Source organism: Malus domestica, chromosome 03, assembly GCF_042453785.1.
Source record: "Malus domestica chromosome 03, GDT2T_hap1".
Lineage (NCBI taxonomy): Eukaryota > Viridiplantae > Streptophyta > Magnoliopsida > Rosales > Rosaceae > Malus > Malus domestica.
Genome location: NC_091663.1, coordinates 5,665,090 through 5,737,178, shown reverse-complemented (window position 1 = coordinate 5,737,178; position 72,089 = coordinate 5,665,090). Strand labels below are relative to the sequence as shown.

The 72,089-nt window shown below is 38.0% G+C and overlaps 4 protein-coding genes across 6 annotated transcripts in view; 3 read left to right on the top strand and 1 right to left on the bottom strand.

Annotated features, from left to right (window-relative positions):
• LOC103418671 (uncharacterized) overlaps positions 1-267 on the bottom strand; it is a 1,910-nt gene extending 1,643 nt beyond the window's left edge. Inside the window, exon 1 of the mRNA XM_008356779.4 lies at positions 1-267. This exon is cut by the window's left edge and continues 724 nt beyond it. Within this exon, the coding sequence (XP_008355001.3) occupies positions 1-144 (144 nt within the window). The 5' untranslated portion in view covers positions 145-267.
• A 13,071-nt stretch (positions 268-13,338) lies between these two features.
• LOC139194043 (beta-glucosidase 13-like) lies at positions 13,339-34,049 on the top strand. 3 transcript variants are annotated; one of them, XM_070818193.1, is made up of 13 exons: positions 13,357-13,539; positions 31,118-31,187; positions 31,333-31,391; positions 31,539-31,614; positions 31,779-31,856; positions 31,988-32,075; positions 32,221-32,476; positions 32,577-32,692; positions 32,793-33,010; positions 33,102-33,133; positions 33,224-33,326; positions 33,546-33,654; positions 33,753-34,049. In XM_070818193.1, exons 1-13 carry the CDS (start codon positions 13,369-13,371, stop codon positions 33,916-33,918), a joined length of 1,542 nt encoding a protein of 513 aa, XP_070674294.1. In that variant the 5' UTR covers positions 13,357-13,368; the 3' UTR covers positions 33,919-34,049. The 3 variants fall into 3 exon arrangements, with proteins under 3 accessions (XP_070674295.1, XP_070674294.1, XP_070674292.1); XM_070818191.1 differs by lacking the exon at positions 13,357-13,539 and adding an exon at positions 30,760-30,995; XM_070818194.1 differs by lacking the exons at positions 31,118-31,187; positions 31,333-31,391; positions 31,539-31,614; ... (7 more) ...; positions 33,546-33,654; positions 33,753-34,049 and adding exons at positions 13,662-13,731; positions 13,877-13,935; positions 14,083-14,158; ... (6 more) ...; positions 15,768-15,870; positions 16,090-16,288 and having other exon boundaries at positions 13,339-13,539.
• Positions 34,050-47,493: 13,444 nt separating this feature from the next.
• Positions 47,494-50,820, top strand: LOC139194042 (beta-glucosidase 13-like). Its single transcript, XM_070818190.1, has 13 exons — positions 47,494-47,764; positions 47,887-47,956; positions 48,102-48,160; positions 48,305-48,380; positions 48,545-48,622; positions 48,755-48,842; positions 48,988-49,243; positions 49,344-49,459; positions 49,560-49,777; positions 49,869-49,900; positions 49,991-50,093; positions 50,313-50,421; positions 50,520-50,820. Exons 1-13 carry the CDS (start codon positions 47,594-47,596, stop codon positions 50,683-50,685), a joined length of 1,542 nt encoding a protein of 513 aa, XP_070674291.1. The 5' UTR covers positions 47,494-47,593; the 3' UTR covers positions 50,686-50,820.
• A 12,015-nt stretch (positions 50,821-62,835) lies between these two features.
• On the top strand, positions 62,836-66,088 carry LOC139194041 (beta-glucosidase 13-like). The gene is made up of 13 exons (XM_070818189.1): positions 62,836-63,032; positions 63,155-63,224; positions 63,370-63,428; positions 63,573-63,648; positions 63,813-63,890; positions 64,023-64,110; positions 64,256-64,511; positions 64,612-64,727; positions 64,828-65,045; positions 65,137-65,168; positions 65,259-65,361; positions 65,581-65,689; positions 65,788-66,088. The coding sequence occupies exons 1-13, from the start codon at positions 62,862-62,864 to the stop codon at positions 65,951-65,953; spliced, it is 1,542 nt and encodes a 513-aa protein (XP_070674290.1). The 5' UTR covers positions 62,836-62,861; the 3' UTR covers positions 65,954-66,088.
• Positions 66,089-72,089: the final 6,001 nt, after the last annotated feature.

Here is a 72,089-nt window from a genome sequence, read left to right as displayed (position 1 = left end):
ACCATAGCATAGAATTCTGCGCAAAATTCCGGCAATGCAGCCGGCGGTGGCGCTTTTCGAACTGCACATTGTTTCGTCAAAAGCAGTGGTAGTGGATGATGATGAGCATGACGAAAAAGAAGGGGAAGAAATTAGTAACTTCATGATTGAATTTGGAACAAATTAGTGATTGAGTGGGATTTTGGTCTGGTGGAGTTTCAACTTTCAAGTTGGAAAAAAAGTGAAAAAAGAAGGATGAAAAATGCAGTGATAAAAGAAAAAGAGAGATTCAAATTTGTTTGTAGTAGCAAAACTGCAAAAGCGTTTAGAGACAAAGTGGGGAGAGAGAACTGGCGGGCTGTGGATTTGAATAATGTGGTGTTCAGGAATATGTTACCATGCGTATAGTAAAGTTAATTTTGCACGACATGTTGTCACATGGTTAGATTCAGTCACATTATTGAGAGGAATGTAAAGTACACTAGCCCACGCCCGTGGCGCAACTAGGTTGTGATGGATTCATTTATGGATGTGTGAAGATTACTACCCCTACTCGTTAATTTTGCTACCCGTATGTTCCAAAATTTCATAGAAGCTTGTTATGGTGTAAGCTGTTTGACAAAAGTTCTCAGAGAGAGTTGAGGTACGACGAGAAAGGACAAAGTGACGTAAGTATGGATTATTGGGTTGGGAAGGAAGAGAAACAGTTGTGTGGATTTGGGGCTACATATTTGCTCCTAAGAGCAAAGTTTTTAGTATGCGTCGTTGCACTTGGGTGATTGTTAGCCATAGATACACATGAGACTCGTACTTATCAACGACTAACAGTTACTCACTCGTTCGATTGTCATGCACAACTTAATTGTTAGTGTACAAGAGTGTGTGTGAGGAAGAATTATTATTGGAGAGGGAGGATTGAGTGTGGGATAAAATATTTTAGGTGTGGTGGCCACATTGGTGAAGTATGGGATTTCAGATTTGCAGCCCAAGATGCAGACCTTTCCCTGCATTGTTCAAACTGATGAGCCAACTTTGTGAGTCAAAAAGAGAGGAAACATATCAGTTTTGGGCCGGACGGTAAATGCAATGTTCCCCCGACCGGCTATTCTGTCATCTGTCAACTTCTTTGACCATTAGGGTTGGTCCCATTGCATCAACACCTACTCATGATGAGACTTGGCATTGCTGTAGCGACCGTACAGAGCAAGCAAGATGATTTGGTTCATTTCTTGGATTACATGACCTCAGTTCATGCTATCCCAATGCACTGAAAAATTTTGGACTTTGATTATATTTGAATATAATGCTTCAGAACTTAACATTCAAATATGATTTTTGAGTCGTATTAAAATTTAAATTTGAGTTCTAATATAAGATTTGAGTCTAAAGTGGAGCTCACGCCAATTGAGAAATATGTATTTTTTTGCTCTGTCACCGAAAACTTCATTAAAAGAAGACGATGTTGTAGGGAGGAAGATTTGAAATTAGATGCAAAAAGGAGTACATATTCCTTTAATCAACTATCATCTCCAGATTTAGAAATTGTAAAGATGTTACAATAAGAGCTATAATTGATTCAAAATTTACAATATATAACCTCCATTGTTAAAACCCTAAACCATATAAGAGAATATCTTCAGATTGGGTGCATAATCACAATCTCAATTCAACCCAGTTTGTTTCTATTTTGAAAGCTGTTATAATTGACAATCTGAAAATGTCATTTAGCACCTTTTCTTTATACAACCGATTAAGTTGGATCATCCGATTTGATTTCACCAAATATGCCAATCCCAATTGTCACATAATATTCATAAGATTTTATTTTATTTCTTAAACGAAACGGTACAGACGTCAATTAATGCATCATGGATAACATCGGAGCATCGTCAAACTAAAAGAATTTATGCTAAAAAAAAATAAAGTTAACTTGGTCAATCTATGCGCTACGACATTGGATGTCTGTCGAGTGTGAATGATACGGGAGTTGGAGAAGGATCTTATGTTGGAAAATAATTTAGAAATAAATAAAAATACAGAAATAACAGAACTTGAGATTCTAATACTTTATTAACTAAAAATGCTAGCGCAAAAACTATGTCCTTCAAACAGTATTTCCGTCCCACTCTTGTGCTTGTGGTTCTACAACGTTTACTCGACCAGAATACAATTACCCAATTCTACAACGCGCACTGGATTATAGAATTCTAGCGAATTGCTTTGTGTGTTTACTCTCTTGAATGTTTGTACGGAAAAGAAGGAAGAAGAAAAAATGATTTCTGATGGAACTGAGGACTCTAGTTATATATGCTCTTTCATACCTCTTCAAATACATTTTGGATGTATCTGAAGCTATACAACTCTTTGGAAATTAATCAAAACGTTTTTTAATTAAAAACTTAATTCCAAATTAAAACTAATTGATCAGATTAATTTTAATTCTTAGGCCCCAAAGTGCCCCAAGGGCGCCCTTGTCTTGATAAATTAATATTAATTAATATTAATATTATGGTATAATCATCAAGCCTAATTCCACATAATTAGTGGCCCAAGCCTCCATCCCCATTTCAAATGGTCCAACACCTAATTACTAATAAAGAATACTAAGGTAATATAAGGATCTTAAGTTCCCTTGAGTTTCCTGATGTGGGACTTAAAAGGAGCTCAAAACTCCAACAATAATCTCAAACCATATTTAATGTCATCTATCAAGGGGCTGAGATGAGAGTGATCGTGTCACTGAAGAGGACCACTTTCCAGGATAATGTGATCAAAATACTTATCCAAACACAAACGGATCCCCAGCCTTGCATCCAAAGCTTCAACCAAGGCAGTATCACGTCAATGGAAGGCAATGCACTGTATGTAGTAACCATTAGATTTGAGTAAACCAATTACGTACTATCTCAAATTAGAATAATTATTACCTTTGATTTAGGGGGTGCATTATATATGAAGTTTGATTGACTTTGATTGGTTATGAAATCTAGGTGTATTCCATACATACGTCTTATTGAATAAAGACTTTTTATGACTTCTAAAAAGTCTAGGAAAATATTATAGTATTCAATTATAACTTTTTACGAGTCTACAAAAATTTAGATGCATCCAAAATTTCATTGATTTTAAAGGATTTTAAAAGTCATGGAGTTGGATGACGTTGAGTGCTTTTATATAGTATGCTTATTGTCAAATCAAATCCAACATCTACCCCTAAGATTTTTATGGATTTTATTTATTCATTTTTGTATAAATATTCCACCATTCATCATAATGCAATAAATATCCTTCAACTGCCATGTCGCTACTGCCTTCTTACCATGACTAGTCCCACAGCCACTATTGTCATCATCGCCTTCACCACCGTCATCGTCATGAGCAACATCCCCACAGCCACCTCCACCCCCATGCCACGTCAATTACTATCACCTTACAAAGAGTGCCACCACGGTCCCATTTCCACCATCTTGTCACGATCAATACCATCATACCACAACCTCCTACGACCACCTTTTTAGTGTCGTTGTCACCACCACCATGACCACCATGACCACCATCGACACCACCTTCATCATGACCGCCACCTCTACCATTGTCATCACCACCCCATCCCTACTCCTCCACCACACCCCACACCATGCCGCTGCCACTATTTAGACCCCTATTATTATCGTGGCCACCAAGACATCATATTTACTACCACCATATTGTCAAAAATCACCACATGACTCTTCCACCACCTCATACAACCACGTGTCATGGTCATAATCACCATTTCATATAATGTGCAAATTTCGAAAAGCGAAAACTCTATTAATAAATTGGCCATTAAAAAGTTCATGACAATCCACTTATCTCTATTAAAGTCCATGATAAAAGTCTCACAAACCCCATTAAAATCTATGTAGAATTCGATCTAAATTCACGTGAATTCTATGGAAATCAAGTAAATTCCGTCAAAATCCATGTATTCAACTCTATAAAAGCTCATCAAACTCTATATACAATAGACCTTATAAACTTGATAATGTAGAAAATTAATGGTGCAACATACTACAATTGTAGGCAATGCCTTTATTTCTCCATGGCATTTTAGATCCCAAAAAGATTCATTTCTCCATTGTCACTGACATATTTCTCTTCATTGATGATGCTGGTAGTTAAATCTTAATCAAGTGAAGTAGAATTGGCCCCGATTTCTTCGTCTCGCGATGATATTTTCCTAATACAAATCAAGCTGCCTTGGTCTGTAAGATAAGTAGGCATGCATAATAATTACTAATACAAAACCGATTCAACAAAACAATTAAGCAACACAAAGTTAATTATACACAGTCACGATTATCAGTCGGTTTTGTAAATTCGTACATAAATCACCATTCAATCTATTTATTTTTGCCTTCGCCTCACTAAAAAGTTTTCAAAATTAAGGTAAGACTTTCCGTTGAGATTCTTGAATGTAGAACCCCATTGGACAATGTTATGGGTCTCACTACTATATTTTTCACTTATTTATTTAGTTTCCGGGTTAAATATTATGCTAAATATACATTTGTTGCTCAATAAACCATAAACTGCTTCCAAATTCCTTCAAATGTTTAACTTAATGCTCAAGAAAAATATCTTGCCAAAATAAAAAGTTTGCATTTTTATCAAAAATCATGGGTGTTAAGCAGGCTCGGCACATGCAAAATGAGATTGACTTAGCTCACGTAGAATGAGGCGAACCATGACACGCAATGTGAAATCCCGTTCCCGGATTTCACTGTTATAATCTACGTATTTGTACTATTAAGATTTTATATTATTTCTTGAGAATTTATTTTAAATTGTTTGAATTTAGATTTTAATTAAACTAGTTACGAAGAGTGAAGTTTGAAAAATAATTATTTAAAATTCGTTGACCTTTTGAGGTCAAAAGTAACGTTTTCGAATAGGTCTCGAAGCCACGAGTGCATAGACGAAAGCCGTTTGCAAGTCCGAGTTATAACGGTATAATTACGGACGTTTGAAGTTGTGAACTATAGATTGTGGGAATTATTTAATTGTGGGTTAAAGGTTAAGGGAGTTTAATAAAAGGGGGAAGGAACCAATCAGATTTTAGAAAGGTGAGAAGCAGCCCAATCAGGAGAGAGCAAGGAGGGGAAAGGAGAGAGACCCGAGTTGGGTCATTTTTGACCCGCGAAACTCCATTCTAGATCCGCTCATATCTCCTTCATCCGATCTCCGTTTTGGGTGATCTTGGTGTCCATAGAAAGCTCTTGATGAGCCCTACAGCCTGGTGGTGTTAGATTCCCCAATTTCTTTCCCTTTTTTTCCAGTTCGAAGCCACAAACCCATGGGTGTTCCGGCGGCTTTATCCATTTTCCCGGTGGCTCCGGCAAGTTTCACCATCCATGACCACCTCCAAAAGACTTCCCTCAACCCCAAGAACAAAGCCCAAGCAGTGTTGGAGGTGTCGGAGTTCGATTGGAAGCCGAATCAAAGCACACCATTTTCTAGGATTTCGGCGGGTTTGAGTGAAATTGAGGTGTTTCCTGGCTAAATTAGACTTGGACACATGTATAAAGTTTTCTATACTCTTTGAGATATTCATTTCTGTAATTTTTGGTAATTTTTAAAAATAATTGAATTTTCCGGCAAGTCGGGACGGCCGACCGCCACTGGCGGCGGCGAGTGCGGCGGAGGCCTGGCCAATGGGCCGACGATTTCCTTTTAAGTTCAATTAGATGCCCTGATTTCATAATTGATATCCTTATGATATGGTTTGATTGTTTGAACCTAATTTCATTACGATACGTGGTTAAGTCAAAATATGATTCGACGATCCGACCGTTGGATTGTCACCAAACCTTAATGCGTGATAGAACATAATATTTGTGGATCATAGAAACTTATGGATCGATAATCTGACGTACGGAGCTTCCCTAATTGGATTTCTAAGTTGGTAAAATTAAATGTCGACCGTCACTTGAATTTTGAAATTGGCGGAGATCCGACCGTCAGATCGTGTTGAGATTTTATTATGTTACAATTTGAGCATAATGTGGACTTTGGAAAGTTACGGATCCAAAATCCAATGTGTGCATCGTTCGGATTGAATTGTGGACCCTACCCTTAACCGAGAGTTGTCTTTTGGTCAACATGTCTTGAAATGTCCTAATTACTAAAATTAGTACTGCGGGGGACTAAGTGAAGTCTAGTGGGCCTACATTGGTTAGAAAGTGACTTGAATATATGTGATATGGTTATTACCTTAATTTTCTATGTTAGTATCCTTTGTGAAGATGAATTGGTTTTATAAATGTGATTTCTATTGAAATATGATTTATATATATTTAGCCAAAGGCCTATGATTATTAAACATGATTTGGCTTGGTACTGATGATGGTTGTGACATATGTGAGTTAAATTATCTTTTTAGTAATGTGATTCATGTGTATAATTATTTTTATGACAATGTGATCCTAGAATCCTATTAGAAGTATGTTGTAGCACTTATATGCTTGGGTGACATATTAGTGGTGACCTCGAGAAGTTGATGGTGTAGGTGACTACGTTGTAACTCATAGGGGTTGAGATGTGGATAAGTTGAGGTGTTGAGTTTACTACACCATGTAGTAGTTGTACATTGATGGTCCTGCTTGGTATATCTGCATTGGGGGACCATACGCATTCTAGGAGTGATCATGCTTGGTATATCCCCATTGGGTGATCACTACCTACATGATTATTTTGACCCTGCTTGGTTAATCCGCATTGGGGGGGGTCATTAGTGGTCCTGCTTGGTTAATCTGCATTAGGCGACCATACTATATATGGATCGCACTTGGTTAAATCGCGTTGGGTAATCCTTATGGCCATGTATGCTTAGGAGTGATCATGCTTGGTTAATCCGTATTGGGTGATCACTTGCTAATAGTTGTAGGGGTGACTCTGCTTGGTTAATCCTCATTGGGGGGTCACTGCCTACTTGGTTACTTTCTCAAGGATGGCTCTGCTTGGTTAATCTGCTTTGGGGGGGCCACTTCCTGTTTGGTTACTTATGTGGGCTTCGGTTGAACTGGGTCCCTCTAGCCCTAGTTTTAATGTACATATGAATGATGGTTTTTTGAGAATCTTGGTGGTTTGAATGGGATAAGTCGTTGCATGTTTGGGTGACTCCTTTGGAGTTGTTAGAGACTTGATTATGTTTTCATATTTACGAACTTATATTTGAGGTTATAAACTATGATCAATGGTCTTTCTTTTTATTGATTATCTCATACTTGTAATTTGGTTCCGTTGAGTGGTTCGGAACCCAGTGTTGTTGGATTCCGTTGAGTGGTCCGAAATCCTTACTTTTGCTCATTTCCATAAGGTTATCTTAGAATCCTAGATTCGAGTGAATGAGAATTACGCACAATAGATCTTGTGCATACAAATTAGAATTACCATGTTATTATTCATAACGCAAGTAGGGAATTATGTAGAGTTCTTTAATTAAACTCGTGAAATGATGTGCTATCTCACTGATTGATCAACGTAATTAAATATTAATATTGTGCTTCGTGATTCTCTGATATGTTACAAGCTATAGATTGAGATATAATGTTGGAAGCATAGTGATTGGTATGATGTAGTGAAATGTGATTTGACTTGTGTATTGGAAATGGTTGTGTCATGTGATTGAAATGCATATTGAATTGCTTGGGAGATGTGAGATCTAGTAATGGACCGATAACCCATTGTGATGGGGATTTGTTGCTCGATATTAGTTCGTTTCGTTGAGTCTTCGTGAATTGAGTAACTTGAATCTTGTCTTGTTCCTTCGAGCCGTAGTTATGCTTCTTGGATTTCCGTTCGGTTTTGTTGAGTGGTTCGGAACTAAGTTATGTTTGGATTCCGTTGAGTGATGGTCCATAATCGTATCATTGACTTGTTAGTTCCTTGGATTTGATATCAACTTTAGAGATGTAGGCTTCGGCCAAACTGTGTCGCTCTAGACTTGCATTTTGGTATATGATGTGTTGCTGATTGATGTGATTGTGGAATAATGTTGGTTGTGATTAATCCGTTGATTGTTTTTTTGAGTTGTTGCATACTATGAAATGGAGAATCATGTGAAATGTAGTGATTTATATGAAGGATGAAGTGGAAAATATATGTGTGGGCATAGCATACCTGCGTGCATGACAAGATGATAATTGTGTATGACTTATGGTTGATGCGTAGTGTGGTACCCTATGTTTTTTTTACTATAAGTATTTTACGAAAAGATTAAAGTTTGACGAACGTTGAACTACGAATGGCTTGATCCCTATTAAGGGTACGTAGACAGTCTAACGAAGAGGTTAGATGCAGCCATAAATTGTATGAAAAATGCTATGAAATTTGAATATTGATTTATGCTTTGTACGTATCCCGGAGGCGGGGCATGTTAGATGTACGGGTATTGGTGACGTCATGAGTTGATTCTGGACGTATGTTGGGATCGGGGTGTGCCACGCAAAATAAGGAAGGCTTCGCTTACAGAAAACTTGGTGGGCTTCTGGCACGTAAAACGAGGTGAGTTTCATGCACGAAAAATGAGGTTGGCTCCATGCACGCCAAAACAACACGGGCTTTGTGGACACAAATAGGGGCGAGCTTCTGGCATGCAAAACGATGCAGACACATCACGTGCAGAACAATGCGAACCCATGCTCAGAAAAAGAGTTGGGCTCTGCGCATGAAAAATTATATTTTGAAGAAGGTTTGTTGTAATGGTAAGAGAAATAAAAGAAAAATTAACAAAAAAAATTCAAATTCTTGAGGGTGCCAGAAAGTCACGCGTGCCTTTGTGGCGGCCAGAAAGTCCCATGTGAGACTTTTTGGCACCCCAAGACTTTAAATTATTTTTTGTTAATTTTCTTTTATTTCTTTTACCACTACAACAAACTATTATATTCATATTCTTCAATATATATATTTTCGTGTAAAATCTATTATAATTTGTATTTAAACACTTTTAATCAACGATTTAAAACCTAAATTTAAAGATATTTGAACCTTTTTTTTGTTAATTTTTCTTTTATCTAAATTCTAAACTACATATTAATAGAACATTCTTTGTCAGCCAAAAAGAGTGAAAGACTATTTAACAAAACAAAATTTTGCTATTTTTTGTTTAAGCCTCACCTACAGGTGATTTTAACATATATAACTTAAAAAAAATTAAAACATATACACTAAGTATACATTTTAACATCTCTATATTTTTCACTTTTCGGCTTAAATATTCTACTAAATATACACTTGTTGCTCAATCAATTGTAAATCTGTTTCTGAATACGTTGAAAAAAATTCCTTACTAGGGAAAAATATTTTGTGAAAATAAAAAATTTACGTTTTTTTACGAAAAACGTGAATTAGCACTCACGTAACACAGATTGGTGTAATAGGGATCACTTACGGCTTCTTCAAGGTGCAAACTAATGTGGTAAACGCTAGTATCGTTGTTATGTACATAAGAACAATGCTAATCACGGTCATCTTGCAACGATACCAAGGGAGATTTCCTTTTGTATCCATGGTGATGCATGTGACAATATTGTCCAATCGTTATGACTCGTCAGATCGTTAGGCCTTATACATTTGTTATGACTCGTCAAATCGTTAGGCCTTATACATTAGGTTCGATTGATTCGGTACAATCAATTTGGTATGATTTGTATTTTTATGTTTTAGTTCATTAAGTCCGATAGTTTCAGTAGTATTGCTTCGTTGGATGTGTGGGCTTACGAGTTATGATTCGTTAGGCCTCATACATTTGGTACGGTATGATTTGAAATCGTTAGACCTTTATATGTTAGTTATGATTCGTCAAATCGTTAGGTCTTACACATTAGTTATGATTCGATAAATCGTTAGGCATTATACATTAGTTTCGGTTGATTCGGAATGGTTTGTATTTTTTATATTTTAGTTCATTAGATTAGATAATTTCAGCTTCATCGATCCGTTACGCTTCATACATTAGTTATGAATTTAAAACCTGATGCTTTACAATTTTTTTTTTTGTGTTTGAATCCACCTGATGACTTATTTACCCATCTTGTTGTAGTCAATTAAATTACACATATTACAATTACCTCATGCCGTCATGTTATGAATGCCACTGGTGGCACGAATATGGCTTTCTTGTTATGAATGCCATTGGTGGCATGAATATTAAACGCTAATACATCTAAATCATGCAGGTATAGGTATCCCCTATTATTGTGTCTAATTTGTCCACTACAGAGTGACTCATCCTAAGTGTTCTCTTTCCATTCAAATTGTTTACGATTTACATGTATTAGTGTTTAATATTCATTTGACGACTCAGAGTTAACTATGTTGTGGCTATTATGTATTACATGGAGCATTTAGCAGAGGAATGACCACAAAAAGACATTTTTGAGGCAGGTGAACTTACAATAATGATGGCAAAGATCATAAGTATGTTGCTGAATGTATCGATACAGGGGTGCATTTTTGCTCACCAGCCTCAAGTGGTGGTAATGCTCATCACTTTACTTATTATCATTGCATAAGTTTAAATTTTGAGATTTGTGTCCATACACTACACATATCTCGAAATTTAAACGGATCCAATAGAGATAAATAGGATAATGAGCATCACCATCACTTGAGGGTGGTGAGCAAAAATATTACCCCGATAAAGAGGGGAATGAATTAGTTAGAGCCTTTTGTAACCAAAAAGAAGTCGTTGGAGTTCTAATTACATACCATCAATGACAATAGTATATTAGCGTTGAACATCTTTGTGGAAACAAGAATTATCATAATTTTTTGTTTTTGTTTTTTTTAAATAAATGTTTACGAGTGTACTTAATAATTATTCCACATCTGGTATGAATGAATTTTCTGATTTGGTGATGATTCGATCAGTTTGTTTGGTCATACTTTGGTTTGTACCTCCCGATGCTTAGTGTTTTGATCACTTAGTATTCTGTTATGTGGATCTTAATATATGTTAGTTTGTATTTACCTGATACTTATGATCTTTGCAGCTTGTACCCGATACCATATGCTTCTTGTTTATTATGGTTTGCTTCTTTTTTGGTCACTTCTGATGTAAGACAAATTACATTTGCTTCTTGTATTAAAAAAAAAGGAAAAGGAAATTTGTAGTTTTCCTTTATACACACACATGCGCGTATGATTCCGAAGAGAGTATTGCACATGTTACAGTGCAAATTACAAATCTCTAAGGATTGTTGAGAAATGTATCAAAACTGTGTTGAGCAACGAAAAATAAGGACTGTTGAGAAATGTATCAAAACTGTGTTGAGCAACGAAAAATAAATAAACAATTTGACTGCATTTAAATTGCAGGACCATGAAATCTTTTTACATACAAAAATAGCAATATTCTATGAATTAGAAAAACATACAAAAATAGCTATATTTTATGAATTAAAAAAACAAAAATCATCTAAAGCTCACTTTAAAAATCAAGTTTTCTACACACCCATAGTGAAACAAAGGACAGTTGGTTTTGTTTCTTAGTTTGGCACGTGTGGTAGTTGGAATAACGAAAGTGGGATGGTGGACGGCAGTGGAAAATGGAAGTGGGGATGGTGGACGCCATTTCATCACCTTCATATTTAATAAGGTAATAGGCTTTCCGTTATGGGCAAGTTTGAAAAAAAAAATTATTGTGTTGAGCTTTTAGTTCGGTCGCGAGCTTTTATGTTTGGAGGGCTGGTATATGAATAGTTTGTCATTAAGATTAAATTTTAAGTTTATTAGGTTAAATAATAGTTTATGGTAGTATTTGGTTAAATTAAAGTTAGGTCCAAGTTCTTTTCATTAAAGCTTCTTTTTTTTTCCTTGTATTATGAGAGGTAAAGTTTATGTCCCTTTTAACTAGATGTAACTTTCTTTCGTTACCAATAAAATTCTCTTGTATCGCAGACGTTTCTTAAAAATAAAAAAAAAAAAAGTTTTATTCAAGATGGATGTGTGAATTCGTGTATATAAAACATTTGTCCCAAGAAAGTATAGAACTAGAACTAAAACTTTACCCTTTACACTCTCGTATTCTAATTACTCTCTTATAAGTCTAGAACCAGAACTGTGGAACCTTTTTGTTCCCGTTGCCTGCTATCATAACTACAATATAACTAATTTTTTCGACAATTTTGCTGTAGCGATGCGTTAGGCGTGAACCCTCCAAACTAGCATAAGGATACATCTCTATTTCAATCCACTTTTTGACAATTTCTACAATATAACTAATTTTTTTTTTGACAATTTTGCTGTAGCTATGGATTAGGCGCAAACCCTCCAAACTAGCATAGGGATACATCTCTATTTCAATCCACTTTTTGACAGTTTTGGTGTAGTGGTCAGCCCTCTAGAACACTTTTGTAGTCTTTTATTATGTTACTGAGACCAGCTGAATTTCCTTAACAAATTGTCAAATTCCAAGCAGGAAGTAAACATATCTAACTCTAAAATAATTACAAAATATGGAACAACATTAATATTAACAAACCAGTATATCCAGTTCCCACAAACAAGTACTTAATTCGTTTTTGTATGTACAATACCTCTTAACTTGTTACACATTTCAATAGGTTTGGAGGAAAAACATGAAGAAATAGACTTTCACCCCTGCTTTTTTACCCCATCCCTAATAAAATTTTCACCTCACCATAATCTGTTCGTTGAAATCTCCAAGATATTAAGTTTCATGTATGCTATGTGCACGTTCCCAACTTAATGCAAGTCATGACCTTATCACGATTAGATTATGGGGCGGTTTGGGAGTGAGGTGCTTAAAAAAAAAGCACCCATGAAAAAAAGCTGTGAGGGTTTTAGGTGTTTGGTAAACTGAAAAAAAAAGGCTTATTTTGGAAGCTGCTGTGAGAATAAGCTGAAATCAAAGGAAAAAGCTGAAGCTGCTATTTGTAGCTTTGGAAAACTGGCTTTTTTTTAAAGCACACGGAGCTACAGTGCTCCTTTAATGAAAAGACCCACAATCAGACTGTTTTTTTTTTCAAAAGCACTTTTACAAAAAAGTTTACCAAACACTCTGCTGATTTTTTTCACAGCCGCTTATTCTCACAGCAGCTTTTTTTCAAAGCACATCAATACCAAACAAGCCCATATAGGGCTATATTCTCGTGATATTCTAAATTATTTATAATGTTGCGAAGGTGTCTAGCCAATTGATATCGAAGACTTTTGGTACTTATTTACAATCTATACTTTTACTAATTATTTATTATCTGTATTGATCCACGTTCTTAATTAAATATTAAGGGTTACATGTTTTCCTCATACATACTTTCTCTATATAAACGCCACGCGAGGAAGGCCAAAACCATTCCAGTTCACCAAAAGCCCTAATTAGCAATGGCAATGAGGTTACAGTCACTGCTGTTGGGTGTGCTACTACTAGCTGGCTTTGCAGCGGCAGATAGTAAAGCTACTGCTGTTATACCTAGTCGTTATAGCAGTGCTTCCCTGAACAGAAGCAGTTTTCCATTAGGCTTTGTATTTGGTTCAGCTTCAGCATCTTACCAAGTTTGTGTTTCTGCACTTAATAAGTTGTTAGGGTTTTTATTTAATGTCAGACCTATTAGCATACATGCAGGAAAATACTAACATGCTCATTTTGTACTCTTATATGTGTAAATTAATTTCAGTATGAAGGTGCATGGGATGAAGGTGGTAAAGGACCGAGCATATGGGATAACTTCACCCACCAGTATCCAGGTACCTACACCGGTGCCAGATTGAATTGAACCTTGATTAATACAGATTTATTCTTAACCTTTACAAGGGTTAGACATTGATGGGGGACGAGGCCTAAACCATGAGGTTTATGAAGATAATGAAAATTTTACATGGTTAATTGCAGAAAAAATCATTGATGGAAGCAATGGGGACGTGGCTGATGATCAATACCACCGCTATAAGGTTAAAAAATATCATTAACTTTGTTCTCCAGTCCTTCTGAATTATTCAATAGTATAAGGAGAATTAAAGAATTTACGGCCTTAAGAAAATTAAGGAGGTTGAAGATGAGGCATTTTCTTATAATACATATTGTGTTATTCTATATAGGAAGATGTAAATATTATGAAGGATATGGGATTGGATGCTTATAGGTTCTCTATCTCATGGTCCAGATTGTTACCAAGTAAGTTGATCATCCGCATTCGCATTAATTAGTTGGGATGAAGTAGTGTGTCCATGCATGATGTTTGCTCTGAGTAATATAACCAATAATATCTGTAGTTTAACCTATTTTGTTCCCCTTTTGAATGTATTTGCTTATGTTCTTAATTTTAATTATATAATTAGATGGAAAGCTAAGTGGGGGTGTGAACAAGGAAGGAGTACAATACTACAACAATCTCATCAATGAACTCCTAAACAAAGGTGATGCAACTGCTTAATCTCATATATCATCCCACCTTACAAATACACACACACACACACATGTACATATATACATATTAAGAGTTACATGTTATATAATCGAGCGTGTTGCTTTTATTGATCATGCACAGGTGTAACGCCATATGCGACAATCTTTCATTGGGATCTTCCTCAAGCTTTAAAAGAAGAATATGGTGGTTTCTTAAACCGTCAAATTGTGTAAGTAGTAGACTTTGATTCTCTAATTAATAATAATTCTTTACCTTCTTGACGATTGATCGTTTAGATATTCAAATGTATATTGCTATAATGCGTAAACCTTAAAAATCAGCATGCAACTGATTTTTAATTTTCCATGTTGCAGCAATCATTTTCGAGACTACGCAGAACTTTGCTTTAAGTTATTTGGCGATCGGGTAAAGCATTGGATCACACTAAATGAGCCATATACTTTTATTACTTTTGGCTATGCATCAGGAGAATTAGCACCCGGGCGATGTTCTGCTTGGCAGAACTTAAACTGCACCGGCGGTGATTCGGCTACCGAACCCTATATAGTAGCACACCACTTCCTCCTCGCTCATGCACATGCTGTTAAAGTGTACAAGACTAAATATCAGGTCATATTAATACTCAATGTTGTAATATTAAATTAATGAGATAGGGTTAATTTACCTTTTTTCATACCGTAACTAATCAAGTTTGGGTGGTGATGTGCAGGGATCTCAAGAAGGCGTGATAGGAATAACATTAGCGACAAATTGGTTTGTGCCGGTTTCTAACGCAACGCGTCATTGGAATGCTGCAAATCGATCTTTGGATTTTATGTTTGGATGGCAAGTTTATTAATTCCAAACTTATATATCAACCCAATTAAGTGTTCATTTATATGATAATAATACAAAATTTATTGATGAAATTTCAATGATTATGTAGGTTTATGGAGCCATTGACAAGCGGCCAATATCCGCACAGTATGCAGGTTCTTGTTAAAGAAAGATTACCTAAATTTACACAAGAAGAATCCAAGTTAATAAAAGGGTCATTTGATTTTGTTGGAATGAATTATTATACTACTCACTATTCAAGCGATCAACCTCATAATAATTCTGCAAATGCAAGCTTCCTGACCGATGCTCGCGTTTTTGAATCAAGTGAGTACAAAATGAGAAACCAATTATTTAATTTGAGTAATTTAAGTTCATCAAAATATTTAAAATCTCATATTCCTAAATGTTGTGGCAGCCGAGCTTAATGGAGTCCCCATTGGTCCTCCGGTACGCATCGAACAATTAGCTAAACTATTTTCATTCAAAGAGTAATTGTTTTTCATTTAGTTAACTTACCTTCATAAATTGGGGTTGCAGGCTGCTTCAAGCTGGCTAGTTGTTTATCCAAAAGGCATTCGAGAGATTTTACTCTACGCAAAGCACAAATATAATAATCCGCTCATTTACATTACTGAGAACGGTAATTATTTTTAAACCTTAATTAACTAAATAATTAATGCTTCACATGTATATGGCGTAAAATGCAGTTGACATCTATAAGTGATCTACATATAAAACTAGATGGGAACTCTCAAAGATTTAGCAATCTGTTGAATCGATAGGAATGAAATGATGAATCTATAATTCTTCGCCTATTCGTCAATTAAAAACATCAAATAAAAAATTAATTATATTGCAGGCCTTGACGAGTTTGATGATCCCACATTGTCACTTCCGCAATCCCTCAATGATACCTACAGAATTGATAACCTATGGCATCTCGGGTGGCAAGAGGGACCGGAATACTCGTAACCCATGAGCGTAGTCCTTAGTCTGACATACTACACATTGAAGATGTTACTTGTCTCCTAAGTAAGAAAACCCTAATTCAAGTCAAATTAGGATATCTTAGAAATTAGATAATGCAATCATAATCGTAAGAAGATTGGATATCTTATCCTAGATTCCCGATTTGATAGGCTTACTCTCCCTACCAGGACTACTGTTCATCTTCTCTACAACTATCATACGCATTATTTCTCTACGCCTAACAGAGGCTCATCTTGCATACACGCCACCGTCTACACATATATAGACGCGTTCATTAGAAACTTATCTTCTAAACGCCTCGCCATAGGCTATTCGTCAAGAATTGTTCATGATGTAGCTCACATCGCACCATTCTTTCTTAGAGTTACACCAGTGAGGTAATGCATTTGTATTGATTAACCTTTCAAACCATAAATCCGCATTCGCATACAACACACATAGTTTTACACCTAAATTCCACGATCACATGAATTAAGGACATTCTGGATGAAATCAAGCATGTTAGAACCCATCACAACATTTACGCATTGATGATTCAAAACATAGATGAACATGAGATTTTGAAGAAAAAGGAGAACAATTTAGGAGGTTAGGCCATCTCCAACCGACTCAGTCAAAGGGCCATGAGGTTAAAAATAACTTTAAATGACACGAAACACGTCTCTAACTGAGGGCTAGGCCAAAGGGTTTCTGGGCCCCACTAGGCTAAAAAACCAAAATCGGGCCAACGGGTTGGTCATTTCCAGCCAGCCAGCCAGCCCTGCAGCCCAGCCTACTTGACAGCCAACGGCTAGTTGACGTCAGATTACCATTGGAATTTGAATTTTTTTTTGGACGAATTTAAAAAAAAAAATGCTAATTTTTTTTCTTCCTATAAATACCTAAGTCATTCCTACACCATTTCTCGCATCCTTTTCACCATTCCATACCATTTTACCTCTTTCAATAATCTTTCATTTAATTTTTTGAATAATTTTCAAATGGCTACATCTGCAATGAAAGGAAAGGCTTGGACCCGAAAAGAAGATGAAGCTCTTTGCAGGGCCTATAGATGGGTCTCGGAAGATAGTGTCAAGAGTAGTTCTTAAACAAGTGGGGTGTTTCGACTGGTACGTCCAAAAAGTACTACGAGTTCTATGGAGGCATCACTCCCCCGAATCTCCGAAACTACTACGAAATAAGTGTTTTCACAAGTTATTTTAAATATTTAATTATATTACATTTAATTTCATAAATAAATTTCCTTTAATTTTCGTAAGTATATTGTCTAGGTACACCAAGCGGAGGAATTGTATATGGAGGACATGAAAAACCCTTTACTCATCACGGTTGTTGGGAAATTTGTAAAGGGTAGGTGTTATTTCAACATCCACCTCAAGAAAGACTTGATCCTATCTAATTTGCACAACTAATTACATCCCGACACGTGGCACTCGAAATCCTATTTCATGCTTCAAGGTTTTTTCAAATATCTTAATTTATTTTAGAAGAACCTGATTGGCAGAAATCAATTGAAAGTCTTTGAATTTGTAGAAGAAAGCCTCATCCACGATCTTTTACTTCCTTAGCTTCTGGCAAGAGCGTGCTGGTAACGTATTGTAGGCCTATTTTACTGAACTGTACAAAGGACAGAGAGGGAGAGGGGCTGGCGGCAATACAGAGAAAAGAGAAATGTAATTCAAAGTTGCATGTTGTATCATGCCCTTGTACCTTTATTGATAGTAGTAGGATAGGTAGAATTTGGATCCTAATGGGATTACATTTCTAATAGGAATTAAACTACTAAAGGGAATATACAAGATACTCCTAGATACACTAGGATTTACACAATCACATTTCTAATCCAATAAGACTGCAATATTATTTTCTTTTTTCTCTTATTTTTTTTCTCCTTTACATTCTTTACTTTTGTTAGCATTAATTAGCTTCTTCATCTCTAGCATATATAAAGGGATGGAATCGATGTATGACTTGAGGAAAACATCATCGTGACTATATTAAAACAAGGAATGAATCAAGCTACAAATAGGAAGGCCTTTATACTTTGTCGCGTTTATATGTATTCACCCACACTAAACAAAATCCTTAAATTTCCTTGTTCGCGTTAACGTTTGGAATTTATCATGAAGGAGAAGGATGCCTTTATGATTCTACTCCATTATAATACTTATATCTTTTTCAAGATAAACAAAAAAATTAAAATAATTCACACTATTTTTGAAACGTAACTAAACTAATTCATACTATTTCTGAAACATAATTAAAATAAAGGAAAATTAATGAAAAGTGTTTGAAAACTTAGAGTTTTAACGATAAGGACAAAATAAAGGGTAAAGTGAATAGTACCATGATTGACTTTTTAGTGTAAAAATGTGGTTTTTTGTTAAAGTGAATAGTACCGGGAACTTTTCGTTAAAGTTCCCTTAAAATAACTCCCACTATTTCTGAAACCACGGCAAACTAACTCATACTGTGACAACCTGTTTCTAATTTTACGTTTTTATTAATTTAAAAGCGTGAATTGACGAAAATGCTCTAAAGGCAAGGACTTTGACTTCCGTTGACCATCGTCTAGAGAAGCGTATGACTTATTCTTTTGGCGTATTTGCATAGTACTCGATGGTATGAACGCATAGGCGAAGACCGTTTGCTAGTTCGGATTATAACGGTATAGTTACAGATGTTTGAAATTGGTTACTTACATTTTAGATTATAAATTATTTGAACTCCCACCATGTGGGAATGGTAACCAATCAGAAGTAAAGGAAGGAAATAAGGGACCGCTAAGTTAAAAGAAAGAGATGACCAATAAAAAAATGAGGAGAAATGGAAGGAAGGTGGTACGGGGGAGGAAGTCCCCATCTGATGGGAGGCGGACGAACCAGAGAAGGAGGAGGTGCGTGGACCAATGGGAGGAAGAGAAGGGAAGAAAGGAGAGAGGAGTGAGAGGCATGGGATCATGAACCCTTCCCTTTCAACCCGTTCCAAATCCGGCGAATTTCTGCCATTTTTCTCGTTGATCACCACCATCCATCCCCTGCAAATCACTCATGTGGCCTCCCATGCACCATTTCAGCCAAAAAATAGAGAGTTTTGGTTCCTGTTGATGCACAAAACCGGATGTCTTAGAACAACGTAAATCCGACTGTGAATCTGCAAGAAAAGTAAATAACACAAGATGTATTGTGGTTCACCCTAAGGTTTGGGCTACGTCCACACTGATTGTATTTATCTGAGAGTATTTGTGAGGGAGAGAGTGTGAGAGCTTTGCTCTAGATAGGAGAGACTTAGGGTTTGTGAGGGTGAAGAGGCCATTTTATAGAATAAGGGCTCATCCCCTAATTACATATTTGCCCCTTCCTTTATTACATAATTACATTTAAGTCCCCTGAGTATTTATACGAGGTCTAAATATGAGGCCCTAAATATGGTATAAACAGTAGTCCCCCAAGTCTTCAGTCAAGAGAGTCTTTTGGCTGGAGACTTGAAATTCAGTCTATGTGTGGGTCGAAGTAACTAGATGCTGTCTTGAACTGATGCTTGATATGAGGCAGTGCTCAATCTGAAATGACACTCAACTAGAAGTAGCACACGCTGCGAGGCTGCTCGGCTCGTGGCTTATGTTGCCTTGGTTGGCTCGGCTTGCGGCGTTTGAAGGTGAGGGAGTCCCTTTTATAGAATAAGGGCTCGTTTCTCAATACATGAATGATAGGCTAGAGTTGATGCTCTCTAATGATGATGAGGGAGTCCATTTTATAAAATAAGGGCTCGTTCCTCAATACATGAATAATAGGCTAGAGTTGATGCTCTCCAATGACGGTGAGGGAGTCTCTTTTATAGAATAAGGGCTCGTTCCTCAATACATAAATGATGAGCTAGAGTTGATGCTCGCAGCGAGGCGGTTGCTCACTAGGCGGCGATACTCTCTAATGGTGGTGAGGGAGTCCCTTTTATAAAATAAGGGCTCGCTCCTCAATACATGAATAATGTGCTAGAGTTGATGCTCTCTAATGATGGTGAGGGAGTCCTTTTTATAAAATAAAGGCTCGCTCCTCAATACATAAGTGATGGGCTAAGTCCCCCAAGTATGTTTCATGAGGCCCAGTTGAGGCGCATTATATGGTACATAATGTAGCCTCTCAAGTCTTCGATCAATAGAGTCTATTGGCTGGAGACTTCAAATTGAATCCATGTATGGGCCGAAGTGGTGGTTGTTCGGATGCGGTATTTGTATACCATGCACTGAAGCTTTTTAGGTGAAGCTTTGCAAGTGAAGCTTTGAAGCTAGAGCTCTGTAAATGAAGCTTTTGAAGCTACAGCTCTGTAAATGAAGCTTTTGAAGCTGTTTGACTTAAGTGATGCTCATGAATGTTTATGTTGATTGACATGAGTGATGCTCATGGATGTTGTCATGAGTGATACTTATGAATATTAACATGAGTGATGCTCATGAATGTTGACATGAATGATGGTCATGAATGTTTATGTATGATTGTCATAAGTGATGCTCATGAATGTTTATGTATGAATGACATGAGTAATGCTCATGTATGTTTTGAAGTACTAGGCGTACTTTTGATCACCTGGTTGGTGGCATGAAGGAGAGTACGGGTTGTACATTTCATCACCTGGTTGGTGGCATGAATGACTTGTTGCCAAATGATATTAATGTACGGGTTGTACATTTCATCTCCTGGTTGGTGGTAATAGCGGCAGGTTGCCGAATAATTTTTGGAGTACTGGGTGTACTTTTGGTCACCTGGTTGGTGGTAATAGCGGCAGGTTGCCGAATAATCGTGGAGTATTGGGCTTACTTTTGATCGCCTGGTTGGAGCTATTTTGGGCTTATAGGCCTGCGCCATCTACACAACATTCCAGCGCATTTTTTTTTTGGGCTTTGCCGTTTTTTTTTTTTACTACCCTCTGATGGGGTTTATACTGATGTCTCCGAGAGATAAAAAAGATAAATTACATCATTCAAGAATAAGGAAAGTAAACCACATCACTCTGGTGGGGTGGGTGTTTATTCCTTGCTTTTGTTTGTGTTTTTCTGCTGCACTCTCTCTGTCTTTTCATCTGGCAGACAGAATGACTCATAATAATAGGAAGATCTTTTGCTTTTCTTCTTTCCTTTCCTTTCTGCAATTATCTCCGAGATTGATTGAGTAGTGGGTAGCCATGCTTTTTGCTTTTATTATTCTGTTCGTCTATCATTGCTCTAGTAGTGAAACTGTGAGCAGAGACCCAAAGTATAAACTTTTTTGTCTGCCGGTGAAGAGGATGGGCATTCTGCAGGGCAATATCCCTGATTTGAGAAAGCACGAGTTTTTCTTGCTGTAGCAAACTTTAAGATCTCTTACTTTGTACCAGAACCACGATACCCTGTCCCCCCTTTATTTATATACAATGTAGTTTTGGGTTGGAATTATTAAAGATAGGAATAAAATATCACAAGATGCATGTGATAATGTGGTTTCCAGTAAGAGGATATGAATTTGAAGAAAACTTATCTTCTTCGTTGCTTTTCCGCTTGGCACTTTCTAAAAAAGCAGTGTCTCTATTATTCTCAGGAGCTGCAAAACAGCTGGAGAATGTGGCATGGCGGTGGCACTGAGGGTGTTCCGACTTCTCCACTGCAATTGCTGGCAATGGAATTCCGACAGTTTTTCTTAGTGGCAGTAAGCATTCTAGCAGTAAGCACTCTGGGGTTCAGAGAGAGAGATGAACCTCGGCAAAACCACAAAGTAAAAAAAGCAGCCTGAAAAACTCAACATTCTTGCTCTTTGCAGCAGCATAGAAAATATCCACCACCCCATATTCTCATTCCCCAAAAACAGGCAGATGGTTTCTCTCGAAAAGTTCTTGGACAAACAGGTTTTTGATATCTTTGACCTCTTTGGGAAGGAAAGAAGGGAACTCGGCAGCGGCGGAGCAGAACCGGAACCGTCTTTGATTTGGGTTGTGCATTTCATGGCAATGGGTGTGGAGCGCCGACTGCTACGAACTCGACATCCTCATCGCCGTCGCCAATGGCTGCGATGTCGTTTCCCTCAGTGTAGGCGGCATCGTCGTCCCCACAATACTATTGTTTCAAAGTTTCAGCTTTGGCCCCTTCTTTCTCCTCAACTGTAGATGTGAGCTGTAGAGGTTCAGTTTCCCCCAGGTGATTTGTCAACCTTAGGTGGAAGCTTAGAAGACCCGGCTTTCTCTGATGATTCAACATTACTTTCCTCATCTTGTTGCTCCAGAAAGTACATAATCCAATTCGTAGATGAAGGCCGTAATCCTAAAGCTTCATTGCCGGATTCGGCTTTCTCTCTGTCTTCGAACCCAAGGGCGCTATCGAAATTTTTCTCGATGTTCTTAATGCTCTCCTGGAGCTTTTTCACGGCCCCGGCAAGATCGGGAAAGTTCCCTAAAGACATTTTCCCACTGAACCACGCCATTCTAGCTGTGGGGGTCCGATTAATGCCGGCAGAGTTAGGGATCAAATCATGGCGGTATGCTTCATTGAGGAAGATCAAACGCCAGTGGGACGACTGAAAGGAGGAGAGAGAGAGTGCCCTCGATGGCGGCGGTGACAGTAGCGCAGCACCCCGCATTAGCAGTACCATTCTGTTTCTTCCTGTGACCTTGTAGTAGCAAAGAGCAGTGCATATTTTGTAATTGGTTTTGCTTTCCTCATTCGGATCATTATCCAATTTTTTTTTTGGCTGGAAATGGGATGCAGTTCTTTGCCAAGAAAGCATGGCATTTGTCCAATTATACGAAGCTTCCTCTGAAAAATGAGGGTACGATTTGGCCGATACTCTTTCTAATTTTCCTCTAAGCACTGAAAACGACCTCGTCTCTGAACTGGTTGAAGCTGGCCGGTATTGGTGGTGGTGATTTGGTTGTCCTGTCACTGTTTTTGGCGGCGCCCCCGGTCTTTGGTGGATAACTAATGTGACCAATGACAAGAGAAATATGACGGAGGAGAATATCACGGCAAAACCCTTTAAGGGTCTCCGATGGGTCGGTGGAGGGACGACGGCGGATGGGTCTTTTCCCGGCAAGATAGTGTAGGAAGTGTTGTTGGTTTGACAAATGGTGTCCTGAATACGAACCCAAAACCCAAAAAAAAAAAAAACAACCTTTATCTTCCCTGTGGGCTTGTGAGGAGTGTTTGAGATTTGGATCTTTATGTTTCTGGGTTTTTCTGGGAAAGCTTTGGGTTGTTGGATTTTTGCAGATTTTGCAGATTCACGGTGGAGGTGAAAAAAATGAAAGAGAACCGACATAACTTTTCGTGTCGATTCTCACAGATGGCGCCAAATGTTGATGCACAAAACCCGATGTCTTGGAACAACGTAAATATGACCGTGAATCTGCAAGAAAAGTAAATAACACAAGATGTATCGTGGTTCACCCCAAGGTTTGGGCTACGTCCACACTGATTGTATTTATCTGAGAGTATTTGTGAGGGAGAGAGTGTGAGAGCTTTGCTCTAGATAGGAGAGATTTAGGGTTCGTGAGGGTGAAGAGGCCTTTTTATAGAATAAGGGCTTATCCCCTAATTACATCTTTGCCTCTTCCTTTATTACATAATTACATTTTAGTCCCCTGAGTATTTATACGAGGTCTAAATACGAGGCCCTAAATATTGTATAAACAGTAGTCCCTCAAGTCTTCAGTCAAGAGAGTTTTTTGGCTGGAGACTTGAAATTCGGTTCATGTATGGGCCGAAGTAACTGGATGCTGTCTTGAACTGATGCTCGATATGAGGCAGTGCTCAATCTGAAATGACGCTCAACTAGAAGTAGCACACGCTGCTCGGCTGCTCGGCTCGTGACTTATGTTGCCTTGGTTGGCTCAACTTGCGGCGTATGAAGGTGCAGGAGTCCCTTTTATAGAATAAGGGCTCGCTCCTCAATACATGAATGATAGGCTAGAGTTGATGCTCTCTAATGATGGTGAGGGAGTCCCTTTTATAAAATAAGGGCTCGTTCCTCAATACATGCAAAATGTGCTAGAGTTGATGCTTTCTAATGACGGTGAGGGAGTCCCTTTTATAAAATAAGGGCTCGTTCCTCAATACATAAATGATGGGCTAGAGTTGATGCTTGCGGCGAGGTGGTTGCTCAGTAGGCGACGATACTCTCTAATGGTGGTGAGGGAGTCCCTTTTATAAAATAAGGGCTCGCTCATCAATACATGAATAAGGTGCTAGAGTTGATGCTCCCCAATGACGGTAAGGGAGTCCCTTTTATAAAATAAAGGCTCGCTTCTCAATACATAAGTGATGGGCTAATTCCCCAAGTATTTTTCATGAGGCTCAGTTGAGGCCCAATATATGGTACATAATGGATGAGGTTAGTGGACCAATGGGAGGAAGAGAAGGGAAGAAAGGAGAGAGGAGTGAGAGGCACAGGATCATGAACCCTTCCCTTTCAACTCGTTCGCAACCCAGTTTCGACCCGGTTCCAAATCTGGCGAATTTCTGCCATTTTTCTCGTTGATCACCACTATCCATAATTTGAAAATCACTCATGTGGCCTCCCATCCCCCATTTCAGCCCAAAAACAGAGAGTTTTGGTTCCTGTTGATGCACAAAACCGGATGTCTTGGAACAACGTAAATCTGACCGTGAATTTGCAAGAAAAGTAAATAACACAAGATGTATCGTGGTTCACCCCAAGGTTTGGGCTACGTCCACACTGATTGTATTTATCTGAGAGTATTTGTGAGGGAGAGAGTGTGAGAGCTTTGCTCTAGATAGGAGATACTTAGGGTTTGTGAGGGTGAAAATGCCCTTTTATAGAATAAGGGCTCCTCCCCTAATTACATATTTGCCCATTCCTTTGTTACATAATTACATTTAATTCCTCTGGGTGTTTATACGAGGTCTAAATACGAGGCCCTAAATATAGTATAAATAGTTCCAATTTCGTGAAGGCCGACGCACGGCTTCGTGGGTACTAGGCGACGATCCACTTATTTCTAAAACACTTCTCTGGAGGTCAAGAACAAAGCCCAAACAGTTTTAGGGGCCGTGGTGTTACGGGTTGATCGAATAAGGACACTAAAATTCTAGGGTTCCGACGAGTTCTTGGCGATTTGAAGCTTTTCCTGGCCAAATTGGACTTGGCCGCAGGTATAAGACCCGCTTTACTCACTGAGATCTTCATTTTTATGAAGTTTGAGAATTTTTAGAAATAGTTGATTTTTTTGGCAAGTTGGGGCGGTCGACGGTCGGATACGGAGGCGCGTGGGTCGAGGTATCCCCTGACTTTCCTAGGCTAAACTTCATACCCAATTCCATATGTGATGTCCGATTAATGAAATTCCATTGTTTTGGTACAATTTCACTAAGGTCCGTGACTTGGTCATTATAAGAATCGACGATCTAACTGTTGGATCATCACCAAACTTTAATAGCTTATTATTCGTAATATTTGAGGACCTTAGGAACTTACAGATTGGGAATCCTACGTACGGATCTCCCCAAATTAGATTTGTAAGTTTGTAAATTAAAACGTTGACCGCCACTTGAATTTGCAATTGGCGAAGATCCAACCGTTGGATCATAATGAAACTTTAGTAGGATGTTGTAGCAGCATAATGTATATCTTTAGAAGTTACGGATCGAAAATCCGAGGTACGGATTACGTAGGCTTGCGGACCCCACCGTCGATCATTGACCGACAATTGACTTTTGGTCAATGGGGTTCGAATCATTTTAGAATGTCCTTGGGGATGTGTTTTATTAAGTTACGTGTTCTATCGATAAGAATTCTGAGATGTTATTTGATAATTGTTCTAGATGACGATTGTTCGTGACACCTTGATATTCGTGCAAGGGAGTTGTAGCGCGAACTCTAGGTGAGTGGGCTTTTGGTTTTCTATATACATATATATGCTCTACATTTTCCCAGAAATGTTTTAAATGGATTTACGATTTTAAATGCCATGTCAATTGGATTACATTTTAGAATATGCATTAGAATATATATATGCATGTTGTTGTTTGACGTTGCGGACGCTCAGGTAAGCTTCAAGTGATATATATTGATGATAATGAAATGTATTGTTGTGATTATACGTAGATGCATTTAGAGCTCATTATCCTGCACCCCGGTGTTAGTGCTCCCGCCCGTGGCCAGGGCACAGTCTTTCACGTTATGTTCACCTCTTGCACCGCACGCTCACCTTGGATCCAAGTTTGGTGCACAACCCTGTCGTACAGACCATAATAGGTGGTTTCGACTCGTAGGTGACCTGCGATTATTCGCACAGCCTTCACGTGATCGTAGCACTTGAGCGTACTTATCTACACCAGCCTTGTCGTACAGACCACAATAGGTGGTTCAGACTCGTGTGCAGGCATACTTGACGAGCTATAGATTCAGCCGTACATGTCACATTAGGTGACTCCGGCTTGCATACTATTTTACATTGATTGGTATCACCTGGCTTACACATTTTATGGTTGAACATCTTGACCTGGCATACCTCTGTTTTCACTGTTTCTAAGCATTATCCTTATGTACCTACGTGTTATTATTTTCTGGGAAATTATACGAGTTTTACAGTGAGGGGTTATTACTTTCAGAAAAGAGAATTGTGTTTTCTAAAGTTTTGTTTTTGCCCACTCACCCTTTTGTTTTTCGCCTCCCCAGGTTCTAGTAGCAAAGTTTCGTACCGACGAGGATTATTGGCAAATCTTGGTGTAGACGATTACGATCGATGGTATAATTCTCACTCTATTTTACTGTACTGTACTTATGCTATGTCATCACGTGTGAATTGGGTTCATTCCCGCTCACAGCTCACTCTGTATTTAGGCACTTTTAGGTTTAAATTTATTCACATCTTCCACATCACTACACTTTATTGCTTCGTCACCTTCCAGGTGTCAGCCAGCACAGCTCAATTCGGAGTCCTAGTGGACATTTCGGGTCGGGGTGTGTCGCATACTATTTCTGAAACTGAGCCATAATAGTATTTGTGGAAGGGAACAAAATAAACACTATTTCTAAAACTAAAGCAAAATAACCAACACTATAGCTAAAACTAAACCAAAATAACTCATACTATTTTTGGAACTACAGCAAAATTACACACTATTTCTGAAAACTGAATCAAAATAACCCACACTATTTCTTGAAGGGAACAAAATGCACTATTTGTATAACTACAACAATATAACCCACACAATATTTGAAACTGAACAAAAATAATCCACGCTATTTCGGGAACTACAGCAAAATAACCCACACTATTTCTGAAACTGAACCAAAATAACCCCGTACTATTTCAGAAATTAAACTAAAATAACTCAGATTATTTTTGAACATGAACAAAATAAAGACAAAGTTTTGACAAAATAACACAATCTTGAATCTTGATTGATCGCACGTCTTTCTCCAAAAAATGGTAGTCTTATATATTGCTATTTAATAGTATAATCTATATATGGATTACTTTTGATTTGGCTATGTATAACAGGTTGAATTCAACTTCATGAAATTTTCAGTCCCCTCTTCTCTGTTCTCTCTCCTCTCTCTCATGTAAATTTATGGTGTTTTTTTTGTGGGATTGAAAAACATATAATACTTTGATAAATACGTTTTTCCCTTTTTGTATTCATGGCTCTTTTGGGATTCTTCCGTCAGGAGCAGTGTTTGGAAAAAAAAAATTGACATAAGGACTGTTGAGAAACGTATCAAAACTGTGTTGAGCAACAAAAAATAAATAAACAATTTGACTGCAATTAAATTGCAGGACCATCAAATCTTTTTACATACAAAAATAGCAATATTCTATGAATTAGAAAAACATACAAAAATAGCTATATTTTATGAATTAAAAAAACAAAAATCTTCTAAAGCTCACTTTAAAAATCAAGTTTTCTACATACCCATAGTGAAACAAATGACAGTTGGTTTTGTTTATTAGTTTGGCACGTGTGGTGGTTGGAATAATGAAAGTGGGATGGTGGACGGCAGTGAAAAATGGAAGTGGGGATGGTGGACGCCATTTCATCACCTTCATATTTAATAAGGTAATAGGCTTTCCTTTAGGGGCAAGTTTGAAAAAAAAATTTATTGTGTTGAGCTTTTAGTTTGGTCGCGAGCTTTTATGTTTGGAGGGCTGGTATATGAATAGTTTGTCATTAAGATTAAATTTTAAGTTTACCGGATAAAGAGGGGAATGAATTAGTTAGAGCCTTTTGTAACCAAAAAGAGTCGTTGGAGTTTTAATTACATACCGTCAATGACAATAGTATATTAGCGTTGAACATCTTTGTGGAAACAAGAATTATCATAATTTTTTGTTTTTGTTTTTTTTTTTAAATAAATGTTTACGAGTGTACTTAATAATTATTCCACATCTGGTATGAATGAATTTTCCGATTTGGTGATGATTCGATCAGTTTGTTTGATCATACTTTGGTTTGTACCTCCCGATGCTTAGTGTTTTGATCACTTAGTATTCTGTTATGTGGATCTTAATATATGTTAGTTTGTATTTACCTGATACTTATGATCTTTGCAGCTTGTACCCGATACCATATGCTTCTTGTTAGTTTGTATTTACCTGATACTTATGATCTTTGCAGCTTGTACCCGATACCATATGCTTCTTGTTTATTATGGTTTGCTTCTGTTTTGGTCACTTCTGATGTAAGACAAATTACATTTGCTTCTTGTATTAAAAAAAAAAGGAAAGGAAATTTGTTGTCTTCATTTATACACACACATGCGCGTATGATTCCGAAGAGAGTATTGCGCATGTTACAGTGCAAATTACAAATCTCTAAGGATTGTTGAGAAATGTATCAAAGCTGTGTTGAGCAACGAAAAATAAGGACTGCTGAGAAATGTATCAAAACTATGTTGAGCAACGAAAAATAAATAAACAATTTGACTGAAATTAAATTGCAGGACCATGAAATCTTTTTACATACAAAAATAGCAATATTCTATGAATTAGAAAAACATACAAAAATAGCTATATTTTATGAATTAAAAAAACAAAAATCATCTAAAGCTCACTTTAAAAATCAAGTTTTCTACATACCCATAGTGAAACAAAGGACAGTTGGTTTTGTTTATTAGTTTGGCACCTGTGGTAGTTGGAATAATGAAAGTGGGATGGTGGACGGCAGTGGAAAATGGAAGTGGGGATGGTGGACGCCATTTCATCACCTTCATATTTAATAAGGTAATAGGCTTTCCGTTAGGGGCAAGTTTGGAGGGCTGGTATATGAATAGTTTGTCATTAAGATTAAATTTTAAGTTTATTAGGTTAAATAATAGTTTATGGTAGTATTTGGTTAAATTAAAGTTAGGTCCAAGTTCTTTTCATTAAAGCTTCTTTTTTTTCCTTGTATTATGAGAGGTAAAGTTTATGTCCCTTTTAACTAGATGTAACTTTCTTTCGTTACCAATAAAATTCTCTTGTATCGCAGATGTTTCTTAAAAATAAAAAAAAATAAAAAAAAGTTTTATTCAAGATGGATGTGTGAATTTATGTATATAAACCCTTTGTCTCAAGAAAGTACAGAACTAGAACTAAAACTTTACCCTTTACACTCTCGTATTCTAATTACTCTCTTAGAAGTCTAGAACCAGAACTATGGAACCTTTTTGTTCCCGTTGCTTGCTATCAAAACTACAATATAACTAATTTTTTCGACAATTTTGCTGTAGCGATGCATTAGGCGTGAACCCTCCAAACTAGCATAAGGATACATCTCTATTTCAATCCACTTTTTGACAATTTCTACAGTATAACTACTTTTTTTTTGACAATTTTGCTGTAGCAATGGATTAGGCGCGAACCCTCCAAACTAGCATAGGGATACATCTCTATTTCAATCCACTTTCTGATAGTTTTGGTGTAGTGGTCAGCCTTCTAGAACACTTTTGTAGTCTTTTATTATGTTACTGAGACCAGCTGAATTTCCTTAACAAATTGTCAAATTCCAAGCTGGAATTAAACATATCTAACTCTAAAATAATTACAAAATATGGAACAACATTAATATTAACAAACCAGTATATCCAGTTCCCACAAACAAGTACTTAATTCGTTTTTGTATGTACAATACCTCTTAACTTGTTACACATTTCAATAGGTTTGGAGGAAAAACGTGAAGAAATAGACTTTCACCCCCTGCTTTTTTTACCCCATCCCTAATAAAGTTTTCACCTCACCATAATCTGTTCATTGAAATCTCCAAGATATTAAGTTTCACGTACGCTATGTGCACGTTCCCAACTTAATGTAAGTCATGACCTTATCACGATTAGATTATGTAGGGCAACTTAATGCAACTATGCAAGTCATGACCTTATCACGATTAGATTATATAGGGCTATATTCTCGTGATATTCTAAATTATTTATAATGTTGCGAAGGTGTCTAGCCAATTGATATCGAAGACTTTTGGTACTTATTCACAATCTATACTTTTACTAATTATTTATTATCTGTATTGATCCACGTTCTTAATTAAATATTAAGGGTTACATGTTTTCCTCGTACATACTTTCTCTATATAAACGCCATGCGAGGAAGGCCACAACCATTCCCGTTCACCAAAAGCTCTAATTAGCAATGGCAACCAGGTTACAGTCACTGCTGTTGGGTGTGCTACTACTAACTGGCTTTGCAGCGGGAGATGGTAAAACTACTGCTGTTATACCTAGTCGTTATAGCAGTGCTTCCTTGAACAGAAGCAGTTTTCCATCAGGCTTTGTATTTGGTTCAGCATCAGCATCTTACCAAGTTTGTGTTTCTGCACTTAATAAGTTGTTAGGGTTTTTATTTAATGTCAGACCTATTAACATACATTCAGGAAAATACTAACATGCTCATTTTGTACCCTTATATGTGTAAATTAATTTCAGTATGAAGGTGCATGGGATGAAGGTGGTAAAGGACCAAGCATATGGGATAACTTCACCCACCAGTATCCAGGTACCTACACCGGTGCCAGATTGAATTGAACCTTGATTAATACAGATTTATTCTTAACCTTTACAAGGGTTAGACATTGATGGGGGACGAGGCCTAAACCATGAGGTTTATGAAGATAATGAAAATTTTACATGGTTAATTGCAGAAAAAATCATTGATGGAAGCAATGGGGACGTGGCTGATGATCAATACCACCGCTATAAGGTTCAAAAATATCATTAACTTTGTTCTCCAGTCCTTCTGAATTATTCAATAGTATAAGGAGAATTAAAGAATTTACGGCCTTAAGAAAATTAAGGAGGTTGAAGATGAGGCATTTTCTTATAATACATATTGCGTTATTCTATATAGGAAGATGTAAAGATTATGAATGATATGGGATTGGATGCTTATAGGTTCTCTATCTCATGGTCCAGATTGTTACCAAGTAAGTTGATCATCCGCATTCGCATTAATTAGTTGGGACGAAGTAGTGTGTCCATGCATGATGTTTGCTCTGAGTAATATAACCAATAATATCTGTAGTTTAACCTATTTTGTTCCCCTTTCCAATGTATTTGCTTATGTTCTTAATTTTAATTATATAATTAGATGGAAAGCTAAGTGGGGGTGTGAACAAGGAAGGAGTACAATACTACAACAATCTCATCAATGAACTCCTAAACAAAGGTGATGCAACTGCTTAATCTCATATATCATCCCACCTCACAAATACACACACACACACACATGTACATATATACATATTAAGAGTTACATGTTATATAATCAAGCGTGTTGCTTTTATTGATAATGCACAGGTGTAACGCCATATGCGACAATCTTTCATTGGGATCTTCCTCAAGCCTTAGAAGAAGAATATGGTGGTTTCTTAAACCGTCAAATTGTGTAAGTAGTAGACTTTGATTCTCTAATTAATAATAATTCTTTATCTTCTTGACGATTGATCGTTTAGATATTCAAATGTATATTGCTATAATGCGTAAACCTTCAAAATCAGCATGCAACTGATTTTTAATTTTCCATGTTGCAGCAATCATTTTCGAGACTACGCGGAACTTTGCTTTAAGTTATTTGGCGATCGGGTAAAGCATTGGATCACACTAAATGAGCCATATACTTTTATTACTTTTGGCTATGCATCAGGAGAATTAGCACCCGGGCGATGTTCTGCTTGGCAGAACTTAAACTGCACCGGCGGTGATTCGGCTACCGAACCCTATATAGTAGCACACCACTTCCTCCTCGCTCATGCACATGCTGTTAAAGTGTACAAGACTAAATATCAGGTCATATTAATACTCAATGTTGTAATATTAAATTAATGAGATAGGGTTAATTTACCTTTTTTCATACCGTAACTAATCAAGTTTGGTTGGTGATGTGCAGGCATCTCAAGAAGGCGTGATAGGAATAACATTAGCGACAAATTGGTTTGTGCCGGTTTCTAACGCAACGCGTCATCGGAATGCTGCGAATCGATCTTTGGATTTTATGTTTGGATGGCAAGTTTATTAATTCCAAACTTATATATCAACCCAATTAAGTGTTCATTTATATGATAATAATACAAAATTTATTGATGAAATTTCAATGATTATGTAGGTTTATGGAGCCATTGACAAGCGGCCAATATCCGCACAGTATGCAAGTTCTTGTTAAAGAAAGATTACCTAAATTTACACAAGAAGAATCCAAGTTAATAAAAGGGTCATTTGATTTTGTTGGAATGAATTATTATACTACTCACTATTCAAGCGATCAACCTCATAATAATTCTGCAAATGCAAGCTTCCTGACCGATGCTCGCGTTTTTGAATCAAGTGAGTACAAAATGAGAAACCAATTATTTAATTTGAGTAATTTAAGTTCATCAAAATATTTAAAATCTCATATTCCTAAATGTTGTGGCAGCCGAGCTTAATGGAGTCCCCATTGGTCCTCCGGTACGCATCGAACAATTAGCTAAACTATTTGCATTCAAAGAGTAATTGATTTTCATTTAGTTAACTTACCTTCATAAATTGGGGTTGCAGGCTGCTTCAAGCTGGCTAGTTATTTATCCAAAAGGCATTCGAGAGATTTTACTCTACGCAAAGCACAAATATAATAATCCGCTCATTTACATTACTGAGAACGGTAATTATTTTTAAACCTTGATTAACTAAATAATTAATGCTTCACATGTATATGGTGTAAAATGCAGTTGACATCTATACGTGATCTACATATAAAACTAGATGGGAACTCTCAAACATTTAGCAATCTGTTGAATCGATAGGAATGAAATGATGAATCTATAATTCTTCGCCTCTTCGTCAATTAAAAACATCAAATAAAAAATTAATTATATTGCAGGCCTTGACGAGTTCGATGATCCCACATTGTCACTTCCGCAATCCCTCAATGATACCCACAGAATTGATTACCACTACCACCACCTCGACTATCTTCGAAAAGCAATCAAGTAAGTTCTTTTTAAAAGTTAAATAAGGTTTAACTTATATCTTTTACTTATCACTACACTAGACATACTTACATTTGAAATTCGCCTTTTTTGTGCAGTGATGGTGTAAATGTGAAGGGATACTTTGCATGGTCATTGCTGGACAATTTTGAATGGGCTTCTGGATACACCTTACGATTTGGTTTCGTCTATATAGATTACAATGATGGACTTAAGAGGCACCCAAAACTCTCAGCAAGCTGGTACAAAAGTTTCCTTGGATAATGGTGAAGATATCCTGCTGCGGTTGTTGTTCGTGAAATAAATATGCCAAGCATATCATTTCCCTATTTTCATAATTGTATTCCTTTATGAATGTTCTTCCTTTTTCGTGAAATAAATATGCCAACTATATATCGATGTTTCTTTGTGTATGGACAAAATAAAAAATGGTCCCTATAACATACAGGATGTGGGAATATGATTTTCTGGGCTTATAACCTGTGGCATCTCGGGTGGCAAGAGGGACCGGAATACTCGTAACCCATGAGCGTAGTCCTTAGTCTGACATACTACACATTGAAGATGTTACTTGTCTCCTAAGTAAGAAAACCCTAATTCAAGTCAAATTAGGATATCTTAGAAATTAGATAATGCAATCATAATCGTAAGAAGATTGGATATCTTATCCTAGATTCCCGATTTGATAGGCTTACTCTCCCTACCAGGACTACTGTTCATCTTCTCTACAACTATCATACGCATTATTTCTCTACGCCTAACAAAGGCTCATCTTGCATACACGCCGCCTTCTACACATATATAGACGCGTTCATTAGAAACTTATCTTCTTAACGCCTCGCCATAGGCTATTCGTCAAGAATAGTTCATGATGTAGCTCACATCGCACCATTCTTTCTTAGAGTTACACCAGTGAGGTAATGCATTTGTATTGATTAACCTTTCAAACCATAAATCCGCATTCGCATACAACACACATAGTTTTACACCTAAATTCCACGATCACATGAATTAAGGACATTCTTGATGAAATCAAGCATGTTAGAGCCCATCACGACATTTACGCATTGATGATTCAAAACATAGATGAATACGAGATTTTGAAGAAAAAGGAGAACAATTTAGGAGGTTAGGCCATCTCCAACCGAGGGCTAGGCCAAAGGGTTTATGGGCCCCACTAGGCTAAAAAACCAAAATCGGGCCAGCGGGTTGGTCATTTCCAGCCAGCCAACCAGCCCTGCAGCCCAGCCCACTTGACAGCCAACGGCTAGTTGACATTAGATTACCATTGGAATTTGAATTTTTTTTGGACGAATTTAAAAAAAAATGCTAATTTTTTTTTTCCTATAAATACCTATGTCATTCCTACACCATTTCTCGCATCCTTTTCACCATTCCATACTATTTTACCTCTTCCAATAATCTTTCATTTAATTGTTTGAATAAATTTCAAATGGCCACATCTGCAATGAAAGGAAAGGCTTGGACCCGAAAAGAAGATGAAGCTCTTTGCAGGGCCTATAGATGGGTATCGGAAGAAAGTGTCAAGAGTAGTTCTTAAACAAGTGGGGTGTTTGGACTCGTACGTCGAAAAAGTACTACGAGTTCTATGGAGGCATCACTCCCGCGAATCTCCGAAACTACTACGAAATAAGTGTTTTCACAAGTTATTTTAAATATTTAATTATATTACATTTAATTTCATAAATAAATTTCCTTTAATTTTTGTAATTATATTGTCTAGGTACACCAAGCGGAGGAATTGTATATGGAGGACATGAAAAAACCCTTTACTCATCACGGTTGTTGGGAAATTTGTAAAGGGTAGGTGTTATTTTAACATCCACCTCAAGAAAGACTTGATCCTATCTAAAATTTGCACAACTAATTACATCCCGACACGTGGCACTCGAAATCCTATTTCATGCTTCAAGGTTTTTTCAAATATCTTAATTTATTTTAGAAGAACCTGATTGGCAGAAATCAATTGAAAGTCTTTGAATTTGTAGAAGAAAGCCTCATCCATGATCTTTTACTTCCTTAGCTTCTGGCAAGAGCATGCTGGTAACGTGTTGTAGGCCTATTTTACTGAACTGTACAAATGACAGAGAGGGAGAGGGGCCGGCGGCAATACAGAGAAAAGAGAAATGTAATTCAAAGTTGCATGTTGTATCATGCCCTTGTACCTTTATTGATAGTAGTACGATGGGTAGAATTTGTATCCTAATGGGATTACATTTCTTATAGGAATTAAACTACTAAAGGGAATATACAAGATACTCCTAGATACACTAGGATTTACACAATCACATTTCTAATCCGATAAGACTGCAATATTATTTTCTTTTTTCTCTTATTTTTTTTCTCCTTTACATTCTTTACTTTTGTTAGCATTAATTTGCTTCTTCATCTCTAGCATATATAAAGGGATGGAATCGATGGATGACTTGAGGAAAACATCATCATGACTATATTAAAACAAGGAATGAATCAAGCTACAAACAGGAAGGCCTTTATACTTTGTCGCGTTTATATGTATTCACCCACACTAAACAAAATCCTTAAATTTCCTTGTTCGCGTTAACGTTTGGAATTTATCATGAAGGAGAAGGATGCCTTTATGATTCTACTCCATTATAATACTTATATCTTTTTCAAGATAAACAAAAAAATTAAAATAATTCACACTATTTTTGAAACGTAACTAAACTAATTCATACTATTTCTGAAACATAATTAAAATAAAGGAAAATTAATGAAAAGTGTTTGAAAACTTAGAGTTTTAACGATAAGGACAAAATAAAGGGTAAAGTGAATAGTACCATGATTGACTTTTTAGTGTAAAAATGTGGTTTTTTGTTAAAGTGAATAGTACTGGGAACTTTTCGTTAAAGTTTCCTTAAAATAACTCCCACTATTTCTGAAACCACGGCAAACTAACTCATACTGTGACAACCCGTTTCTAATTTTACGTTTTTATTAATTTTAAAAGCGTGAATTGACGAAAATGCTCTAAAGGCAAGGACTTTGACTTCCGTTGACCATCGTCTAGAGAAGCGTATGACTTATTCTTTTGGCGTATTTGCATAGTACTCAATGGTATGAACGCATAGGCGAAGACCGTCTGCTAGTTCGGATTATAACGGTATAGTTACGGACGTTTGAAATTGGTTACTTACATTTTAGATTATAAATTATTTGAACTCCCACCATGTGGGAATGGTAACCAATCAGAAGTAAAGGAAGGAAATAAGGGACTGCTAAGTTAAAAGAAAGAGATGACCAATCAAAAAATGAGGAGAAATGGAAGGAAGGTGGTACGGGGGAGGAAGTCCCCATCTGATGGGAGGCGGACGAACCAAAGAAGGAGGAGGTGCGTGGACCAATGGGAGGAAGAGAAGGGAAGAAAGGAGAGAGGAGTGAGAGGCATGGGATCATGAACCTTTCCCTTTCAACCCGTTCCAAATCCGGCGAATTTTTGCCATTTTTCTCGTTGATCACCACCATCCATCCCCTGCAAATCACTCATGTGGCCTCCCATGCACCATTTCAGCCCAAAAATAGAGAGTTTTGGTTCCTGTTGATGCACAAAACCGGATGCCTTGGAACAACGTAAATCCGACCGTGAATCTGCAAGAAAAGTAAATAACAGAAGATGTATTGTGGTTCACCCCAAGGTTTGGGCTACGTCCACACTGATTGTATTTATCTGAGAGTATTTGTGAGGGAGAGAGTGTAAGAGCTTTGCTCTAGATAGGAGAGACTTAGGGTTTGTGAGGGTGAAGAGGCCCTTTTATAGAATAAGGGCTCATCCCCTAATTACATATTTGCCCATTCCTTTATTACATAATTACATTTAAGTCCCCTGAGTATTTATACGAGGTCTAAATACGAGGCCCTAAATATGGTATAAACAGTAGTCCCCCAAGTCTTCAGTCAAGAGAGTCTTTTGGTTGGAGACTTGAAATTCAGTCTATGTGTGGGTCGAAGTAACTAGATGCTGTCTTGAACTGATGCTTGATATGAGGCAGTGCTCAATCTGAAATGACGCTCAACTAGAAGTAGCACACGCTGCGAGGCTGCTCGGCTCGTGGCTTATGTTGCCTTGGTTGGCTTGGCTTGCGGTGTTTGAAGGTGAGGGAGTCCCTTTTATAGAATAAGGGCTCGCTCCTCAATACATGAATGATAGGCTAGAGTTGATGCTCTCTAATGATGGTAAGGGAGTCCCTTTTATAAAATAAGGGCTCGTTCCTCAATACATGAATAATAGGCTAGAGTTGATGCTCTCTAACGACAGTGAGGGAGTCCCTTTTATAGAATAAGGGCTCGTTCCTCAATACATAAATGATGGGCTAGAGTTGATGCTCGCAGCGAGGCGGTTGCTCAGTAGGCGGCGATACTCTCTAATGGTGGTGAGGGAGTCCCTTTTATAAAATAAGGGCTCGCTCCTCAATACATGAATAATGTGCTAGAGTTGATGCTCTCTAATGATGGTGAGGGAGTCCCTTTTATAAAATAAAGGCTCGTTCCTCAATACATAAGTGATGGGCTAAGTCCCCCAAGTATTTTTCATGAGGCCCAGTTGAGGCCCATTATATGGTACATAATGTAGCCCCTCAAGTCTTCGATCAATAGAGTCTATTGGTTGGAGACTTTAAATTGAATCCATGTATGGGCCGAAGTGGCGGTTGTTCGGATGCGGTATTTGTATACCATGCACTGAAGGTTTTTAGGTGAAGCTTTGCAAGTGAAGCTTTGAAGCTAGAGCTCTGTAAATGAAGCTTTTGAAGCTACAACTCTGTAAATGAAGCTTTTGAAGCTGTTTGACTTGAGTGATTCTCATGAATGTTTATGTTGATTGACATGAGTGATGCTCATGGATGTTGTCATGAGTGATACTTATGAATATTAACATGAGTGATGCTCATGAATGTTGACATGAATGATGGTCATGAATGTTTATGTATGATTGTCATAAGTGATGCTCATGAATGTTTATGTATGAATGACATGAGTAATGCTCATGTATGTTTAGAAGTACTAGGCGTACTTTTGATCACCTGGTTGGTGGCATGAAGGAGAGTACGGGTTGTACATTTCATCACTTGGTTGGTGGCATGAATGGCTTGTTGCCAAATGATATTAATGTACGGGTTGTACATTTCATCACCTGGTTGGTGGTAATAGCGGCAGGTTGCCAAATAATTTTTGGAGTACTGGGCGTAATTTTGGTCACCTGGTTGGTGGTAATAGCGGCAGGTTGCCGAATAATCATGGAGTATTGGGCTTACTTTTGATCGCCTGGTTGGAGCTATTTTGGGCTTATAGGCCTTCGCCATCTACACAACATTCCAGCGCATTTTTTTTTTTGGGCTTTGCCGTTTTTTTTTTTACTACCCTCTGATGGGGTTTATACTGATGTCTCCGAGAGATAAGAAAGATAAATTACATCATTCAAGAATAAGGAAAGTAAACCACATCACTCTGGTGGGGTGGGTGTTTATTCCTTGCTTTTGTTTGTGTTTTTCTGCTGCACTATCTCTGTCTTTTCATCTGGCAGACAGAATGACTCATAATAATAGGAAGATCTTTTGCTTTTCTTCTTTTCTTCGCTTTCTGCAATTATCTCCGAGATTGATTGAGTAGTGGGTAGCCATGCTTTTTGCTTTTATTATTCTGTTCGTCTATCATTGCTCTAGTAGTGAAACTGTGAGCAGAGACCCAAAGTATAAACTTTTTTGTCTGTCGGTGAAGAGGATGGGCATTCTGCAGGGCAATATCCCTGATTTGAGAAAGCACGAGTTTTTCTTGCTGTAGCAAACTTTAAGATCTCTTACTTTGTACCAGAACCACGATACCCTGTCCCCCCTTTATTTATATACAATGTAGTTTTGGGTTGGAATTATTAAAGATAGGAATAAAATATCTCAAGATGCATGTGATAATGTGGTTTCCAGTAAGAGGATATGAATTTGAAGAAAACTTATCTTCTTCGTTGCTTTTCCGCTTGGCACTTTCCAAAAAAGCAGTTTCTCTATTATTCTAAGGAGCTGCAAAACAGCTGGAGAATGTGGCATGGCGGTGGCACTGAGGGTGTTCCGACTTCTCCACTGCAATTGCTGGCAATGGAATTCCGACAGTTTTTCTTAGTGGCAGTAAGCATTCTAGCAGTAAGCACTCTGGGGTTCAGAGAGAGAGATGAACCTCGGCAAAACCACAAAGTAAAAAAAGCAGCCTGAAAAACTCAACATTCTTGCTCTTTGCAGCAGCATAGAAAATATCCACCACCCCATATTCTCATTCCCCAAAAACAGGCAGAGGGTTTCTCTCGAAAAGTTCTTGGACAAACAGGTTTTTGATATCTTTGACCTCTTTAGGAAGGAAAGAAGGGAACCCGGCAGCGGCGGAGCAGAACCGGAACCGTCTTTGATTTGTGTTGTGCATTTCACGGCAATGGGTGTGGAGCGCCGACTGCTACGAACTCGACGTCCTCATCGCCGTCGCCAACGGCTGCGATGTCGTTTCCCTCAGTGTAGGCGGCATTATCGTCCCCACAATACTACTGTTTCAAAGTTTCAGCTTTGGCCCCTTCTTTCTCCTCAACTGTAGATGTGAGCTGTAGAGGTTCAGTTTCCCCCAGGTGATTTGTCAACCTTAGGTGGAAGCTTAGAAGACCCGGCTTTCTCTGATGATTCAACATTACTTTCCTCATCTTGTTGCTCCAGAAAGGACATAATCCAATTCGTAGATGAAGGCCATAATCCTAAAGCTTCATTGCCGGATTCGGCTTTCTCTGATGTTCTTAATGCTCTCCTGGAGCTTTTTCACGGCCCCGGCAAGATCGGGAAAGTTCCCCAAAGACACTTTCCCACTGAACCACGCCATTCTAGCTGTGGGGGTCCGATTAATGTCGGCAGAGTTAGGGATCAAATCATGGCGGTATGCTTCATTGAGGAAGATCAAACGCCAGTGGGACGACTGAAAGGAGGAGAGAGAGAGCGCCCTCGATGGCGGCGGTGACGGTAGCGCAGCACCTCGCATTAGCAGTACCATTCTGTTTCTTCCTGTGACCTTGTAGTAGCAAAGAGCAGTGCAGATTTTGTAATTGGTTTTGCTTTCCTCATTGGGATCATTATCGAATTTTTTTTTTGGCTGGAAATGGGATGCAGTTCTTTGCCAAGAAAGCATGGCATTTGTCCAATTATACGAAGCTTCCTCTGAAAAATAAGGGTACAATTTGTCCGATACTCTTTCTAATTTTCCTCTAAGCACTGAAAACGACCTCGTCTCTAAACTGGTTGAAGCTGGCCGGTATTGGTGGTGGTGATCTGGTTGTCCTGTCACTGTTTTTGGCGGCGCCCCCGGTCTTTGGTGGATAACTAATGTGACCAATGACAAGAGAAATATGACGGAGAAGAATATCACGGCAAAACCCTTTAAGGGTCTTCGATGGGTCGGTGGAGGGACGATGGCGGATGGGTCTTTTCCCGGCAAGATAGTGTAGGAAGTGTTGTTGGTTTGACAAATGGTGTCCTGAATACGAACCCAAAACCCAAAAAAAAAAAAAAAAAAACGACCTTTATCTTCCCTTTGGGCTTGTGAGGAGTGTTTGAGATTTGGATCTTTATGTTTCTGGGTTTTTCTGGGAAAGCTTTGTGGTTCACCCCAAGGTTTGGGCTACGTCCACACTGATTGTATTTATCTGAGAGTATTTGTGAGGGAGAGAGTGTGAGAGCTTTGCTCTAGATAGGAGAGATTTAGGGTTCGTGAGGGTGAAGAGGCCTTTTTATAGAATAAGGGCTTATCCCCTAATTACATCTTTGCCTCTTCCTTTATTACATAATTACATTTTAGTCCCCTGAGTATTTATACGAGGTCTAAATACGAGGCCCTAAATATGATATAAACAGTAGTCCCCCAAGTCTTCAGTCAGGAGAGTTTTTTGGCTGGAGACTTAAAATTCGGTCCATGTATGGGCCGAAGTAACTGGATGCTGTCTTGAACTGATGCTCGATATGAGGCAGTGCTCAATCTGAAATGACGCTCAACTAGAAGTAGCACACGCTGCGAGGCTGCTCGGCTCGTGACTTATGTTGCCTTGGTTGGCTCAGCTTGCGGCGTTTGAAGGTGCAGGAGTCCCTTTTATAGAATAAGGGCTTGCTCCTCAATACATGGATGATAGGCTAGAGTTGATGCTCTCTAATGATGGTGAAAGAGTCCATTTTATAAAATAAGGGCTCGTTCCTCAATACATGCAAAATGTGCTAGAGTTGATGCTTTCTAATGACGGTGGGGGAGTCCCTTTTATAGAATAAGGGCTCGTTCCTCAATACATAAATGATGGGCTAGAGTTGATGTTCGCGGTGAGGCGGTTGCTCAGTAGGCGGCGATACTATCTAATGGTGGTGAGGGATTCCCTTTTATAAAATAATGGCTCGCTCCTCAATACATGAATAAGGTGCTAGAGTTGATGCTCTCCAATGACGGTGAGGGAGTCCCTTTTATAAAATAAAGGCTCGCTCCTCAATACATAAGTGATGGGCTAAGTCCCCCAAGTATTTTTCATGAGGCCCAGTTGAGGCCCAATATATGGTACATAATGGAGGAGGTTAGTGGACCAATGGGAGGAAGAGAAGGGAAGAAAAGAGAGAGGAGTGAGATGCACGGGATCATGAACCCTTCCCTTTCAACTCGTGCGCAACCCAGTTTCTACCCGATTCCAAATCTGGCGAATTTCTGCCATTTTTCTCGTTGATCACCACCATCCATCACTTGAAAATCACTCATGTGGCCTCCCATCCACCATTTCAGCCAAAAATCAGAGAGTTTTGGTTCCTGTTGATGCACAAAACCGGATGTCTTGGAACAACGTAAATCCGACCGTGAATTTGCAAGAAAAGTAAATAACACAAGATGTATGGTGGTTCACCCCAAGGTTTGGGCTACGTCCACACTGATTGTATTTATCTGAGAGTATTTGTGAGGGAGATAGTGTGAGAGCTTTGCTCTAGATATGAGATACTTAGGGTTTGTTCGTGACACCTTGATATTTGATAATTGTTCTAGATGACGTTATTTGATAATTGTTCTATTGATAAGAATTCTGAGACGTTATTTGATAATTGTTCTAGATGACGATTGTTCGTGACACCTTGATATTTGTGCAAGGGAGTTGTAGCGCGAACTCTAGGTGAGTGGGCTTTTGGTTTTCTATATACGTATATATGCTCTACATTTTCCCAGAAATGTTTTAAATGGATTTACGATTTTAAATGCCATGTCAATTGCATTACATTTTAGAATATGCTTTAGAATATATATATGCATGTTGTTGTTTGACATTGCGGACGCTCAGGTAAGCTTCAAGTGATATATATTGATGATAGTGAAATGTATTGTTGTGATTATACGTAGATGCATTTAGAGCTCATTATCCTGCACCCCGGTGTTAGTGCTCCCGCCCGTGGCCAGGGCACATCTTTCACGTTATGTTCACCTCTTGCACCGCACGCTCACCTTGGATCCAAGTTTGGTGCACAACCCTGTCGTACAGACCATAATATGTGGTTTCGACTCGTAGGTGACCCGCGATTATTTGCACAGCCTTCACGTGATCGTAGCACTTGAGCGTACTTATCTACACTAGCCTTGTCGTACAGACCACAATAGGTGGTTCGGACTCGTGTGCAGGCATACTTGACGAGCTATAGATTTAGCCGTACATGTCACATTAGGTGACTCCGGCTGGCATACTATTTTACATTGATTCGTATCACCTGGCTTACACATTTTATGGTTGAACATCTTGACCTGGCATACCTCTGTTTTCACTGTTTCTAAGCATTATCCTTATGTACCTACGTGTTATTATTTTATGGGAAATTATACGAGTTTTACAGTAAGGGGTTATTACTTTCAGAAAAGAGAATTGTGTTTTCTAAAGTTTTGTTTTTGCCTACTCACCCTTTTGTTTTTCGCCCCCCCAGGTTCTAGTAGCAAAGTTTCGTACCGACGAGGATTATTGGCAAATCTTGGTGTAGACGATTACCATCGATGGTATAATTCTCACTCTATTTTACTTTACTGTACTTATGCTATGTCATCGCGTGTGAATTGGGTTCATTCCCGCTCACAGCTCACTCTGTATTTAGGCACTTTTAGGTTTAAATTTATTCACATCTTCCACATCACTACACTTTATGGCTTCGTCACCTTCCAGGTGTCGGCCAGCACAGTTCGATTCGGAGTCCTAGTGGATATTTCGGGTCGGGGTGTGTCGCATACTATTTCTGAAACTGAGCCATAATAGTATTTGTGGAAGGGAACAAAATAAACACTATTTCTAAAACTAAAGCAAAATAACCAACACTATAGCTAAAACTAAACCAAAATAACTCATACTATTTTTGGAACTACAGCAAAATTACACACTATTTCTGAAAACTGAACCAAAATAACCCACACTATTTCTTGAAGGGAACAAAATGCACTATTTTTATAACTACAACAATATAACCCACACAATATTTGAAACTGAACAAAAATAATCCACGCTATTTCGGGAACTACAGCAAAATAACCCACGCTATTTCTGAAACTGAACCAAAATAACCCCGTACTATTTCAGAAATTAAACTAAAATAACTCAGATTATTTTTGAACATGAACAAAATAAAGACAAAGTTTTGACAAAATAACACAATCTTGAATCTTGATTGATCGCACCTCTTTCTCCAAAAAATGGTAGTCTTATATACTGCTATTTAATAGTATAATCTATATATGGATTACTTTTGATTTGGCTATGTATAACTGGTTGAATTCAACTTCATGAAATTTTCAGTCCCCTCTTCTCTGTTCTCTCTCCTCTCTCTCATGTAAATTTATGGTGTTTTTTTTGTGGGTTTGAAAAACATATAATACTTTGATAAATACGTTTTTTTCCCTTTTTGTATTCATGGCCCTTTCGGGATTCTTCCGTCAGGAGCAGTGTCTGGAAAAAAAAAATTGACATAAGGACTGTTGAGAAACGTATCAAAACTGTGTTGAGCAACAAAAAATAAATAAACAATTTGACAGCAATTAAATTGCAGGACCATCAAATCTTTTTACATACAAAAATAGCAATATTCTATGAATTAGAAAAACATACAAAAATAGCTATATTTTATGAATTAAAAAAACAAAAATCTTCTAAAGCTCACTTTAAAAATCAAGTTTTCTACATACCCATAGTGAAACAAAGGACAGTTGGTTTTGTTTATTAGTTTGGCACATGTGGTGGTTGGAATAATGAAAGTGGGATGGTGGACGGCAGTGAAAAATGGAAGTGGGGATGGTGGACGCCATTTCATCATCTTCATATTTAATAAGGTAATAGGCTTTCCGTTAGGGGCAAGTTTGAAAAAAAAATTTATTGTGTTGAGCTTTTAGTTTGGTCGCGAGCTTTTATGTTTGGAGGGCTGGTATATGAATAGTTTGTCATTAAGATTAAATTTTAAGTTTACCCGGATAAAGAGGGGAATGAATTAGTTAGAGCCTTTTGTAACCAAAAAGAGTCGTTGGAGTTTTAATTACATACCGTCAATGACAATAGTATATTAGCGTTGAACATCTTTGTGGAAACAAGAATTATCATAATTTTTTGTTTTTGTTTTTGTTTTTTTTAAATAAATGTTTACGAGTGTACTTAATAATTATTCCACATCTGGTATGAATGAATTTTCCGATTTGGTGATGATTCGATCAGTTTGTTTGGTCATACTTTGGTTTGTACCTCCCGATGCTTAGTGTTTTGATCACTTAGTATTCTGTTATGTGGATCTTAATATATGTTAGTTTGTATTTACCTGATACTTATGATCTTTGCAGCTTGTACCCGATACCATATGCTTCTTGTTAGTTTGTATTTACCTGATACTTATGATCTTTGCAGCTTGTACCCGATACCATATGCTTCTTGCTTATTATGGTTTGCTTCTGTTTTGGTCACTTCTGATGTAAGACAAATTACATTTGCTTCTTGTATTAAAAAAAAAAAGGAAAAGGAAATTTGTTGTCATCATTTATACACACACATGCGCGTATGATTCCGAAGAGAGTATTGCGCATGTTACAGTGCAAATTACAAATCTCTAAGGATTGTTGAGAACTGTATCAAAACTGTGTTGAGCAACGAAAAATAAGGACTGTTGAGAAATGTATCAAAACTGTGTTGAGCAACGAAAAATAAATAAACAATTTGACTGAAATTAAATTGCAGGACCATGAAATCTTTTTACATACAAAAATAGCAATATTCTATGAATTAGAAAAACATACAAAAATAGCTATATTTTATGAATTAAAAAAACAAAAATCATCTAAAGCTCACTTTAAAAATCAAGTTTTCTACATACCCATAGTGAAACAAAGGACAGTTGGTTTTGTTTATTAGTTTGGCACGTGTGGTAGTTGGAATAATGAAAGTGGGATGGTGGACGGCAGTGGAAAATGGAAGTGGGGATGGTGGACGCCATTTCATCACCTTCATATTTAATAAGGTAATAGGCTTTCCGTTAGGGGCAAGTTTGGAGGGCTGGTATATGAATAGTTTGTCATTAAGATTAAATTTTAAGTTTATTAGGTTAAATAATAGTTTATGGTAGTATTTGGTTAAATTAAAGTTAGGTCCAAGTTCTTTTCATTAAAGCTTCTTTTTTTCCTTGTATTTTGAGAGGTAAAGTTTATGTCCCTTTTAACTAGATGTAACTTTCTTTCGTTACCAATAAAATTCTCTTGTATCGCAGACGTTTCTTAAAAATAAAAAAAAATAAAAAAAAGTTTTATTCAAGATGGATGTGTGAATTTGTGTATATAAAACCTTTGTCCCAAGAAAGTACAGAACTAGAACTAAAACTTTACCCTTTACACTCTCATATTCTAATTACTCTCTTAGAAGTCTAGAACCAGAACTATGGAACCTTTTTGTTCCCGTTGCCTGCTATCAAAACTACAATATAACTAATTTTTTCGACAATTTTGCTGTAGGGATGCATTAGGCGTGAACCCTCCAAACTAGCATAAGGATACATCTCTATTTCAATCCACTTTTTGACAATTTCTACAATATAACTACTTTTTTTTTGACAATTTTGCTGTAGCAATGGATTAGGCGCGAACCCTCCAAACTAGCATAGGGATACATCTCTATTTCAATCCACTTTTTGACAGTTTTGGTGTAGTGGTCAGCCTTCTAGAACACTTTTGTAGTCTTTTATTATGTTACTGAGACCAGCTGAATTTCCTTAACAAATTGTCAAATTCCAAGCTGGAATTAAACATATCTAACTCTAAAATAATTACAAAATATGGAACAACATTAATATGAACAAACCAGTATATCCAGTTCCCACAAACAAGTACTTAATTCGTTTTTGTATGTACAATACCTCTTAACTTGTTACACATTTCAATAGGTTTGAAGGAAAAACGTGAAGAAATAGACTTTCACCCCCTGCTTTTTTTACCCCATCCCTAATAAAATTTTCACATCACCATAATCTGTTCATTGAAATCTCCAAGATATTAAGTTTCACGTACGCTATGTGCACGTTCCCAACTTAATGTAAGTCATGACCTTATCACGATTAGATTATGTAGGGCAACTTAATGCAACTATGCAAGTCATGACCTTATCACGATTAGATTATATAGGGCTATATTCTCGTGATATTCTAAATTATTTATAATGTTGCGAAGGTGTCTAGCCAATTGATATCGAAGACTTTTGGTACTTATTCACAATCTATACTTTTACTAATTATTTATTATCTGTATTGATCCACGTTCTTAATTAAATATTAAGGGTTACATGTTTTCCTCGTACATACTTTCTCTATATAAACGCCATGCGAGGAAGGCCACAACCATTCCCGTTCACCAAAAGCTCTAATTAGCAATGGCAATGAGGTTACAGTCACTGCTGTTGGGTGTGCTACTACTAACTGGCTTTGCAGCGGGAGATGGTAAAACTACTGCTGTTATACCTAGTCGTTATAGCAGTGCTTCCCTGAACAGAAGCAGTTTTCCATCAGGCTTTGTATTTGGTTCAGCTTCAGCATCTTACCAAGTTTGTGTTTCTGCACTTAATAAGTTGTTAGGGTTTTTATTTAATGTCAGACCTATTAACATACATGCAGGAAAATACTAACATGCTCATTTTGTACCCTTATATGTGTAAATTAATTTCAGTATGAAGGTGCATGGGATGAAGGTGGTAAAGGACCAAGCATATGGGATAACTTCACCCACCAGTATCCAGGTACCTACACCGGTGCCAGATTGAATTGAACCTTGATTAATACAGATTTATTCTTAACCTTTACAAGGGTTAGACATTGATGGGGGACGAGGCCTAAACCATGAGGTTTATGAAGATAATGAAAATTTTACATGGTTAATTGCAGAAAAAGTCATTGATGGAAGCAATGGGGACGTGGCTGATGATCAATACCACCGCTATAAGGTTCAAAAATATCATTAACTTTGTTCTCCAGTCCTGAATTATTCAATAGTATAAGGAGAATTAAAGAATTTACGGCCTTAAGAAAATTAAGGAGGTTGAAGATGAGGCATTTTCTTATAATACATATTGCGTTATTCTATATAGGAAGATGTAAAGATTATGAAGGATATGGGATTGGATGCTTATAGGTTCTCTATCTCATGGTCCAGATTGTTACCAAGTAAGTTGATCATCCGCATTCGCATTAATTAGTTGGGACGAAGTAGTGTGTCCATGCATGATGTTTGCTCTGAGTAATATAACCAATAATATATGTAGTTTAACCTATTTTGTTCCCCTTTCCAATGTATTTGCTTATGTTCTTAATTTTAATTATATAATTAGATGGAAAGCTAAGTGGGGGTGTGAACAAGGAAGGAGTACAATACTACAACAATCTCATCAATGAACTCCTAAACAAAGGTGATGCAACTGCTTAATCTCATATATCATCCCACCTTACAAATACACACACACACACACACATGTACATATATACATTTAAGAGTTACATGTTATATAATCAAGCGTGTTGCTTTTATTGATAATGCACAGGTGTAACGCCATATGCGACAATCTTTCATTGGGATCTTCCTCAAGCCTTAGAAGAAGAATATGGTGGTTTCTTAAACCGTCAAATTGTGTAAGTAGTAGACTTTGATTCTCTAATTAATAATAATTCTTTATCTTCTTGACGATTGATCGTTTAGATATTCAAATGTATATTGCTATAATGCGTAAACCTTCAAAATCAGCATGCAACTGATTTTTAATTTTCCATGTTGCAGCAATCATTTTCGGGACTACGCAGAACTTTGCTTTAAGTTATTTGGCGATCGGGTAAAGCATTGGATCACACTAAATGAGCCATATACTTTTATTACTTTTGGCTATGCATCAGGAGAATTAGCACCCGGGCGATGTTCTGCTTGGCAGAACTTAAACTGCACCGGCGGTGATTCGGCTACCGAACCCTATATAGTAGCACACCACTTCCTCCTCGCTCATGCACATGCTGTTAAAGTGTACAAGACTAAATATCAGGTCATATTAATACTCAATGTTGTAATATTAAATTAATGAGATAGGGTTAATTTACCTTTTTTCATACCGTAACTAATCAAGTTTGGTTGGTGATGTGCAGGCATCTCAAGAAGGCGTGATAGGAATAACATTAGCGACAAATTGGTTTGTGCCGGTTTCTAACGCAACGCGTCATCGGAATGCTGCGAATCGATCTTTGGATTTTATGTTTGGATGGCAAGTTTATTAATTCCAAACTTATATATCAACCCAATTAAGTGTTCATTTATATGATAATAATACAAAATTTATTGATGAAATTTCAATGATTATGTAGGTTTATGGAGCCATTGACAAGCGGCCAATATCCGCACAGTATGCAAGTTCTTGTTAAAGAAAGATTACCTAAATTTACACAAGAAGAATCCAAGTTAATAAAAGGGTCATTTGATTTTGTTGGAATGAATTATTATACTACTCACTATTCAAGCGATCAACCTCATAATAATTCTGCAAATGCAAGCTTCCTGACCGATGCTCGCGTTTTTGAATCAAGTGAGTACAAAATGAGAAACCAATTATTTAATTTGAGTAATTGAAGTTCATCACAATATTTAAAATCTCATATTCCTAAATGTTGTGGCAGCCGAGCTTAATGGAGTCCCCATTGGTCCTCCGGTACGCATCGAACAATTAGCTAAACTATTTGCATTCAAAGAGTAATTGATTTTCATTTAGTTAACTTACCTTCATAAATTGGGGTTGCAGGCTGCTTCAAGCTGGCTAGTTATTTATCCAAAAGGCATTCGAGAGATTTTACTCTACGCAAAGCACAAATATAATAATCCGCTCATTTACATTACTGAGAACGGTAATTATTTTTAAACCTTAATTAACTAAATAATTAATGCTTCACATGTATATGGTGTAAAATGCAGTTGACATCTATACGTGATCTACATATAAAACTAGATGGGAACTCTCAAACATTTAGCAATCTGTTGAATCGATAGGAATGAAATGATGAATCTATAATTCTTCGCCTCTTCGTCAATTAAAAACATCAAATAAAAAATTAATTATATTGCAGGCCTTGACGAGTTCGATGATCCCACATTGTCACTTCCGCAATCCCTCAATGATACCCACAGAATTGATTACCACTACCACCACCTCGACTATCTTCGAAAAGCAATCAAGTAAGTTCTTTTTAAAAGTTAAATAAGGTTTAACTTATATCTTTTACTTATCACTACACTAGACATACTTACATTTGAAATTCGCCTTTTTTGTGCAGTGATGGTGTAAATGTGAAGGGATACTTTGCATGGTCATTGCTGGACAATTTTGAATGGGCTTCTGGATACACCTTACGATTTGGTTTCGTCTATATAGATTACAATGATGGACTTAAGAGGCACCCAAAACTCTCAGCAAGCTGGTTCAAATGTTTCCTTGGATAATGGTGAAGATATCCTGCTGCGGTTGTTGTTCGTGAAATAAATATGCCAAGCATATCATTTCCCTATTTTCATAATTGTATTCCTTTATGAATGTTCTTCCTTTTTCGTGAAATAAATATGCCAACTATATATGGATGTTTCTTTGTGTATGGACAAAATAAAAAATGGTCCCTATAACATACAGGATGTGGGAATATGATTTTCTGGGCTTATAACCTGTGGCATCTCGGGTGGCAAGAGGGACCGGAATACTCGTAACCCATGAGCGTAGTCCTTAGTCTGACATACTACGCATTGAAGATGTTACTTGTCTCCTAAGTAAGAAAACCCTAATTCAAGTCAAATTAGGATATCTTAGATATTAGATAACGCAATCATAATCGTAAGAAGATTGGATATCTTATCCTAGATTCTCGATTTGATAGGCTTACTCTCCCTACCAGGACTACTGTTCATCTTCTCTACAACTATCATACGCATTATTTCTCTACGCCTAACAGAGGCTCATCTTGCATACACGCCGCCGTCTACACATATATAGACGCGTTCATTAGAAACTTATCTTCTTAACGCCTCGCCATAGGCTATTCGTCAAGAATAGTTCATGATGTAGCTCACATCGCACCATTCTTTCTTAGAGTTACACCAGTGAGGTAATGCATTTGTATTGATTAACCTTTCAAACCATAAATCCGCATTCGCATACAACACACATAGGTTTACACCTAAATTCCACGATCACATGAATTAAGGACATTCTTGATGAAATCAAGCATGTTAGAACCCATCACGACATTTACGCATTGATGATTCAAAACATAGATGAACATGAGATTTTGAAGAAAAAGGAGAACAATTTAGGAGGTTAGGCCATCTCCAACCGACTCAGTCAAAGGGCCATGGGGTTAAAAATAGTTTTAAATGACACGTAACCCGTCTCAAACTGAGGGCTAGGCCAAAGGGTTTATGGGCCCCACTAGGCTAAAAAACCAAAATCGGGCCAGCGGGTTGGTCATTTCCAGCCAGCCAACCAGCCCTGCAGCCCAGCCCACTTGACAGCCAACGGCTAGTTGACGTCAGATTACCATTGGAATTTGAATTTTTTTTTGGACGAATTTAAAAAAAAATGCTAATTTTTTTTCTTCCTATAAATACCTATGTCATTCCTACACCATTTCTCGCATCCTTTTCACCATTCCATACTATTTTACCTCTTCCAGTAATCTTTCATTCAATTTTTTGAATAATTTTCAAATGGCCACATCTGCAATGAAAGGAAAGGCTTGGACCCGAAAAGAAGATGAAGCTCTTTGCAGGGCCTATAGATGGGTCTCGGAAGATAGTGTCAAGAGTAGTTCTTAAACAAGTGGGGTGTTTGGACTCGTACGTCGAAAAAGTACTACGAGTTCTATGGAGGCATCACTCCCCCGAACTCCGAAACTACTACGAAATAAGTGTTTTCACAAGTTATTTTAAATATTTAATTATATTACATTTAATTTCAAAAATAAATTTCCTTTAATTTTCGTAATTGTATTGTCTACGTACACCAAGCGGAGGAATTGTATATGGAGGACATGAAAAAACCCTTTACTCATCACGGTTGTTGGGAAATTTGTAAAGGGTAGGTGTTATTTCAACATCCACCTCAAGAAAGACTTGATCCTATCTAAAATTTGCACAACTAATTACATCCCGACACGTGGCACTCGAAATCCATGTATGGCCGAAGTGGCGGTTGTTCGGATGCGGTATTTCTATACCATGCACTGAAGCTTTGTAGGTGAAGCTTTGCAAGTGAAGCTTTGAAGCTAGAGCTCTGTAAATGAAGCTTTTGAAGCTGTTTGACTTGAGTGATGCTCATGAATGTTTATGTTGATTGACATGAGTGATGCTCATGGATGTTGTCATGAGTGATACTCATGAATATTAACATGAGTGATGCTCATGAATGTTGACATGAAAGATGGTCATGAATGTTTATGTATGATTGTCATAAGTGATGCTCATGAATGTTTATGTATGAATGACATGAGTAATGCTCATGTATGTTTTGAAGTACTAGGCGTACTTTTGATCACCTGGTTGGTGGCATGAAGGAGAGTACGGGTTGTACATTTCATCACCTGGTTGGTGGCATGAATGGCTAGTTGCCAAATGATATTAATGTATGGGTTGTACATTTCATCACCTGGTTGGTGGTAATAGCGGCAGGTTGCCGAATAATTTTTGGAGTACTGGGCGTACTTTTGGTCACCTGGTTGGTGGTAATAGCGGCAGGTTGCCGAATAATCGTGGAGTATTGGGCTTACTTTTGATCGCCTGGTTGGAGCAATTTTGGGCTTATAGGCCTTCACCATTTACACAACATTCCAGCGCATTTTTTTTTTTTGGGATTTGCCGTTTTTTTTTTACTACCCTCTGTTGGGGTTTATACTGATGTCTCCGAGAGATAAGAAAGATAAATTACATCATTCAAGAATAAGGAAAGTAAACCACATCACTCTGGTGGGGTGGGTGTTTATTCCTTGCTTTTGTTTGTGTTTTTCTGCTGCACTCTCTCTGTCTTTTCATCTGGCAGACAGAATGACTCATAATAATAGGAAGATCTTTTGCTTTTCTTCTTTTCTTCGCTTTCTGCAATTATCTCCGAGATTGATTGAGTAGTGGGTAGCCATGCTTTCTGCTTTTATTATTCTGTTCGTCTTTCATTGCTCTAGTAGTGAAACTGTGAGCAGAGACCCAAAGTATAAACTTTTTTGTCTGTCGGTGAAGAGGATGGGCATTCTGCAGGGTAGTATCCCTGATTTGAGAAAGCACGAGTTTTTCTTGCTGTAGCAAACTTTAAGATCTCTTACTTTGTACCAGAACCATGATACCCTGTCCCCCCTTTATTTATATACAATGTAGTTTTGGGTTGGAATTATTAAAGATAGGAATAAAATATCACAAGATGCATGTGATAATGTGATGATGTGGTTTCCAGTAACAGGATATGAATTTGAAGAAAACTTATCTTCTTCGTTGCTTTTCCTTTTGGCACTTTCCAAAAACGCAGTTTCTCTATTATTCTCAGGAGCTGCGAAACAGCTGGAGAATGTGGCATGGCGGTGGCACTGAGGGTGTTCCTACTTCTCCACTGCAATTGCTGGCAATGGAATTCCCACAGTTTTTCTTAGTGGCCAATAAGCATTCTAGCAGTAAGCACTCTGGGGTTCAGAGAGAGAGATGAACCTTGGCAAAACCACAAAGTAAAAAAAGCAGCCTGAAAAACTCAACATTCTTGCTCTTTGCAGCATCATAGAATATATCCACCACCCCATATTCTCCTTCCCAAAAAAAAGGCAGAGGGTTTCTCTCGAAAAGTTCTTGGACAAACAGGTCTTTGATATCTTTGACCTCTTTGGGAAGGAAAGAAGGGAACCCGGCAGCAGCGGAGCAGAACCGGAACCGTCTTTGATTTGGGTTGTGCATTTCACAGCAATGGGTGTGGAGCGTCAACTGCTACGAACTCGACATCCTCATCGCCGTCGCCAACGGCTGCGATGTCGTTTCCCTCAGTGTAGGCGGCATCGTCGTCCCCACAATACTACTGTTTCAAAGTTTCAGCTTTGGCCCCTTCTTTCTCCTCAACTGTAGATGTGAGCTGTAGAGATTCAGTTTCCCCCAGGTGATTTGTCAACCTTAGGTGGAAGCTCAGAAGACCCGGCTTTCTCTGATGATTCAACATTACTTTCCTGATCTTGTTGCTCCAGAAAGGACATAATCTAATTCGTAGATGAAGGCCATAATCCTAAAGCTTCATTGCCGGATTTGGCTTTCTCTCTGTCTTCGAACCCAAGGGCGCTATCAAAATTTTTCTCGATGTTCTTAATGCTCTCCTGGAGCTTTTTCACGGCCCCGGCGAGATCGGGAAAGTTCCCCAAAAACACTTTCCCACTGAACCACGCCATTCTAGCTGTGGGGGTCTGATTAATGCCGGCAGAGTTAGGGATCAAATCATGGCGGTATGCTTCATTAAGGAAGATCAAACGCCAGTGGGACAACTGAAAGAAGGAGAGAGAGAACGCCCTCGATGGCGGCGGCGACGGTAGCGCAGCACCCCGCATTAGCAGTACCATTCTGTTTCTTCCTGTGACCTTGTAGTAGCAAAGAGCAGTGCGTATTTTGTAATTGGATTTGCTTTCCTCATTCTGATCATTATCCAATTTTTTTTTGGCTGGAAATGGGATGCAGTTCTTTGCCAAGAAAGCATGGCATTTGTCCAATTATATGAAGCTTTCTCTGAAAAATGAGGGTACGATTTGGCCGATACTCTTTCTAATTTTCCTCTAAGCACTGAAAACGACCTCGACTCTGAACTGGTTGAAGCTTGCCGGTATTGGTGGTGGTGATCTGGTTGTCCTATCACTGTTTTTGGCGGCGCCCCCGGTCCTTGGTTGATAACTAATGTGACCAATGACAAGAGAAATATGACGGAGGAGAATATCACGACAAAACCCTTTAAGGGTCTCCGATGGGTCGGTGGAGGGACGACGACGGATGGGTCTTCTCCCGGCAAGATAGTGTAGGAAGTGTTGTTGGTTTGACTAATGGTGTCCTGAATACGAACCCAAAACCCAAAAAAAAAAAAACAACGACCTTTATCTTCCCTGTGGGCCTGTGAGGAGTGTTTGAGATTTGGATCTTTATGTTTCTGGGTTTTTCGGGGAAAGCTTTGGGTTGTTGGATTTTTGCAGATTTTGCAGATTCACGGTGGAGGTGAAAAAAATGAAAGAGAACCGACATAACTTTTCGTGTCGATTCTCACAGATGGCGTCAAATGTTGATGCACAAAACCCGATGTCTTGGAACAACGTAAATCCGACCGTGAATCTGCAAGAAAAGTAAATAACACAAGATGTATCGTGGTTCACCCCAAGGTTTGGGATACGTCCACACTGATTGTATTTATCTGAGAGTATTTGTGAGGGAGAGAGTGTGAGAGCTTTGCTCTAGATAGGAGAGACTTAGGGTTTGTGAGGGTGAAGAGGCCTTTTTATAGAATAAGGGCTTATCCCCTAATTACATCTTTGCCTCTTCCTTTATTACATAATTACATTTTAGTCCCCTGAGTATTTATACGAGGTCTAAATACGAGGCCCTAAATATGATATAAACTGTAGTCCCCCAAGTCTTCAGTCAAGAGAGTCTTTTGGCTAGAAACTTGAAATTCGGTCCATATGTGGGCCGAAGTAACTGGATGCTGTCTTGAACTGATGCTCGATATGAGGCAGTGCTCAATCTGAAATGACGCTCAACTAGAAGTAGCACACGTTGCTCGGTTGCTCGGCTCGTGACTTATGTTTCCTTGGTTGGCTCAGCTTGCGGCGTTTGAAGGTGAGGGAGTCCCTTTTATAGAATAAGGGCTCGCTCCTCAATACATGAATGATAGGCTAGAGTTGATGCTCTCTAATGATGGTGAGGGAGTCCCTTTTATAAAATAAGGGCTCGTTCCTCAATACATGCAAAATGTGCTAGAGTTGATGCTTTCTAATGACGGTGAGGGAGTCCCTTTTATAGAATAAGGGCTCGTTCCTCAATACATAAATGATGGGCTAGAGTTGATGCTCGCGGCGAGACGGTTGCTCAGTAGGCGGCGATACTCTCTAATGGTGGTGAGGGAGTCCCTTTTATAAAATAATGGCTCGCTCCTCAATACATGAATAAGGTGCTAGAGTTGATGCTCTCCAATGACGGTGAGGGAGTCCCTTTTATAAAATAAAGGCTCGCTCATCAATACATAAGTGATGGGCTAAGTCCCCCAAGTATTTTTCATGAGGCCCAGTTGAGGCCCAATATATGGTACATCATGGAGGAGGTTAGTGGACCAATGGGAGGAAGAGAAGGGAAGAAAAGAGAGAGGAGTGAGAGGCACGGGATCATGAACCCTTCCCTTTCAACTCGTGCGCAACCCAGTTTCAACCCGATTCCAAATCTGGCGAATTTCTGCCATTTTTCTCGTTGATCACCACCATCCATCACTTGAAAATCACTCATGTGGCCTCCTATCCACCATTTCAACCCAAAAACAGAGAGTTTTGGTTCCTGTTGATGCACAAAATCGGATGTCTTGGAACAACGTAAATCCGACCGTGAATTTGCAAGAAAAGTAAATAACACAAGATGTATGGTGGTTCACCCCAAGGTTTGGGCTACGTCCACACTGATTGTATTTATCTGAGAGTATTTGTGAGGGAGAGAGTGTGAGAGCTTTGCTCTAGATAGGAGATACTTAGGGTTTGTGAGGGTGAAAAGGCCCTTTTATAGAATAAGGGCTCCTCCCCTAATTACATATTTGCCCCTTCCTTAGTTACATAATTACATTTAATTCCTCCGAGTGTTTATACGAGGTCTAAATACGAGGCCCTAAATATAGTATAAATAGTTCCAATTTCGTGAAGGCCGACGCACGGCTTCGTGGGTACTACGCGACGATCCACCTATTTCTAAAACACTTCTCTGGAGGTCAGGAACAAAGCCCAAACAGTTTTAGGGGCCGTGGTGTTGCGGGTTGATCGGATAAGGACACCAAAATTCTAGGGTTCCGACGAGTTCTTGGCGATTTGAAGCTTTTCCTGGCCAAATTGGACTTGGCCGCAGGTATAAGACCCGCTTTACTCACTGAGATCTTAATTTCTATGAAGTTTGAGAATTTTTAGAAATAGTTGATTTTTTCGGCAAGTTGGGGCGGTCGACGGTCGGATACGGAGGCGCGTGGGTCGAGGTATCCCCTGACCTTCCTAGGCTAAACTTCATACCCAATTCCTGATGTCCGATTAATGAAATTCCATTGTTTTGGTACAATTTCGCTAAGGTCCGTTACTTGGTCATTATAAGAATCGACGATCTAACTGTTGGATCGTTACTAAACTTTAATAGCTTATTATTCGTAATATTTGAGGACCTTAGGAACTTACAGATTGGGAATCCGACGTATGGATCTCCCCAAATTACATTTGTAAGTTTGTAAATTAAAACGTTGACCGCCACTTGAATTTGCAATTGGCGAAGATCCAACCGTTGGATCATAATGAAACTTTAGTAGGATGTTCTAGAAGTATAATGTAGATCTTTGGAAGTTACGGATCGAAAATCCGAGGTACGGATCTTCCGGATCGAGTTACGTAGGCTTGCGGACCCTACCGTCGACCATTGACCGACAGTTGACTTTTGGTCAATGGGGTTCGAATCATTTTAGAATGTCCTTGGGGATGTGTTTTATTAAGTTACGTGTTCTATCGATAAGAATTCTGAGACGGTATTTGATAATTGTTCTAGATGACGATTGTTCGTGACACCTTGATATTGGTGCAAGGGAGTTGTAGCGCGAACTCTAGGTGAGTGGGCTTTTGGTTTTCTATATACGTATATATGCTCTACATTTTCCCAGAAATGTTTTAAATGGATTTACGATTTTAAATGTCATGTCAATTGCATTACATTTTAGAATATGCATTAGAATATATATATGCATGTTGTTGTTTGACGTTGCGGACGCTCAGGTAAGCTTCAAGTGACATATATTGATGATAGTGAAATGTATTGTTGTGATTATACGTAGATGCATTTAGAGCTCATTATCCTGCACCCCGGTGTTAGTGCTCCCGCCCGTGGCCAGGGCACATCTTTCACGTTATGTTCACCTCTTGCACCGCACGCTCACCTTGGATCCAAGTTTGGTGCAAAACCCTGTCGTACAGACCATAATAGGTGGTTTCGACTCGTAGGTGACCCGCGATTGTTTGCACAGCCTTCACGTGATCGTAGCACTTGAGCGTACTTATCTACACCAGCCTTGTCGTACAGACTACAATAGGTGGTTCGGACTCGTGTGCAGGCATACATGACGAGCTATAGATTCCGCCGTACATGTCACATTAGGTGACTCCGGCTGGCATACTATTTTACATTGATTCGTATCACCTGGCTTACACATTTTATGGTTGAACATCTTGACCTGGCATACCTCTGTTTTCACTGTTTCTAAGCATTATCCTTATGTACCTACATGTTATTATTTTCTGGGAAATTATACGAGTTTTACAGTGAGGGGTTATTACTTTCAGAAAAGAGAATTGTGTTTTCTAAAGTTTTGTTTTTGCCCACTCACCCTTTTGTTTTTCGCCCCCCCAGGTTCTAGTAGCAAAGTTTCGTACCGACGAGGATTATTGGCAAATCTTGGTGTAGACGATTACCATCGATGGTATAATTCTCACTCTATTTTACTGTACTGTACTTATGCTATGTCATCACGTGTGAATTGGGTTCATTCCCGCTCACAGCTCACTCTGTATTTAGGCACTTTTAGGTTTAAATTTATTCACATCTTCCACATCACTACACTTTATGGCTTCGTCACCTTCCAGGTGTCGGCCAGCACAGCTCGATTCGGAGTCCTAGTGGACATTTCGGGTCGGGGTGTGTCGCATACTATTTCTGAAATTGAGCCATAATAGTATTTGTGGAAGGGAACAAAATAAACACTATTTCTAAAACTAAAGCAAAATAACCAACAGCTAAAACTAAACCAAAATAACTCGTACTATTTTTGGAACTACAGCAAAATTACACACTATTTCTGAAAACTGAACCAAAATAACCCACACTATTTCTTGAAGGGAACAAAATGCACGATTTTTATAACTACAACAATATAACCCACACAATATTTTAAACTGAACAAAAATAATCCACGCTATTTCGGGAACTACAGCAAAATAACCCACGCTATTTCTGAAACTGAACCAAAATAACCCCATACTATTTCAGAAATTAAACTAAAATAACTCAGATTATTTTTGAACATGAACAAAATAAAGACAAAGTTTTGACAAAATAACACAATCTTGAATCTTGATTGATCGCACCTCTTTCTCCAAAAAATGGTAGTCTTATATACTGCTATTTAATAGTATAATCTATATATGGATTACTTTTGATTTGGCTATGTATAACTGGTTGAATTCAACTTCATGAAATTTTCAGTCCCCTCTTCTCTGTTCTCTCTCCTCTCTCTCATGTAAATTTATGGTGTTTTTTTTGTGGGTTTGAAAAACATATAATACTTTGATAAATACGTTTTTCCCTTTTTGTATTCATGGCCCTTTTGGGATTCTTCCGTCAGGAGCAGTGTCTGGAAAAAAAAAATTGACATAAGGACTGTTGAGAAACGTATCAAAACTGTGTTGAGCAACAAAAAATAAATAAACAATTTGACAGCAATTAAATTGCAGGACCATCAAATCTTTTTACATACAAAAATAGCAATATTCTATGAATTAGAAAAACATACAAAAATAGCTATATTTTATGAATTAAAAAAACAAAAATCTTCTAAAGCTCACTTTAAAAATCAAGTTTTCTACATACCCATAGTGAAACAAAGGACAGTTGGTTTTGTTTATTAGTTTGGCACATGTGGTGGTTGGAATAATGAAAGTGGGATGGTGGACGGCAGTGAAAAATGGAAGTGGGGATGGTGGACGCCATTTCATCATCTTCATATTTAATAAGGTAATAGGCTTTCCGTTAGGGGCAAGTTTGAAAAAAAAATTTATTGTGTTGAGCTTTTAGTTTGGTCGCGAGCTTTTATGTTTGGAGGGCTGGTATATGAATAGTTTGTCATTAAGATTAAATTTTAAGTTTACCCGGATAAAGAGGGGAATGAATTAGTTAGAGCCTTTTGTAACCAAAAAGAGTCGTTGGAGTTTTAATTACATACCGTCAATGACAATAGTATATTAGCGTTGAACATCTTTGTGGAAACAAGAATTATCATAATTTTTTGTTTTTGTTTTTGTTTTTTTTAAATAAATGTTTACGAGTGTACTTAATAATTATTCCACATCTGGTATGAATGAATTTTCCGATTTGGTGATGATTCGATCAGTTTGTTTGGTCATACTTTGGTTTGTACCTCCCGATGCTTAGTGTTTTGATCACTTAGTATTCTGTTATGTGGATCTTAATATATGTTAGTTTGTATTTACCTGATACTTATGATCTTTGCAGCTTGTACCCGATACCATATGCTTCTTGTTAGTTTGTATTTACCTGATACTTATGATCTTTGCAGCTTGTACCCGATACCATATGCTTCTTGCTTATTATGGTTTGCTTCTGTTTTGGTCACTTCTGATGTAAGACAAATTACATTTGCTTCTTGTATTAAAAAAAAAAAAGGAAAAGGAAATTTGTTGTCATCATTTATACACACACATGCGCGTATGATTCCGAAGAGAGTATTGCGCATGTTACAGTGCAAATTACAAATCTCTAAGGATTGTTGAGAAATGTATCAAAACTGTGTTGAGCAACGAAAAATAAGGACTGTTGAGAAATGTATCAAAACTGTGTTGAGCAACGAAAAATAAATAAACAATTTGACTGAAATTAAATTGCAGGACCATGAAATCTTTTTACATACAAAAATAGCAATATTCTATGAATTAGAAAAACATACAAAAATAGCTATATTTTATGAATTAAAAAAACAAAAATCATCTAAAGCTCACTTTAAAAATCAAGTTTTCTACATACCCATAGTGAAACAAAGGACAGTTGGTTTTGTTTATTAGTTTGGCACGTGTGGTAGTTGGAATAATGAAAGTGGGATGGTGGACGGCAGTGGAAAATGGAAGTGGGGATGGTGGACGCCATTTCATCACCTTCATATTTAATAAGGTAATAGGCTTTCCGTTAGGGGCAAGTTTGGAGGGCTGGTATATGAATAGTTTGTCATTAAGATTAAATTTTAAGTTTATTAGGTTAAATAATAGTTTATGGTAGTATTTGGTTAAATTAAAGTTAGGTCCAAGTTCTTTTCATTAAAGCTTCTTTTTTTCCTTGTATTTTGAGAGGTAAAGTTTATGTCCCTTTTAACTAGATGTAACTTTCTTTCGTTACCAATAAAATTCTCTTGTATCGCAGACGTTTCTTAAAAATAAAAAAAAATAAAAAAAAGTTTTATTCAAGATGGATGTGTGAATTTGTGTATATAAAACCTTTGTCCCAAGAAAGTACAGAACTAGAACTAAAACTTTACCCTTTACACTCTCATATTCTAATTACTCTCTTAGAAGTCTAGAACCAGAACTATGGAACCTTTTTGTTCCCGTTGCCTGCTATCAAAACTACAATATAACTAATTTTTTCGACAATTTTGCTGTAGCGATGCATTAGGCGTGAACCCTCCAAACTAGCATAAGGATACATCTCTATTTCAATCCACTTTTTGACAATTTCTACAATATAACTACTTTTTTTTTGACAATTTTGCTGTAGCAATGGATTAGGCGCGAACCCTCCAAACTAGCATAGGGATACATCTCTATTTCAATCCACTTTTTGACAGTTTTGGTGTAGTGGTCAGCCTTCTAGAACACTTTTGTAGTCTTTTATTATGTTACTGAGACCAGCTGAATTTCCTTAACAAATTGTCAAATTCCAAGCTGGAATTAAACATATCTAACTCTAAAATAATTACAAAATATGGAACAACATTAATATGAACAAACCAGTATATCCAGTTCCCACAAACAAGTACTTAATTCGTTTTTGTATGTACAATACCTCTTAACTTGTTACACATTTCAATAGGTTTGAAGGAAAAACGTGAAGAAATAGACTTTCACCCCCTGCTTTTTTTACCCCATCCCTAATAAAATTTTCACCTCACCATAATCTGTTCATTGAAATCTCCAAGATATTAAGTTTCACGTACGCTATGTGCACGTTCCCAACTTAATGTAAGTCATGACCTTATCACGATTAGATTATGTAGGGCAACTTAATGCAACTCTGCAAGTCATGACCTTATCACGATTAGATTATGTAGGGTAACTTAATGCAACTCTGCAAGTCATGACCTTATCACGATTAGATTATATAGGGCTATATTCTCGTGATATTCTAAATTATTTATAATGTTGCGAAGGTGTCTAGCCAATTGATATCGAAGACTTTTGGTACTTATTTACAATCTATACTTTTACTAATTATTTATTATCTGTATTGATCCACGTTCTTAATTAAATATTAAGGGTTACATGTTTTCCTCGTACATACTTTCTCTATATAAACGCCATGCGAGGAAGGCCACAACCATTCCCGTTCACCAAAAGCTCTAATTAGCAATGGCAATGAGGTTACAGTCACTGCTGTTGGGTGTGCTACTACTAACTGGCTTTGCAGCGGGAGATGGTAAAGCTACTGCTGTTATACCTAGTCGTTATAGCAGTGCTTCCCTGAACAGAAGCAGTTTTCCATCAGGCTTTGTATTTGGTTCAGCTTCAGCATCTTACCAAGTTTGTGTTTCTGCACTTAATAAGTTGTTAGGGTTTTTATTTAATGTCAGACCTATTAACATACATGCAGGAAAATACTAACATGCTCATTTTGTACCCTTATATGTGTAAATTAATTTCAGTATGAAGGTGCATGGGATGAAGGTGGTAAAGGACCAAGCATATGGGATAACTTCACCCACCAGTATCCAGGTACCTACACCGGTGCCAGATTGAATTGAACCTTGATTAATACAGATTTATTCTTAACCTTTACAAGGGTTAGACATTGATGGGGGACGAGGCCTAAACCATGAGGTTTATGAAGATAATGAAAATTTTACATGGTTAATTGCAGAAAAAGTCATTGATGGAAGCAATGGGGACGTGGCTGATGATCAATACCACCGCTATAAGGTTCAAAAATATCATTAACTTTGTTCTCCAGTCCTGAATTATTCAATAGTATAAGGAGAATTAAAGAATTTACGGCCTTAAGAAAATTAAGGAGGTTGAAGATGAGGCATTTTCTTATAATACATATTGCGTTATTCTATATAGGAAGATGTAAAGATTATGAAGGATATGGGATTGGATGCTTATAGGTTCTCTATCTCATGGTCCAGATTGTTACCAAGTAAGTTGATCATCCGCATTCGCATTAATTAGTTGGGACGAAGTAGTGTGTCCATGCATGATGTTTGCTCTGAGTAATATAACCAATAATATATGTAGTTTAACCTATTTTGTTCCCCTTTCCAATGTATTTGCTTATGTTCTTAATTTTAATTATATAATTAGATGGAAAGCTAAGTGGGGGTGTGAACAAGGAAGGAGTACAATACTACAACAATCTCATCAATGAACTCCTAAACAAAGGTGATGCAACTGCTTAATCTCATATATCATCCCACCTTACAAATACACACACACACACACACATGTACATATATACATTTAAGAGTTACATGTTATATAATCAAGCGTGTTGCTTTTATTGATAATGCACAGGTGTAACGCCATATGCGACAATCTTTCATTGGGATCTTCCTCAAGCCTTAGAAGAAGAATATGGTGGTTTCTTAAACCGTCAAATTGTGTAAGTAGTAGACTTTGATTCTCTAATTAATAATAATTCTTTATCTTCTTGACGATTGATCGTTTAGATATTCAAATGTATATTGCTATAATGCGTAAACCTTCAAAATCAGCATGCAACTGATTTTTAATTTTCCATGTTGCAGCAATCATTTTCGGGACTACGCAGAACTTTGCTTTAAGTTATTTGGCGATCGGGTAAAGCATTGGATCACACTAAATGAGCCATATACTTTTATTACTTTTGGCTATGCATCAGGAGAATTAGCACCCGGGCGATGTTCTGCTTGGCAGAACTTAAACTGCACCGGCGGTGATTCGGCTACCGAACCCTATATAGTAGCACACCACTTCCTCCTCGCTCATGCACATGCTGTTAAAGTGTACAAGACTAAATATCAGGTCATATTAATACTCAATGTTGTAATATTAAATTAATGAGATAGGGTTAATTTACCTTTTTTCATACCGTAACTAATCAAGTTTGGTTGGTGATGTGCAGGCATCTCAAGAAGGCGTGATAGGAATAACATTAGCGACAAATTGGTTTGTGCCGGTTTCTAACGCAACGCGTCATCGGAATGCTGCGAATCGATCTTTGGATTTTATGTTTGGATGGCAAGTTTATTAATTCCAAACTTATATATCAACCCAATTAAGTGTTCATTTATATGATAATAATACAAAATTTATTGATGAAATTTCAATGATTATGTAGGTTTATGGAGCCATTGACAAGCGGCCAATATCCGCACAGTATGCAAGTTCTTGTTAAAGAAAGATTACCTAAATTTACACAAGAAGAATCCAAGTTAATAAAAGGGTCATTTGATTTTGTTGGAATGAATTATTATACTACTCACTATTCAAGCGATCAACCTCATAATAATTCTGCAAATGCAAGCTTCCTGACCGATGCTCGCGTTTTTGAATCAAGTGAGTACAAAATGAGAAACCAATTATTTAATTTGAGTAATTGAAGTTCATCACAATATTTAAAATCTCATATTCCTAAATGTTGTGGCAGCCGAGCTTAATGGAGTCCCCATTGGTCCTCCGGTACGCATCGAACAATTAGCTAAACTATTTGCATTCAAAGAGTAATTGATTTTCATTTAGTTAACTTACCTTCATAAATTGGGGTTGCAGGCTGCTTCAAGCTGGCTAGTTATTTATCCAAAAGGCATTCGAGAGATTTTACTCTACGCAAAGCACAAATATAATAATCCGCTCATTTACATTACTGAGAACGGTAATTATTTTTAAACCTTAATTAACTAAATAATTAATGCTTCACATGTATATGGTGTAAAATGCAGTTGACATCTATACGTGATCTACATATAAAACTAGATGGGAACTCTCAAACATTTAGCAATCTGTTGAATCGATAGGAATGAAATGATGAATCTATAATTCTTTGCCTCTTCGTCAATTAAAAACATCAAATAAAAAATTAATTATATTGCAGGCCTTGACGAGTTCGATGATCCCACATTGTCACTTCCGCAATCCCTCAATGATACCCACAGAATTGATTACCACTACCACCACCTCGACTATCTTCGAAAAGCAATCAAGTAAGTTCTTTTTAAAAGTTAAATAAGGTTTAACTTATATCTTTTACTTATCACTACACTAGACATACTTACATTTGAAATTCGCCTTTTTTGTGCAGTGATGGTGTAAATGTGAAGGGATACTTTGCATGGTCATTGCTGGACAATTTTGAATGGGCTTCTGGATACACCTTACGATTTGGTTTCGTCTATATAGATTACAATGATGGACTTAAGAGGCACCCAAAACTCTCAGCAAGCTGGTTCAAATGTTTCCTTGGATAATGGTGAAGATATCCTGCTGCGGTTGTTGTTCGTGAAATAAATATGCCAAGCATATCATTTCCCTATTTTCATAATTGTATTCCTTTATGAATGTTCTTCCTTTTTCGTGAAATAAATATGCCAACTATATATGGATGTTTCTTTGTGTATGGACAAAATAAAAAATGGTCCCTATAACATACAGGATGTGGGAATATGATTTTCTGGGCTTATAACCTGTGGCATCTCGGGTGGCAAGAGGGACCGGAATACTCGTAACCCATGAGCGTAGTCCTTAGTCTGACATACTACGCATTGAAGATGTTACTTGTCTCCTAAGTAAGAAAACCCTAATTCAAGTCAAATTAGGATATCTTAGATATTAGATAACGCAATCATAATCGTAAGAAGATTGGATATCTTATCCTAGATTCTCGATTTGATAGGCTTACTCTCCCTACCAGGACTACTGTTCATCTTCTCTACAACTATCATACGCATTATTTCTCTACGCCTAACAGAGGCTCATCTTGCATACACGCCGCCGTCTACACATATATAGACGCGTTCATTAGAAACTTATCTTCTTAACGCCTCGCCATAGGCTATTCGTCAAGAATAGTTCATGATGTAGCTCACATCGCACCATTCTTTCTTAGAGTTACACCAGTGAGGTAATGCATTTGTATTGATTAACCTTTCAAACCATAAATCCGCATTCGCATACAACACACATAGTTTTACACCTAAATTCCACATCACATGAATTAAGGACATTCTTGATGAAATCAAGCATGTTAGAACCCATCACGACATTTACGCATTGATGATTCAAAACATAGATGAACATGAGATTTTGAAGAAAAAGGAGAACAATTTAGGAGGTTAGGCCATCTCCAACCGACTCAGTCAAAGGGCCATGGGGTTAAAAATAGTTTTAAATGACACGTAACCCGTCTCAAACTGAGGGCTAGGCCAAAGGGTTTATGGGCCCCACTAGGCTAAAAAACCAAAATCGGGCCAGCGGGTTGGTCATTTCCAGCCAGCCAACCAGCCCTGCAGCCCAGCCCACTTGACAGCCAACGGCTAGTTGACGTCAGATTACCATTGGAATTTGAATTTTTTTTTTGGACGAATTTAAAAAAAAATGCTAATTTTTTTTCTTCCTATAAATACCTATGTCATTCCTACACCATTTCTCGCATCCTTTTCACCATTCCATACTATTTTACCTCTTCCAGTAATCTTTCATTCAATTTTTTGAATAATTTTCAAATGGCCACATCTGCAATGAAAGGAAAGGCTTGGACCCGAAAAGAAGATGAAGCTCTTTGCAGGGCCTATAGATGGGTCTCGGAAGATAGTGTCAAGAGTAGTTCTTAAACAAGTGGGGTGTTTGGACTCGTACGTCGAAAAAGTACTACGAGTTCTATGGAGGCATCACTCCCCCGAACTCCGAAACTACTACGAAATAAGTGTTTTCACAAGTTATTTTAAATATTTAATTATATTACATTTAATTTCAAAAATAAATTTCCTTTAATTTTCGTAATTGTATTGTCTACGTACACCAAGCGGAGGAATTGTATATGGAGGACATGAAAAAACCCTTTACTCATCACGGTTGTTGGGAAATTTGTAAAGGGTAGGTGTTATTTCAACATCCACCTCAAGAAAGACTTGATCCTATCTAAAATTTGCACAACTAATTACATCCCGACACGTGGCACTCGAAATCCATGTATGGCCGAAGTGGCGGTTGTTCGGATGCGGTATTTCTATACCATGCACTGAAGCTTTGTAGGTGAAGCTTTGCAAGTGAAGCTTTGAAGCTAGAGCTCTGTAAATGAAGCTTTTGAAGCTACAGCTCTGTAAATGAAGCTTTTGAAGCTGTTTGACTTGAGTGATGCTCATGAATGTTTATGTTGATTGACATGAGTGATGCTCATGGATGTTGTCATGAGTGATACTCATGAATATTAACATGAGTGATGCTCATGAATGTTGACATGAAAGATGGTCATGAATGTTTATGTATGATTGTCATAAGTGATGCTCATGAATGTTTATGTATGAATGGCATGAGTAATGCTCATGTATGTTTTGAAGTACTAGGCGTACTTTTGATCACCTGGTTGGTGGCATGAAGGAGAGTACGGGTTGTACATTTCATCATCTGGTTGGTGGCATGAATGGCTAGTTGCCAAATGATATTAATGTACGGGTTGTACATTTCATCACCTGGTTGGTGGTAATAGCGGCAGGTTGCCGAATAATTTTTGGAGTACTGGGCGTACTTTTGGTCACCTGGTTGGTGGTAATAGCGGCAGGTTGCCGAATAATCGTGGAGTATTGGGCTTACTTTTGATCGCCTGGTTGGAGCAATTTTGGGCTTATAGGCCTTCACCATTTACACAACATTCCAGCGCATTTTTTTTTTTTTGGGATTTGCCGTTTTTTTTTTTACTACCCTCTGTTGGGGTTTATACTGATGTCTCCGAGAGATAAGAAAGATAAATTACATCATTCAAGAATAAGGAAAGTAAACCACATCACTCTGGTGGGGTGGGTGTTTATTCCTTGCTTTTGTTTGTGTTTTTCTGCTGCACTCTCTCTGTCTTTTCATCTGGCAGACAGAATGACTCATAATAATAGGAAGATCTTTTGCTTTTCTTCTTTTCTTCGCTTTCTGCAATTATCTCCGAGATTGATTGAGTAGTGGGTAGCCATGCTTTCTGCTTTTATTATTCTGTTCGTCTTTCATTGCTCTAGTAGTGAAACTGTGAGCAGAGACCCAAAGTATAAACTTTTTTGTCTGTCGGTGAAGAGGATGGGCATTCTGCAGGGTAGTATCCCTGATTTGAGAAAGCACGAGTTTTTCTTGCTGTAGCAAACTTTAAGATCTCTTACTTTGTACCAGAACCATGATACCCTGTCCCCCCTTTATTTATATACAATGTAGTTTTGGGTTGGAATTATTAAAGATAGGAATAAAATATCACAAGATGCATGTGATAATGTGATGATGTGGTTTCCAGTAACAGGATATGAATTTGAAGAAAACTTATCTTCTTCGTTGCTTTTCCTTTTGGCACTTTCCAAAAAAGCAGTTTCTCTATTATTCTCAGGAGCTGCGAAACAGCTGGAGAATGTGGCATGGCGGTGGCACTGAGGGTGTTCCTACTTCTCCACTGCAATTGCTGGCAATGGAATTCCCACAGTTTTTCTTAGTGGCCAATAAGCATTCTAGCAGTAAGCACTCTGGGGTTCAGAGAGAGAGATGAACCTTGGCGAAACCACAAAGTAAAAAAAGCAGCCTGAAAAACTCAACATTCTTGCTCTTTGTAGCAGCATAGAATATATCCACCACCCCATATTCTCCTTCCCAAAAAAAAGGCAGAGGGTTTCTCTCGAAAAGTTCTTGGACAAACAGGTCTTTGATATCTTTGACCTCTTTGGGAAGGAAAGAAGGGAACCCGGCAGCAGCGGAGCAGAACCGGAACCGTCTTTGATTTGGGTTGTGCATTTCACAGCAATGGGTGTGGAGCGTCAACTGCTACGAACTCGACATCCTCATCGCCGTCGCCAACCGCTGCGATGTCGTTTCCCTCAGTGTAGGCGGCATCGTCGTCCCCACAATACTACTGTTTCAAAGTTTCAGCTTTGGCCCCTTTGTTCTCCTCAACTGTAGATGTGAGCTGTAGAGATTCAGTTTCCCCCAGGTGATTTGTCAACCTTAGGTGGAAGCTCAGAAGACCCGGCTTTCTCTGATGATTCAACATTACTTTCCTGATCTTGTTGCTCCAGAAAGGACATAATCTAATTCGTAGATGAAGGCCATAATCCTAAAGCTTCATTGCCGGATTTGGCTTTCTCTCTGTCTTCGAACCCAAGGGCGCTATCAAAAATTTTCTCGATGTTCTTAATGCTCTCCTGGAGCTTTTTCACGGCCCCGGCGAGATCGGGAAAGTTCCCCAAAAACACTTTCCCACTGAACCACGCCATTCTAGCTGTGGGGGTCTGATTAATGCCGGCAGAGTTAGGGATCAAATCATGGCGGTATGCTTCATTAAGGAAGATCAAACGCCAGTGGGACAACTGAAAGAAGGAGAGAGAGAACGCCCTCGATGGCGGCGGCGACGGTAGCGCAGCACCCCGCATTAGCAGTACCATTCTGTTTCTTCCTGTGACCTTGTAGTAGCAAAGAGCAGTGCGTATTTTGTAATTGGATTTGCTTTCCTCATTCTGATCATTATCCAATTTTTTTTTGGCTGGAAATGGGATGCAGTTCTTTGCCAAGAAAGCATGGCATTTGTCCAATTATATGAAGCTTTCTCTGAAAAATGAGGGTACGATTTGGCCGATACTCTTTCTAATTTTCCTCTAAGCACTGAAAACGACCTCGACTCTGAACTGGTTGAAGCTTGCTGGTATTGGTGGTGGTGATCTGGTTGTCCTATCACTGTTTTTGGCGGCGCCCCCGGTCCTTGGTGGATAACTAATGTGACCAATGACAAGAGAAATATGACGGAGGAGAATATCACGACAAAACCCTTTAAGGGTCTCCGATGGGTCGGTGGAGGGACGACGACGGATGGGTCTTCTCCCGGCAAGATAGTGTAGGAAGTGTTGTTGGTTTGACTAATGGTGTCCTGAATACGAACCCAAAACCCAAAAAAAAAAAAAACAACGACCTTTATCTTCCCTGTGGGCTTGTGAGGAGTGTTTGAGATTTGGATCTTTATGTTTCTGGGTTTTTCGGGGAAAGCTTTGGGTTGTTGGATTTTTGCAGATTTTGCAGATTCACGGTGGAGGTGAAAAAAATGAAAGAGAACCGACATAACTTTTCGTGTCGATTCTCACAGATGGCGTCAAATGTTGATGCACAAAACCCGATGTCTTGGAACAACGTAAATCCGACCGTGAATCTGCAAGAAAAGTAAATAACACAAGATGTATCGTGGTTCACCCCAAGGTTTGGGATACGTCCACACTGATTGTATTTATCTGAGAGTATTTGTGAGGGAGAGAGTGTGAGAGCTTTGCTCTAGATAGGAGAGACTTAGGGTTTGTGAGGGTGAAGAGGCCTTTTTATAGAATAAGGGCTTATCCCCTAATTACATCTTTGCCTCTTCCTTTATTACATAATTACATTTTAGTCCCCTGAGTATTTATACGAGGTCTAAATACGAGGCCCTAAATATGATATAAACTGTAGTCCCCCAAGTCTTCAGTCAAGAGAGTCTTTTGGCTAGAAACTTGAAATTCGGTCCATATGTGGGCCGAAGTAACTGGATGCTGTCTTGAACTGATGCTCGATATGAGGCAGTGCTCAATCTGAAATGACGCTCAACTAGAAGTAGCACACGTTGCTCGGTTGCTCGGCTCGTGACTTATGTTTCCTTGGTTGGCTCAGCTTGCGGCGTTTGAAGGTGAGGGAGTCCCTTTTATAGAATAAGGGCTCGCTCCTCAATACATGAATGATAGGCTAGAGTTGATGCTCTCTAATGATGGTGAGGGAGTCCCTTTTATAAAATAAGGGCTCGTTCCTCAATACATGCAAAATGTGCTAGAGTTGATGCTTTCTAATGACGGTGAGGGAGTCCCTTTTATAGAATAAGGGCTCGTTCCTCAATACATAAATGATGGGCTAGAGTTGATGCTCGCGGCGAGACGGTTGCTCAGTAGGCGGCGATACTCTCTAATGGTGGTGAGGGAGTCCCTTTTATAAAATAATGGCTCGCTCCTCAATACATGAATAAGGTGCTAGAGTTGATGCTCTCCAATGACGGTGAGGGAGTCCCTTTTATAAAATAAAGGCTCGCTCATCAATACATAAGTGATGGGCTAAGTCCCCCAAGTATTTTTCATGAGGCCCAGTTGAGGCCCAATATATGGTACATAATGGAGGAGGTTAGTGGACCAATGGGAGGAAGAGAAGGGAAGAAAAGAGAGAAGAGTGAGAGGCACGGGATCATGAACCCTTCCCTTTCAACTCGTGCGCAACCCAGTTTCAACCCGATTCCAAATCTGGCAAATTTCTGCCATTTTTCTCGTTGATCACCACCATCCATCACTTGAAAATCACTCATGTGGCCTCCCATCCACCATTTCAACCCAAAAACAGAGAGTTTTGGTTCCTGTTGATGCACAAAAT

Bases quoted from the DNA above. Each gene is read 5' to 3' on its own strand.
- LOC139194043 (XM_070818193.1), top strand. From the start codon at position 13,369: ATGGCAATGAGGTTACAGTCACTGCTGTTGGGTGTGCTACTACTAGCT. The intron at 31,857-31,987 runs GTGATGCAACTG...GATAATGCACAG, and splicing joins CAATGAACTCCTAAACAAAG to GTGTAACGCCATATGCGACA. The intron at 32,477-32,576 runs GTCATATTAATA...GGTGATGTGCAG, and splicing joins TGTACAAGACTAAATATCAG to GCATCTCAAGAAGGCGTGAT.
- LOC139194042 (XM_070818190.1), top strand. From the start codon at position 47,594: ATGGCAATGAGGTTACAGTCACTGCTGTTGGGTGTGCTACTACTAACT. The intron at 47,765-47,886 runs GTTTGTGTTTCT...AATTAATTTCAG, and splicing joins CAGCTTCAGCATCTTACCAA to TATGAAGGTGCATGGGATGA. The intron at 48,623-48,754 runs GTGATGCAACTG...GATAATGCACAG, and splicing joins CAATGAACTCCTAAACAAAG to GTGTAACGCCATATGCGACA.
- LOC139194041 (XM_070818189.1), top strand. From the start codon at position 62,862: ATGGCAATGAGGTTACAGTCACTGCTGTTGGGTGTGCTACTACTAACT. The intron at 63,033-63,154 runs GTTTGTGTTTCT...AATTAATTTCAG, and splicing joins CAGCTTCAGCATCTTACCAA to TATGAAGGTGCATGGGATGA. The intron at 63,891-64,022 runs GTGATGCAACTG...GATAATGCACAG, and splicing joins CAATGAACTCCTAAACAAAG to GTGTAACGCCATATGCGACA.